At 47.8% G+C, this 56775-nt stretch overlaps 1 non-coding gene and 2 pseudogenes across 1 annotated transcript; 1 reads left to right on the top strand and 2 right to left on the bottom strand.

The window, feature by feature from the left end:
* Positions 1–19056: 19056 nt before the first annotated feature.
* LOC117084068 lies at positions 19057–22010 on the bottom strand (annotated as a pseudogene).
* Positions 21305–21458, bottom strand: LOC117084074. The gene has a single exon (XR_004437307.1). It is a non-coding gene; the product is annotated as a small nucleolar RNA SNORA62/SNORA6 family (small nucleolar RNA).
* Positions 22011–35859: 13849 nt separating the features above from the next.
* LOC117084060 lies at positions 35860–42924 on the top strand (annotated as a pseudogene).
* The last annotated feature ends 13851 nt before the right edge of the window (positions 42925–56775 follow it).

Genomic DNA, 56775 nt, shown 5'->3' with positions numbered 1-56775 from the left:
TAGGTTGTCTTTGAAAATAGCTTTTTTAAAAACAAAACAAAACAAAAAGTGTGTTACTTGTATAACTGTATAATGGGCTTATTTTTATTTTTCTAAAACTTAATGAATAAAAATTTTTAAATGCCTCGGTTTAAAATTACAATATGGTAAACATTGATAGATGTAACCCAAACGAACAAAAACTCTTTGGGGTTCTCAATGATATTTTAGAATGCAAAGGGATCCTGAGCACAAAACGTTTGAGAACTGCTTGTCTAAATATTTATAAATCAAGTTATGAATTAATGAACAAAGTGGTAAATAAAATATGTTCTAGCTCCACCCTGGAGAAATCTGCTGTTAAAGTGACTTTATTCCCATTGAGAATTCTTGGCCGCCTCCAGATTCTATGCTGGAATGCAATGGGGAGGGCCCAGCACCCCAACCTCTGGTCAGCCCCAGCTCCAAGCAGCCCTACAAACAGCTGTTTTATGACCACCTCTCAGGCCTACTAGCTATCTGGTCCACCCTCCAGGAGAGATCCATGCAAGAGGCCTGCGCTAGGCCCTGAAAGGGGCTCGGGACTTTTGGGCAGGGAACTGTGGGGCCTGGGGTAGCCAGAGCATGGACCAGGGGTTGTGGGAGTGGGCTCCAGGTAGGTACCTCCCCTTGGCCCTGAAGACACTGGATCCCGTGAAGAGGGCCCTGCTGGAGGAAGGCCTGAGAAGAAAATACAGGAGGACTGCTCCTCTGGTGAGCCACCACCCTGTGTGAACAGACAAGAGAAAGACTTGCTGGCTGGACAGAGAATTCTAGGACAGCACTGCAGCTGCTGCTCCTAATGCCTTCGTGGCCCTGGGCTGGCCGCTCCTCTTCCTGGTCTCCCCATGCTTCAGTGCAGGATGAGGGCTCAGCCTCAGGGTTCCCAGCACTGTCTTAAGGCTCATGTTCCTTCTAGGAGCATGGGGCTTCTGGGCTGCTTTAGAGACCCTGACATCCTTTTCACTGTGTGGATTTCACTGGCTGGTTTGAGAGAAAGGCATTTTTTCTATTTCTTGGAAAAATGAACAGAAATATTTATGAAAATTTCTTTATTAAATGATGTTGCTATTTATTCAGCATAGGACAAAGGAAATAGGCTCATACTGAATAGGAAAAAGAAGGGATTTCTCTCCTGCTTAATTCCTCTCATATGCCTCAAGTTAAGATATATACACATATATAGGCCGGGCGCAGTGGCTCATGCCTGTAATCCCAGCACTTTGGGAGGCTGAGGCAGGTGGATCATGAGGTCAGGAGTTTGAGACCAGCCTGGCCAACATGGTGAAACCTCATCTCTACTAAAAATAAAAAAAAATTAGCCAGGCATGCTGGCGGGTGCCTGTAATCCAGCTACTCGAGAGGCTGAGGCAGAAAATTGCTTGAACCTGGGAAGCGGAGGTTGCAGTGAGCTGAGATCTCACCACTGCACTCCAGCCTGTGTGACAGAGTGAGACTCCATTTCAAAAAAAAAAAGATATATACATATATACAGACATATATATTATACATATACAAATATACATATGTTATATATACATATATATTAATCAGTAACATTTCAAAGTACCTTTTAAAGGGTACAAACAACAGTACTTTTTTTTCTTTTTATTTTTTTTTTTGAGATGGAGTCTCACTCTGTCGCCCAGGCTGGAGTGCAGTGGTGCGATCTCAGCTCACTGTAAGCTCCACCTCCTGGGTTCACGCCATTCTCCTGCCTCAGCCTCCCTAGTAGCTGGAACTACAGGCGACTGCCACCATGTCCGGCTAATTTTTTTGTATTTTTCTAGTGGAGACAGGGTTTCAACGTGTTAGCCAGGATGGTCTCGATTTCCTGACCTCGTGATCCGCCTGCCTCAGCCTTCCAAAGTGCTGGGATTATAGGCATGAGCCACCGCGCCTGGCCAAACAACAGTACTTTTTGTAAAATAATCCCTAAGTGCAATTTTTTGGGGGAAGGCGACCATCACTGTCACTGATTTTACCAGGTTTTCCTAAGAATCTTACCTGGTCTATGTGGGATCTGAAGGCAATAATCCTGTCAGTGTTGTCTGGAAAAGTCTGTTACAGTTAAGAAATATTTTGCTAAGCCTGTTACGTAGAAATCACCTGAGGTCAGGAGTTCGAGCCCAGCCTGGCCAACATGGTGAAAGCTCATTCCTACTAAAAATACCAAAACTAGCTGGGCATGGTGGTAGGTGCCTGTAATCCCAGCTACTCAGGGGGCTGAGGCAGGAGAATCACTTGAACCTGGGAGGCGGAGGTTGCAGTGAGCTGAGATCGTGCCATCACACTCCAGCCTGGGGAACAAGAGCAAGACTTCAACTCAAAAAAACAAAAATAACAACAAAAGCAAACAAACAAAAACAAGGAAGTGAAATGTACAGTTCCACCTTAAAAGGCTTACTTCCTCCTAAGAGAAATCCATCTACTTTTTTATCCATTTATTGCTCATCCACCTACCCAGCCAGCCCTCCATCTATTTATCAATCATTTCATCTGTCCAACCGTGTGTCCATCTTTCATTCATCTGTCCATCTAGCCACCCACTACCCACTCACTACTCAAACATCCATTCAGCCATCCATCCAACCAACCCAACCATCCTACCGCCCATCCCTTCATCCATTCTTCACCCACACATCCATCCATCCATTTCTTAATCCTTTCATCTGTCTACCCATGTGTCCAGCTTTCATTCATCTGTCCATCTAGCTACCCACAATCCACTCAGTACTCAAACATCCATCCATCCACCCCAACCATCCTACCAGCCATTCGTTCACCCACACATCTATCCATTTTCTTGTCCCATTTGTCCATCCATCTTTATCTATCCTGCAGGTATTTCGATGGTGGCCCTGAGAGGGGCCCAGCCTAGTAGCCTATTAGTAATTCATGCGGAGACAAAGATGGCAGGATGATTAGAAATTCAGGAGGTTGGACAGGCACGGTGGCTCACACCTGTAATCCCAGCACTTTGGAAGGCCGAGGCTGGCAGATCACCTGAGGTCAGGAATTCGAGACCAGCCTGGCCAACATGGCAAAACTCCATCTCTAGTGAAAATACAAAAATTAGCCGGGCGTGGTGGCAGGTGCCTGTAATCTCAGCTACTCGGGAGGCTGAGGCAGGAGAATGGCGTGAACCCGGCAGGTGGAGGTTGCAGTGAGCCAAGATCGTGCCAGTTCACTCCAGCCCTGGTGACAAAGAGAGACTCCGTCTCAAAAAAAATTTTTTTAATAAAAAAATTTAAAAAGTGTGCAGAAGCACTTGTCCAGGCTTGATTTGGTGCTCCATATTCAAACAACTCAAGGATCAAAACATTAACTAGAGTTCAACTATGTGACTTCAAATCTTTCTAGCAAATGTTTATGTTTATTTCTTAATGATAATGGAATTTTTACATGGTGATATCTAGATGGAATTAAAAACAATAAGAAGCAATAAAGGGCAAATGCCTGTATAACTATGAATTATATCTTTGCTGAACCCAACATATTTAAAAATATGATTGGATGAATTAATTGGATGAAATTTTGCTTTGGTGTGAGAGTTAAAACTTGTATCCTCTGAAAGAACCATATGATAATTGATTGTAAACCTACATTACTTGATAATTAAGTAGAAAAGACTTCCTATGTCAATAGAAAATCATCTGCATTTATTTTGGTGTAGTAAAGAACCCTAACAAGACAAAATAAAGTTCTCATAAAGCTACAATGTTCTTGATAGGAGAAAGAAAGAAAGAACCCAATGTAGACATAAAACTACTATACTCATTGGGGAACATGAAAAAAAATAAAGCATCAGAACAGCAACTTTCACAAAGAGAGTTTTACAGCTCCATATTAACATTAATCATTCTTCAAAAACAAGTTGCTCCAATTTCTTGTAGATTTCCAAATGTCCTAATGCATGGTCTCTGGCATTCTAAATTGCTTATTAAACACTTCAGAATATACTTCTGGAAATAGCTATAATGAAATAGGGTAAGTGCAACAGTTATTTCAGTACCTAGAATCTACTTTATCACATGCACACACTCTAGACACATGTGTTTCAGAATATGATCATTGCTTTTACTTTTCAAAAGTCCACTGGTATAATTTTCTCTATAACATTTGTTTCTGACACATAAAAATTGAGATCCAAGAGGCAGATTCCCAGAATAAATAGGCTTAGCCAGTGATGCCCCCCACTGTGACAATGTCAGCATTCTAACACAATGTTAGAATTACAAACACAAATGCACGCGATGTGCAGAGCATCACAGTGCTGGGTGCGCTGACATCCAAGACTCCAGGAATTACACAGTTAGCAAAGAGAATGTTTTTACCTAGGGCGGAGCAAGATGGCCGAATAGGAACAGCTCCAGTCTCCAACTCCCAGCGCAAGGGACACAGAAGACCGGTGATTTCCACATTTTCAACTGAAATACTGGGGTCATCTCACTGGGGAGTGCCAGACAATCGGTGCTGGTCAGCTGCTGCAGCCCGACCAGCGAGAGCTGAAGCAGGGCGAGGCATTGCCTCACCTGGGAAGCGCAAGGGGGAAGGGAATCCCTTTTCCTAGCCAGGGGAACTGAGACACACAACACCTGGAAAATCGGGTAATTCCCACCCCAATACTGCGCTTTAAGCAAACGGGCACACCAGGAGATTATACCCACACCTGGCCGGGAGGGTCCCACGGCCACGGAGCCTCCCTCATTGCTAACACAGCAGTCTGCAATCTAACTGCAAGGCAGCAGTGAGGCTGGGGGAGGGGCGCCCGCCATTGCTGAGGCTTAAGTAGGTAAACAAAGCCGCTGGGAAGCTCGAACTGGGTGGAGCTCACAGCAGCTCAAGGAAACCTGCCTGTCTCTGTAGACTCCACCTCTGGGGACTGGGCACAACTAAACAACAAAAGGGGAAGCAGCAGAGGCCTGTGCAGACGTGAACGACTCTGTCTGACAGCTTCGAAGAGAGCAGTGGATCTCCCAACACGGAGGTTGAGATCTGAGAACGGACAGACGGCTGCTCAAGTGGGTCCCTGACCCCTGAGTAGCCTAACTGGGAGACATCCCCCACTAGGGGCAGTCTGACACCCCACACCTCACAGGGTGGAGTACACCCCTGAGAGGAAGCTTCCAAAGTAAGAATCAGACAGGTACACTTGCTGTTCAGCAATATTCTATCTTCTGCAACCTCTGCTGCTGATACCCAGGCAAACAGGGTCTGGAGTGGACCTCAAGCAATCTCCAACAGACCTACAGCTGAGGGTCCTGACTATTAGAAGGAAAACTATCAAACAGGAAGAACACCTATACCAAAACCCCATCAGTATGTCACCATCATCAAAGACCAGAGGCAGATAAAAGCACAAAGATGGGGAAGAAGCAGGGCAGAAAAGCTGGAAATTCAAAAAATAAGAGCGCATCTCCCCCTGCAAAGGAGCGCAGCTCATCGCCAGCAACGGATCAAAGCTGATCAGAGAATGACTTTGAAGAGATGAGAGAAAAAGGCTTCAGTCCATCAAACTTCTCAGAGCTAAAGGAGGAATTACGTACCCAGCGCAAAGAAACTAAAAATCTTGAAAAAAGAGTGGAAGAATTGATAGCTAGAATAATTAATGCAGAGAAGGTCATAAACGAAATGACAGAGATGAAAACCATGACACGAGAAATACGTGACAAATGCACAAGCTTGGTAACCGACTCGATCAACTGGAAGAAAGAGTATCAGCGATTGAGGATCAAATGAATGACATGAAGTGAGAAGAGAAACCAAAAGAAAAAAGAAGAAAAAGAAATGAACAAAGCCTGCAAGAAGTATGGGATTATGTAAAAAGACCAAATCTACGTCTGATTGGGGTGCCTGAAAGTGAGGGGGAAAATGGAACCAAGTTGGAAAACACTCTTCAGGATATCATCCAGGAGAACTTCCCCAACCTAGTAGGGCAGGCCAACATTCAAATTCAGGAAATACAGAGAACACCACAAAGATACTCCTCGAGAAGAGCAACTCCAAGACACATAATTGCCAGATTCACCAAAGTTGAAATGAAGGAAAAAATCTTAAGGGCAGCCAGAGAGAAAGGTCGGGTTACCCACAAAGGGAAGCCCATCAGACTAACAGCAGACCTCTCGGCACAAACTCTACAAGCCAGAAGAGAGTGGGGGCCAATATTCAACATTCTTAAAGAAAAGAATTTTAAACCAGAATTTCATATCCAGCCAAACTAAGTTTCTTCAGTGAAGGAGAAATAAAATCCTTTACAGATAAGCAAATGCTTAGAGATTTTGTCACCACCAGGCCTGCCTTACAAGAGACCCTGAAGGAAGCCCTAAACATAGAAAGGAACAACCAGTACCAGCCAGTGCAAAAACATGCCAAAATGTAAAGACCATCGAGGCTAGGAAGAAACTGCATCAACTAACGAGCAAAATAACCAGTTAATATCATAATGGCAGGATCAAGTTCACACATAACAATATTAACCTTAAATGTAATGGACTAAATGCTCCAATTAAAAGACACAGACTGGCAAACTGGATAAAGAGTCAAGACCCACCAGTCTGCTGTATTCAGGAGACCTATCTCACACGCAGAGACATACATAGGCTCAAATTAAAGGGATGGAGGAAGATCTACCAAGCAAATGGAGAACAAAAAAAAGCAGGGGTTGCAATCCTAGTCTCTGATAAAATAGACTTTAAACCATCAAAGATCAAAAGAGACAAAGAAGGCCATTACATAATGGTAAAGGGATCAATTTAACAGGAAGAGCTAACTCTCCTAAATATATATGCACCCAATACAGGAGCACCCAGATTCATAAAGCAAGTCCTTAGAGACTTACAAAGAGACTTAGACTCCCATACAATAATAATGGGAGACTTCAACACTCCACTGTCAACATTAGACAGATCAATGAGACAGAAAGTTAACAAGGATATCCAGGAATTGAACTCATCTCTGCACCAAGCAGACCTAATAGACATCTATAGAACTCTTCACCCCAAATCAACAGAATAGACATTCTTCTCAGCACCACATCACACTTATTCCAAAATTGACCACATAATTGGAAGTGAAGCACTCCTTAGCAAATGTAAAAGAACAGAAATTATAACAAATTGTCTCTCAGACCACAGTGCAATCAAACTAGAACTCAGGATTAAGAAACTCAATCCAAACCGCTCAACTACATGGAAACTGAACAACCTGCTCCTGAATGACTACTGGGTGTATAACGAAATGAAGGCAGAAATAAAGATGTTCTTTGAAACTAATGAGAACAAAGATACAACATACCAGAATTTCTGGGACACATTTAAAGCAGTGTGTAGAGGGAAATTTATAGCACTAAATGCCCACAAGAGAAAGCTGGAAAGATCTAAAATTGACACTCTAACATCACAATTAAAAGAACTGGAGAAGCAAGAGCAAACACATTCAAAAACTAGCAGAAGGCAAGAAATAACTAAGATCAGAGCAGAACTGAAGGAGATAGAGACACAAAAAACTCTCCAAAAAATCAATGAATCCAGGAGTTGGTTTTTTGAAAAAATCAACAAAATTGACAGACCGCTAGCAAGACTAATAAAGAAGAAAAGAGAGAAGAATCAAATAGATGCAATAATAAATGATAAAGGGGATATCACCACGGGCCCCACAGAAATACAAACTACCATCAGAGAATACTATAAACACCTCTACGCAAATCAAGTAGAAAATCTAGAAGAAATGGAGAATTTCCTGGACACTTACACTCTTCCAAGACTAAACCAGGAAGAAGTGGAATCCCTGAATAGACCAATAGCAGGCTCTGAAATTGAGGCAATAATTAATAGCCTACCAACCGAAAAAAGTCCAGGACCAGATGGATTCACAGCTGAATTCTACCAGAGGTACAAGGAGGAGCTGGTACCATTCCTTCTGAAACTATTCCAATCAATGAAAAAGAGGGAATCCTCCCTAACTCATTTTATGAGGCCAACATCATCCTGATACCAAAGCCTGGCAGAGACACATACACAAAAGAAAATTTTAGACCAATATCCCTGATGAACATCGATGCAAAAATCCTCAATAAAATACTGGCAAACCGGATTCAGCAGCACATCAAAAAGCTTATCCACCATGATCAAATGGGCTTCATCCCTGGGATGCAAGGCTGGTTCAACATTCACAAATCAATAAACGTAATCCAGCATATAAACAGAACCAAAGACAAGAACCACATGATTATCTCAATAGATGCAGAAAAGGCTTTTGACAAAATTCAACAGCCCTTCATGCTAAAAACGCTCAATAAATTCGGTATTGATGGAACGTACCTCAAAATAATAAGAGTTATTTATGACAAACCCACAGCCAATATCATACTGAATGGGCAAAAACTGGAAAAATTCCCTTTGAAAACTGGCACAAGACAGGGATGCCCTCACTCACCACTCCTATTCAACATAGTGTTGGAAGTTCTGGCTAGGGCAATCAGGCAAGAGAAAGAAATCAAGGGTATCCAGTTAGGAAAAGAAGAAGTCAAATTGTCCCTGTTTGCAGATGACATGATTGTATATTTAGAAAACCCCATTGTTTCAGCCCAAAATCTCCTTAAGCTGATAAGCAACTTCAGCAAAGTCTCAGGATACAAAATCAACGTACAAAAATCACAAGCATTCTTATACACCAGTAACAGACAAACAGAGAGCCAAATCAGGAATGAACTTCCATTCACAATTGCTTCAAAGAGAATAAAATACCTAGGAATCCAACTTACAAGGGATGTAAAGGACCTCTTCAAGGAGAACTACAAACCACTGCTCAGTGAAATAAAAGAGGACACAAACAAATGGAAAAACATACCATGTTCATGGATAGGAAGAATCAATATCATGAAAATGGCCATACTGCCCAAGGTTATTTATAGATTCAATGCCATCCCCATCAAGCTACCAATGACTTTCTTCACAGAATTGGAAAAAATGGCTTTAAAGTTCATATGGAACCAAAAAAGAGCCCGCATTGCCAAGACAATCCTAAGTCATAAGAACAAAGCTGGAGGCATCACGCTACCTGACTTCAAACTATACTACAAGGCTACAGTAACCAAAACAGCATGGTACTGGTACCAAAACAGAGATATAGACCAATGGAACAGAACAGAGTCCTCAGAAATAATACCACACATCTACAGCCATCTGATCTTTGACAAACCTGAGAGAAACAAGAAATGGGGAAAGGATTCCCTATTTAATAAATGGTGCTGGGAAAATTGGCTAGCCATAAGTAGAAAGCTGAAACTGGATCCTTTCCTTACTCCTTATACGAAAATTAATTCAAGATGAATTAGAGACTTAAATGTTAGACCTAATACCATAAAAACCCTAGAAGAAAACCTAGGTAGTACCATTCAGGACATAGGCATGGGCAAGGACTTCATGTCTAAAACACCAAAAGCAATGGCAGCAAAAGCCAAAATGGACAAATGGGATCTAATTAAACTAAAGAGCTTCTGCACAGCAAAAGAAACTACCATCAGAGTGAACAGGCAACCTACAGAATGGGAGAAAATTTTTGCAATCTACTCATCTGACAAAGGGCTAATATCCAGAATCTACAAAGAACTCAAACAAATATACAAGAAAAAAACAAACAACCCCATCAAAAAGTGGGCAAAGGATATGAACAGACATTTCTCAAAAGAAGACATTCATACAGCCAACAGACACATGAAAAAATGCTCATCATCAATCGCCATCAGAGAAATGCAAATCAAAACCACAGTGAGATACCATCTCACACCAGTTAGAATGGCAATCATTAAAAAGTCAGGAAACAACAGGTGTTGGAGAGGATGTGGAGAAATAGGAACACTTTTACACTGTTGGTGGGAATGTAAACTAGTTCAACCATTATGGAAAACAGTATGGCAATTCCTCAAGGATCTAGAACTAGATGTACCATATGACCCAGCCATCCCACTACTGGGTATATACCCAAAGGATCATAAATCATGCTGCTATGAAGACACATGCACATGTATGGTTATTGCGGCACTATTCACAATAGCAAAGACTTGGAATCAACCCAAATGTCCATCTGTGACAGACTGGATTAAGAAAATGTGGCACATATACACCATGGAATACTATGCAGCCATAAAAAAGGATGAGTTTCCGTCCTTTGTAGGGACATGGATGCAGCTGGAAACCATCATTCTCAGGAAACTATCACAAGAAGAAACAACCAAACACCGCATGTTCTCACTCATAGGTGGGAACTGAACAATGAGATCACTTGGACGCGGGAAGGGGAACATCACACACCGGGGCCCATCATGGGGAGGGGGGAGGGGGGAGGGATTGCATGGGAGTTATACCTGATATAAATGATGAATTGATGGGTGCTGACGAGTTGATGGGTGCAGCACACCAACATGGCACAAGTATACATATGTAACAAACCTGCACGTTATGCACATGTACCCTAGAACTTAAAGTATAATTAAAAAAAAAAAAGAGAGAGAATGTTTTTACCTAAGATCCAGGTATTCAAAATAATTTCTCCAATCTGCTCTAGCCTGTTATTTATATGTTTAAAGAATGGTTGTAAGACTCTGAATTGTTGCTGGGCTGGACGGGTCTGGGTTTCCTAAGTAATATGTGTACAGTGGGGACACCTCATATGGGTGTTTCTTCTAGCACAGTTATGGGGGGTAACAACAACAAAACAACATACAGCAAGGACAAAAGAGGTCCTTACCTGGGAAAAAGGTTGAATACAGCAGCAGAACAATAGGGAAACAGTATTGCAGGAAAACTATTAAGATTTTCAACTACATTTACTTGCTTGATGAGTCCTCAAGCTTCGGCCGTGCATAGACTAGTCAGCTGCCGGTGTGTGACTAGAGCAGGGCTTGTTGTCTCCTCAAGCTTCAGTCATGCGCAGACTGGTCAGCCTCCAGAGTGACCAGAGCAGGGCTGTTGTCCTCAGCAGCAGCTTGGTCTCATCTCAGAATCAGTCGGGTTGGATGATCTGTGTCCTGCTGGCTGGTCCACTTCTCCTGAGCTGCCAGTGTTAGCTGACTGTGGTGGATCCAAGACACCACACCTGCAAGTTTAACAGCACTGGGACTGGACAAGGTTACAGTATAGAGCCCATCCTATATGGGTCCTAGAAAAATTAGATTTTACTTTAAACAGAGTCACTAGATTTAAAGGGGTGTCAGGCTTATAGGCATTTCTATTTATTTAATTATGAACACTTTGTATGGCTACCTTTAAAACCTGCAGTTGCTTTTTTAAGGTTAATTTCTTTAGTTTCTGGAGGTCACCTTTAATTTGACCTATGATTTGGGGGTGGCCGACCAAATAAAATCTTATAGGGCAAATACCTAGCTTGTTTGGTGCGGGTGCACCTGACTCGGAGACCATAGGCAAAAACCTGATTTTATCTTAAACGAGCAAACAAGCACTAGCATGTACTGATAGTCTCCAGCACAGGGCAGTTCTGTAAAGTCTATAGGCAAGTTTCACAAGGTATGGCTCTTTTTACTGTTTTAAGTTTCTTAGAGGAGGGGTTCTTCTCCCCCCATCCCCCCACCTTTGTCACTCTATCTAGTGGCTCAGCCTTCAGTGAGAAATTGGAATCCAGATACGGCAGAGCCTTGCTGTTTGTAAGTTGTAATGTGACCATGGGCTCCTGGGAGCCTAATGAGAAGGTGCCTGGACTGCCCTAGTCTTTCCATTCTCCAGCTCCTGTCAGCCTGAGCAGACGAGTGTTTGGTTCCTCCAAGGTGCAGCAGCCCTTGGCCGATGGCCTCTTTGTCTTGTGGCCTTGGCCATTTCCTGTGTTGCCTTCTGAACATGTACCGTTCTAGTGTCCTCGTTTTCTTTTTTTCATCTGGCCCATTAATCTCTCTCTAGCCTTGTCCGGCTCTTGAATCCTTGCCTAACTTGACTTCTATTGTGTCTACATCCACGTCCACGTCGTCTCACAATGCTCCTTTTTTTTTCACACTTACTTTTAGTCTTTCTTTTTCTTTTGTTCTTTTCCAGTTTTGTTTCTTGGTCACAGTTAACATACACCTTGGTGGCCACTTTCATAGACTAGGTGGTATTCGTGCCTGCAGCTTCTGCTTGATGTTACCATGGGCTTGCTTTACAAATGAAGTATTCACTATATACTGATTTTCAGCAGCCTCAGGGTTAAATGGGGTGTAAAGCCAGAATGCTTTATAGAGTCTCTTATAAAACTGACTTAGGCTTTTGTCAGCTCCTTGAAGCATTTTTGAAATCTTTTTTTATATTACTTGCTTTTTTCTACCAACTCTTAGCCGCTGCAGAAGTGCTTCTCAGTACCTCTGCAAACGCTGAAGCTGAGTTGCATTCTCTGGGTGTTTTTTTCCCCTTTTTTCTAGAGTTTAACAGGCTCTTTTCTTTATATAATTCTTTATACACTTGAAGGGTTAAACAGGTATACCGAGAGTCAGTGTAAATGTTTAGTCTTACCTTCACTGAGTTCTAAGGCCCGGATTAAAGCAATGAGCCCAGCTTCCCGACAGTGTCCAGGGTTATCACCGCATATTCTCCACATCTCTCTCCCTGTGGGTTGGCGAAGGTGTTCCCGTCCACCTATAGCTCCTAGTGTACTGATGCGCAAGGCTGGTCCCGGAGGTCACATCTGGTAGAGTAAACCTGAGTGGAACACCTCTACAGAGTCATGCTCGACAGGGCTCTAGCTGCCGGGAGCAAGGCGGTGGGTTCAGGGCGTTTCCAGTTTAGTAGATCAATGGTTGAAAAGGGCTGATAGATGAAAGTCTGCTGCCCCCCCGGATGTGGGCGTGGTCATTGTAATAGACAGGTCCTCGCAGCTTCCTGAGAGGCATTGGCATAGCTCGAGCAAGACCAGATCTGAGACGGCCGCTTGACTATCTTGACTTCCTTCCTTGGCCTATTGACACCTGGGGCGTTTTAGCTCCTGAATCTCATTTCTGAGAGGGCTGTTGGCCTCAGTAAAGTGGGGTAGGCTGGGACACATGGAGAAAGAATGTCTATGATCTCTGGCGGCTCCCGCCAAACTGACGTCTCCTGCTGTTTCTGGGACTCCCTTTTCAACTCTGTGTCTGCTGGCGAAGCTGCTCATACTTTTACTTTCAGCTTTTTTGCAATAAGCTGTTAAACAGGGCTAAATTTATGCTGGTTTTGTCTATATTATATTTAACCATGAGTCAATATAAAGGAATTTGATCTAGGTACACTGGCTGTCCTATGACCCCTGTCACCACCTTAAATACATGGCCAGTTGTTCCCTGTCTATAGTTCCTTCGGTGGGCCATCCAACACCAACAGAGGGCAATTCTAATTTACACAGAGATCTTAACCTCTAGGGGGTTAACTTAACTCTATAATCTCCTGCAAAACCTTTTTTAAGGTTCTATAACACGCATTTTAAGAGTAAGTTTTGATGATTTGATGACTTTCATTTTTTTGAAATTTTTCTTTTTGAAATGTTTTAACACAGTTCCTGGCAGAGTAGGCTTACTTTGTGTCTGACCTATTTTTTTCTCGAGACAAAACAACATTTACACTACAAGAAGGAAAGGGTAAAAGGTCACTCACTCATCCAAGTTACACTACATTAAAATCAAAATTAAAACCAAAGTGTTGTTAAAGGCACACCTGTTCATCAAGCAATTTAAGCCAAGTCAAAATCAGAACCAAAACCAAAGTGCCAATAAAGGCACGCCTGTTTATCAAGCAATTCAAGTCAAGTCAAAATTAAAACCAAAGCATCAAGCAGTTAATTCAAGTCAAGCCAAAAACAAAAACCAAAGTATCAAGCAATTAATTCATAATTCAAGTCAAGTCAAAAACAAAAACCAAAGTATCAAGCAATTAATTCAAGTCAAGTCAAAAACAAAAACCAAAGTGCCAATACAGGCACGCCGTGGGTGATCACGCCACGCTTCCACTCAAATGGAGTGGGCAAATTCCAAAGACTAGTCTTACCAAGTTTCAGATGTCCGGACTTAAAGTGCCAGTTCCTTCCCGGTGTTCAGCCACTGTGTTGATCCTCCACAGGGTCATGCTGTGCACTGCTCTGAGGAGGCGTTCCACCGGGGCAAATGCCTACCTGGGAGCGCTCTCAGGATCTGCATCGCTCAAGCTGGCCAGAGTCCCCCGCAGGGATGCTCTACAGGGCAGGCATAAGCTGCCTAAGGGGCTGCCTCCACCATCCATTAATCACCTTGCTTCCTGGTCAGGGAACCAAGAAATGTAGCAGGATGACCTGCAGACAAAACTCCTCAGACACCGGATTAAAGAAGGAAGATGTTTATAATTCACCCGGGAGCGTCGGCAGACTCACGTCTTAAGAGCCGAGCTCCCCGAGAAAGAAATACTTGGCCTTTTTAAAGGTTTACAACTTTAAGGGGTCCACGTGAAAGGGTCGTGGTAAATCGAGCAAGTGTGGGAAACGTGACTGGGGGCTACATGCATCAGCTAACAGAACAGAAAGTTTTACAGTGCTGTTTTCATACAGTGTCTGGAATTTACAGATAACACAAGTAGTTTAGGCCAGAGATTGATGTTATTATTATTACTTTGTTTAACTCCTAGGGCCAGGTGCTGGTGCCAAGGTTGTCGGCTATTTATCTTTCTTTCGTTTCTTTCTCTCTTTCCTCCTGTCTTGTGAACTAGGCAAGGTGGGGGGCGGAGGGCAGCAGGAGGAGTACTGGTCTCCTTCCTTATTAGTAGAAACAGGGTTTTACCATGCTGGCCAGGTGGGTCTCAAACTCCTCACCTCAGGTGATCTGACCGTCTTGGCCCCCCCCCCCAAAGTGTTGGGATTACAGGCGTAAGCCACTGCACCTGGCCATTTTTTTGTATTTTTAGTAGAGATGAGGTTTCACCATGTTGGTCAGTCTGGTCTACAAACTCCTAACCGCATGATCCACCTGCCTCAGCCTCCCAAAGTGCTGGGATTATAGGCGTGAGCCATCACACCGGCCGAGTTGCTCCCACCTTTTATCTATTGTGAATAACACCGCTATCAACAGGGATGGGCGAGTGTCTCTTTATTTCCTTGCTTTCAATTTTTGGGGGATATATGCCCAGAAGTGGAATTGCTGGAGTGTCCTTAGGTATAATTTCTCGAGGAACTGCCATGGCTCTACGCACCGTCCCATACGCCCCCTACGGCTATTCTTCGTGGAGTGTGAAGATTGGTCGGGAGTGAGGCAGGAAGTGGCTGTTGGTTGGGCGGGAGGTGAGGGGGCGGGCCACGCTGGATCGAGACCGCCGGGCGCGCGCGTCCCGGGGCGGGGCTGGCTTAACAGGCGTTCCCCGCTCGGTTGCCGTGGTGCCTTCGGGGGCGTTCCAACCCAACCCCCAGTGGCCCTCACCCGTCTAGTGGCTGGAGCCGAGACTTGGGACGCATCGCGTGCCCTTAGCTGACAGGGCAAACGGCAGCAGGCAGAAAGGGTAGGAGTCCGACGATCAGCCATCAAGGAGGGCCGGTTGCAGCGAACGCGGGCCCCTGTGGGCGTGAGCAGAACCCAGCGCGGGCGCCTGGCCGGCCAGGCGTGCACCGCTCCGCGCTGTGTGAGCCGGCGCCGCAGTTCCTGCAGAGTCATGGCTCGGCCCAGGAGGCTACGCAGCCTAGTCGCCCAGTATAACACACAGGCCAGAGTAATATAATCCGAGGTTATTTGAACTTTCAATTTATGTTTCCTGAAGTGAGATTAGGTGTCAGGGCAGAGGATGAGCCCTGAGATACAGGGATGACAGGATGAGAGCAGGCATGGTGCCCTGGCAAGATTTCAGATAGGCCACCATTTTAGTAACCCACTCTTAGCACGTCTTCAGTTTTCAGTATGCTGAGAACCTCACAAAATGGAAGTGGCCCCGGGTTTTTCTAGACCTTTCGAGATCTTGATCTCTTGTCCTCTGTTTGGACACCCAAAGGCTTGAAAACTTGGGTGGAAAACACTAGAATCAGCGGATGTATCACTGATCTCAAAGCCCTCTTGCCACCTGGAAGGGGAAGAAAGGCAGGGTTTGGTGTTTGCATGAGTTAGTATCATCCAACCCTCAGCTCCCCAATGTTTTGTTTTTATTGTTATTTTTATTTTTTTGAGACGAAGTCTTGCTCTGTCGCTCAGGCTGGAGTCAGTGGTGCGATCTTAGCTCACTGCAACCTCCACCCCCGGGTTCAAGCGATTCTCCCTCAGCCTCCCTAGTCGCTGGGATTACAGGCGTCCACCACTACGCCCGGCTAATTTTTGTATTTTTAGTAGAGACAGGTTTCACCATGTTGGCCAGGCTGACCTCAGGTGATCAACCTGTTTCGGCCTCCCAAAGTGCTGGGATTACAGGCATGAGCCACGGCACCCTGCCTGTCAGCCCCAAAATTTGTGTAGAATTTTGGTTTCCTGTCTACCTGGGGAAGCAGCTATTCAAAGCAGAATAAAATTCTGGATGGTACATGATCCAAATAATGAGCTTAAAATGTAGTTACAGGAAACACATTTGTGAGCAAAAGAGCTACTCCTGCAAAGGTAAGTGCCAAAAGACTGTGGTACTATGGAGAATTCAGTGGGATTCTGAGGGGGAGGAACTGCTTCCATCCAGAATGGACCAGCAAAGAGGTTAGAATTGGCTGGGTGCGGTGCAGATTACTCTCCCGGTAATCTGAGCACTTTGGGAAGCTGATGCAGGAGGATCATTTGAGCCCAGGAGTTCAAGACTAGCCTGGGCAACATAGTGAGACCTCTGTCTCTACAAAAATAAAAAAATTAGCTTGGCATGGCTGGGCACCGTGGCTCACGCCTGTAATCCCAGCACTTTGGGAGGCCGAGGCGGGGGCAGATCACGAGGTCAGGAGATCGAGACCATCCTGGCTAACCCGGTGAAACCCCGTGTCTACTAAACAAAAATACAAAAAACTAGCCGGGCGAGGTGGCGGGCGCCTGTAGTCCCAGCTATTCGGGAGGCTGAGGCAGGAGAATGGCGTGAACCTGGGAGGCAGAGCTTGCAGTGAGCCGAGATCACGCCACTGCACTCCAGCCTGGGTGACAGAGCAAGACTCCATCTAAAAAAAAAAAAAAATTAGCCTGGCATGGTGCACACCTGTAGACCCAGATACTAGGAAGACTGAGGCAGGAGTATCCTTGACTCCTTCCTGGTTGAGGAGGCTGCAGTGAGCCAAGATCGGACCACTGCACTCCATCCAGCCTGGGCGACCGAGTGAGAACCCGTCTCTAAATAAATAAATAATAAAAACAAATAGATGTTTTACATGGGCACCATTTGTGTGGTCCAAAGCAATTACAATAGTAACATCAACCTGGATTACCATAACAGATATAATAATGATGAAAACATATTATATGAATTCCCAAAATGTGACACAGAGACCAGAGGTGAGCACGTGCTGTTGGAAAAATGGTGCTTATAGACTTGCTTGATGCAGGGTTGCCACATTTGATTTGTAAAAAAACACAGTATCTGTGAAAAGCAATAAAGGGAAGTGCAGTAACAAGAGGTTTACAGCCTGTTTACATTCTGACATGGAGCTACAGTCAAGATTTAGTGTTATGTGAAAAAGCACAGTGAAAGGTGTGTTTCCTTTCACACTGAAAAGGGAGATGTGTTCTCATACATGTAAGCTTGGCCAAACAAGCTTACTAGAAGGATACACAAGAAACTGCTAGGAGAGGTTAATGCTGGAGAGGGGACCTGAAACTCTAGAAGCAGAAATACTTTCTTGGCCAGGCACAGTGGCTTACGCCTATAATGCCAGCACTTTGGGAGGCGGGCGGATCACCCGAGGTCAGGAGCTCAAGACCAGTATGGCCAACATGGTGAAACCCTGTCTCTAATACAAAAATTAGCCGGGCATACTGATGCACACACACCTATAGTCCCAGCTACTTGGGAGGCTGAGGCAGGAGAATCGCTTGAACCTGGAAGGCGGAGGTTGCAGTGAGCCAAGATTGTGCCACTGCACTCCAGCTTGGGTGACAGAGCCAGACTGTCTCAAAAAAAAAAAAAAAAAGATACTTTCTTTAAACATGCATATGATTTTTTCAACAAAGAATCAGGCCAGGTGAGGTAGGTCATGCTTGTAATCCAGCACTTTGGGAGGCCAAGGTGGGTGGGTCACTTGAACCCAGGATTCAAGACCAGCCTGGGCAACATGACGAGACCCCATCTCTACAAAATATACAAAAATTAGCTGGGCATAGTGGCTTGAGCCTGTACTCCCAGCTACTCGGGAGGCTGAGGTGAGAGGATTGTCTAAGGCCAAGAGGTCGAGGCTGCAGTGAGCCAAGATCAGGCCACTGTACCAGAGTGACACCTTGTCTAAAAAAATAAAAATAGGTCAGGTGTGGTGGCTGACGCTTGTAGTCCCAGCACTTTGGGAGGCCAAGGCGGGTGGATCACCTGAGGTCGGGAGTTGGAGACCAGCCTGACCAACATGGAGAAGCCCCATCTCTACTAAAAATACAAAATAGCCAGGCATGCACCAGCATGCCTGTAATCACAGCTACTTGGGAGGCTGAGGCAGAAGAATCGCTTGAACCTGGGAAGCAGAGGTTGCAGTGAGCCGAGATCGCGCCATTGCACTCCAGCATGGGCAACAAGAGTGAAACTCCGTCTCAAAAAATAAATAAATAAATAAATAAATAAATAATAAAAATTGGGACGGGTGCAGTGGCTCCTGCCTGTAATCTCAGCACTTTGGGAGGCCAAGGTGGGTGGATCATGAGGTCAAGAGATCGAGACCATCCTGGCTAACACAGTGAAACCCTATCTCTACTAAAAAAAAAAAAAAAAAATACAAGAAAAAAAAAATTACCCAGGCATGGTGGCGGGGGCCTGGAGTCCCAGCTGCTGGGAAGGATGAGGCAGGAGAATGGCATGAACCTGGGAGGCGGAGCTTGCAGTGAGCTGAGATCGTGCCACCGCACTCCAGCCTGGGAGACAGAGCGAGATTCTGTCTAAAAAAAATGAATAAACTAAATAAATAAAAATTTTAAAAAAAGAAAAAGAAATTTTAGCTTTAGCTTCTGTGCTTTTTTCAAAATAGGCAGTATATTTAAAACAGTAAACAAAATTCTTGATCCATTTGTCCTTTGTATCCAGCTTCTTCTCATAGCTTAACTTGTCTCTCTACCCTTCCCGCAAAGCCATCCTCATCCTTGCTCATGCCTACCTTTTGCTTGAAGGAGAAAGTAGGCACACAGAGAGAGGGCGCACTCACATTTTTATACATTACTTTCTTTCTTTTTTTTTTGACAGATAAACAGTTTGTTTATTCATCCTCTTCTGCTCCTCCTCATCTCCCCGTTCCTCTTCCTCTTCCACCTTCTTCCAGGCAACTGTAGCAGGACCCGTTGCGCCATCAAACTTTCCTTTCGACTTATAGTCAGCAACATCCTTCTTATACTTCTCCTTCAGCTTTGCCGCCTTAGTGATGTAAGGCTGCTTTTCACCATCATTTCAGTTCTTCCACATCTCACCCAGCTTTTTGACCACGTCTCCAATAGAGATGCCGGGGTTTGTGGATTTCATCTTGGGGTGGAATTCCGAAGAAAACAGGAAGAATCCAGACGGTGGCCTTTTGGGGGCATTAGGATCCTTCTTCTTGCCTCCCTTAGCTGGTCCATAACCCTTCATTTCCTGATCACAGCGCACTTTATCTGCCTTTGCCATTTGATCAAACTTCGACTTCTCTCTCCTGGACATCGTCTTTCTACCTCTCAGAGCACTTCTTGGAAAATTCTGCAAAATTGACGGTTTTTTTTTTTTTTTTTTTTTTTTTTTGTTGAGACGGAGTCTCGCTCTGTCACCCAGGCTGGAGTGCAGTGGCCGGATCTCAGCTCACTGCAAGCTCCGCCTCCCGGGTTTACGCCATTCTCCTGCCTCAACCTCCCACGTAGCTGGGACTACAGGCGCCCGCCACCTCGCCCGGCTAGTTTTTTGTATTTTTTTAGTTGAGACGGGGTTTCACTGTGTTAGCCAGGATGGTCTCGATCTCCTGACCTCTAAAACACCCTTTTAGAGTGATCCGCCTGTCTCGGCCTCCCAAAGTGCTAGGATTACAGGCTTGAGCCACCGCGCCCAGCCGACGGTTTCTTTTTACGTTCTTCTCTGCACGTCTGCACAAAGTAGACAAAAGCAGACATCTTGCCCTTTGGTTTCTCAGGGTCACCTTTAGCCATCCTGACTATATTGTTCACTCTCATTACTTTTTTTTTTTTGAGACGGAGTTTCTCTCTTGTTGCCCAGGCTGGAGTGCAATGGCGTGAGCTCGGCTCACGACAACCTTGGCCTCCTGAGTTAAAGCGATTCTCCTGCCTCAGCCTCCTGAGTAGCTGGGATTACAAGCGTGAGCCACCACACCCAGTCCATTACTTTCTTTTTTTTTTTTTTTTTTTTTTTGAGGCGGTGTCTCGCTCTGTCGCCCGGACTGGAGTGCAGTGGCCGGATCTCAGCTCACTGCAAGCTCCGCCTCCCGGGTTCATGCCATTCTCCTGCCTCAGCCTCCCAAGCAGCTGGGACTACAGGCGCCCACCACCTCGCCCAGCTAGTTTTTTTTGTATTTTTAGTAGAGACGGGGTTTCACCGTGTTAGCCAGGATGGTCTCGATCTCCTGACCTCGTGATCCGCCCGTCTCGGCCTCCCAAAGTGCTGGGATTACAGGCTTGAGCCACCGCGCCCGGCCCATTACTTTCTTAATAGTTAGGCTGGTAATGGTCATTTCTCTATAGTTTCTCTATACTCATGCTCATCTGGCATTGTCAGAATGATGGACAAAGAAAAAGATATGTAACTATGTTAATTGAAGTTTATTTTATTACAGTGAAATTAAACCTTTTTTAAAATTTTTTTATTTTTTATTTTTTTATTTTTTATTTTTATTTTTATTTTTTATTTTTATTTTTATTTTTTTATTTTTTTTTATTTTTTTTTTGAGACAGAGTCTTGCTCTGTCGCCCGGGCTGGAGTGCAGTGGCCGGATCTCAGCTCACTGCAAGCTCCGCCTCCCGGGTTTCACGCCATTCTCCTGCCTCAGCCTCCTGAGTAGCTGGGACTACAGGCGCCCGCCACCTCGCCCGGCTAGTTTTTTGTATTTTTAGTAGAGACGGGGTTTCACCGTGTTAGCCAGGATGGTCTCGATCTCCTGACCTCGTGATCCGCCCGTCTCGGCCTCCCAAAGTGCTGGGATTACAGGCTTGAGCCACCGCGCCCAGACTATTTTTTTTATTTTTTATTTTTATTTTTATTTTTATACTTGTAGCAAGAATTACTATCAAACTCCACTCATTGGGCCAAAGACCCTTGTGGTGTTAGCGAAAAACTTGCCCCTCATGTAGCACACTACCTACACTTGCGAGTTCATCGGCCAGTCAGTGGCCTCAACTCCAAGCTCTAACAATGTGCACAGCAATGTTTTTTCTAGAGCATGCATTCGCAAACTCTAGATCATAAAATCATTACCTTGTTGTTGCATGGGATGGCAATGTCCACATAGCGCAGAGGAGAATCTGTGTTACACAGAGCAATGGTAGGTAGGTTAACATAAGATGCCTCCGTAAGAGGCTGGTGGTCAGCCCTGGGGTCAGTAACCACAAGAAGCCGTGGCTCCCGGAAGGCTGCCTGGATCTGGTTAGTGAAGGTCCCAGGAGTGAAGCGGCCAGCAATTGGAGTGGCTCCAGTGGCAGCAGCAAACTTCAGCACGGCCCTCTGGCCAGTATTCCTGGAGGATATAACACTGACATCAGCAGGGTTTTCAATGGCAACAATGGCACGGGCCGCCAGCAGAAGCTTCTCCCAGGTCCTCTTCAGATTTATGATGTAGATGCCATCACTTTTCCTTTTATAGATGTACTGTTCCATCTGGAAGTCAAGATTGGTGCCACCTAAGTGGGTTCCTGCTGCAAGGAACTTAAGGACATCTTCCTCCTTCATTTGCAGGACATCAAGGGCTCCGGACATTGTGAAAAGTTTCCCTTTAAGTTACGACGGGAATCCAGAACAACGCCGTATGGACCCCTCTGCAGGTAGCGCGGAAAGCTTTTTTTTTTTTTAAGACAAGTTCCCGGCCAGGCTAGAGTACAGTGGCACAATCATGGCTCACTGCAGCCTCAAACTTCTGGGCTCAAGGAAGCTTCTTGCCTCAGCCTCCCAAGTCGCTAGGACTACAGGCATGCACCACCATGTGTGGCTAATTTTTATTTTTATTTTATTTTTTTGAGACAGATTCTCACTCTGTCGCCCAGGCTAGAGTACAGTGCACAATCTTGGCTCACTGCAACCTCTATCTCCTGAGTTTAAGCGATTCCCATGCCTCAGCCTCCAGAGTAGCTGGGACTACAGGCATGTGCCATTTCACCCGGCTAACTTCTGTATTTTTAGTAGAGATGGGGTTTCGCCATGTTGGCCAGGCTGGTCTCAAACTTCTGACCTCAGGTGATCCACTTGCCTCAGCCTCCCAAAGTGCTGGGATTATAGGCGCGAACCACAGCAGCTGGCCAACATTTTTCATGTTCATTAACCATACGTATATTTCTTCCTTTGTGAATTCTCTATTCATGTCGTTTGTCCATTTTTCCACTATAGGGTTTGTCTTTTTCATACTGGTTTGTAAGGAATCATTAGGTACTATGTGCACATGTGGTGGCTCTTGCCTGTAATGTCAGCAATTTGGGAGGCCGAGGCAGGCAGATCACTTGAGCCCAGGAGTTTGAGACTAGCCCGGGCAACATGGCAAAACCCTATCTGTACAGAAAATAAAAAATCAGTGGCATGTGCCTGAGTGCCAGCTACTCACGAGGCTGAGGGAGGTAGACAGATTCAGCCCAGGAGGTTGAGGCTGCAGTGAGCCGTGATCATGCCACTGCACTCCACTAGCCTGGGCAATAGAGCAAGACCCTGTCTCTAAAAAATAAAATAAGTAGAGATAAGGGCTCTTTGTTGCCCAGGGGCTGCTTCAAGTGATCCTCCTATATTGGCCTCTTAAAGTGCTGGGATTACAGATGTGAGCCACTGCGCCCAGACCTTTAAGAGCTTTTAAACTGGGGGCTCTTTTTGGTTATAAGGAACAGAGATGGCCGGACAGAGTGGCTCATGCCTATAATCCCAGCACTTTGGGAGACCAAGACGGGCAGATCACTTGAGGTCAGGAGTTCTAGACCAGCCTGGCCAACATGGTGAAACCCTGTCTCTACTAAAAATACAAAAATTAGCCAGGCCATGGTGGTGCGTATCTTTAGTCCCAGCTACTTGGGAGGCTAAGGCAGGAGAATGGCATGAACCCGTGAGGCAGAGCTTGTAGTGAGCCGAGTTCATGCCACTGCACTCCAGCCTGGGCGACAGAGCGAGACTCCGTCTCGAAAAAATAAATAACATAAATAAAGAATAAATAATAATAAAGAAGAGAGATATACTGAAACTACCTCAAGGAAAGTATATAGGGATGTCAAAGAACCCAAGGAAAGGAAGAGAGTACTGCCTTGCCTCATGCTATCCCGAGCTGGGATTGCAGTGTAGCGGCTCTTGCAGTCTTCCAGAGCCAACTGACATCTGCTTCAACCTCCCTTTCTTGATCAGGCACTTTCACTCATTTTTTTTTTCTTTGTTTTCTTTGCAGAGATGGGATCTCCCTGTGTTGCCCAAGCTGGTCTCAAACTCCTGGGCTTAAAGGGATCCTCCCGCCCTGACCTCACAAAATGCTGGGATTATAGGCATGAGCCAGTGTGCCCAGCCCACTCACCTTTTTACATAGCTTAGTCGGCCTGAAGAAACAACCATACACTGGCTAACATTTCAAAATATTAACCCACCACACAGTCTTGTTTAAATGTATATAGGCCAGGCGTGATGGCTCACGCCTGTAATCCCAGCACTTTGGGAGGCTGAGGCGGGTGGATAACTTGAGACCAGGAGTTCGAGACCAGCCTGGCCAACAAGGCGAAACCCCATCTCTACTAAAAATACAAAAATTAGCCAGGCATGGTGGTGGGTCCTGTAATCCCAACTACTCGGGAGGCTGAGGCAAGAGAATCGCTTGAACCTGGGAGGCAGAAGTTGCCATGAGCCAAAGTTGTGCTGCTGCACTCCAGCCTGGGCAACAGAGTGAGACATGGTCTCAAAAAACTAAAGTAAAAAAATAATAAATCAATGTCTATAAACATAAACCCACTATAAATTAATTTACAGCTCTATGTCAATATAAAACCATAAGTTTATAATTTTACCTATAATACAAACCAAAAAGTCAAATTAACATTTATGTTACTTATTATTTTTTTTTTTGAGAGAGTCTCACTCTGTCATCCAGGCTGGAGTGCAGTGGCATGATCACGGCTCACTGCAACCTCTGCCTCCTGGGTTCAAGTGACTATCATGTCTCAGCCTCCCATGTAGCTGGGATTACAGGCTTGTGCCACCACACCCAGCTAATTTTTGTATTTTTTGTAGAGACAGGGTTTCGCCATGTTGTCCTGGCAGCTCTCAAACTCCTGGCCTCAAGTGATCTGCCTGCCACAACCTCTCAAAGTGACTTTCTTAAGTGTTTTTTTTTTTTTTTTTTTTTTTGAGATGGAGTCTTTCTTTGTCACTCAGGCTGGAGTGCAGTGGTGTGATCTCAGTTTGCTGCAACCTCCACCTCCCGGGTTCAAGCGATTCTCCTGCTTCAGCCTCCTGAGTATGTGGGATTACAGGCCCGTGCCACCACACTTGGCTAATTTTTGTATTTTTAGTAGAGACGGCTTCCACCATGTTGGTCAGGCTAGTCTCGAATTCCTGACCTTGTGATCCACCTGCCTCAGCCTCCCAAAGTTTTGGGGTTACAGGCATGAGCCACTGCACCCAGCCTTTTTTCAGATTTTTTTTTTTTTTTTGAGATGAAGTCTCACTCTTGTCCCCCAGGCTGGAGTGCCATGGTGCGATCTCGGCTCAATGCAACCTCCGCCTCCCAGGTTCAAGTGATTCTCCTGTCTCAGCCTCCCAAGTAGCTGGGATTACAGGAGCGTACCACCACGCCTAGCTAATTTTTGTATTTTAAGTACAGACGGGGGTTTCACCATGTTGGCCAGGCTGGTCTCGAACTCCTGACCTCAGGTGATCTGCCCGCCTCAGCCTCCCAAAGTGCTGGGATTACAGGTGTGAGCCACCGTGCCTGGCCAACTTCTTTTTTAAAACTATATTAGCACAGAGAACACCATGTTGTTTCAGGGAAGGGCAAATGTCACTAACAGAATATCTCAGAAGCCAGACTGAAATTTCCATGGGGAAAAACTAGCTTCCTTGGTTTGGGGAATATTAATATTCCTCTTGGTTGCCAGAAGGGACCCACTGACATTCACACCCACTGTGATTCACAGCTAGTGTGTACAAATGCTTCTGATGTGGAAAAATCTGAAAAATTTTCAGATGCTCTTCTCCTTTCCTTTCTGCCATCAGAATAAACCTTATGTCCTTCAATTCAGACCTGTTGGGACCCGGTAGCACACCCTTCCCTTCCTCACAGGCTTCAGACCTTGTCTTTTCAGTGACATTGAGATGAGGATCCTCAAAGGAACCAGAAGCCATTTTTAAAATTGTGAATCTTTACATTCTGAAGGCCTCATTAAATGTCCTCAAAATCAAGGTCTTCTTGTGAAAGGAGTTAACATCCATGTTAACTGGGAATTATCCATCATCTCTCCTAACTTTTCCTGTTCAAATAATCAAATAAGGACTTCCAGGAGTAGGCAAGAACTTTAAAAAGAAGAAGAAAAAAAAGAGGCTGGGTGGGGTGGCTCACACCTGTAATCCCAACACTTTGGGAGGCTGAGGCAGATGGATCAGCTGAAGTCAGGAGTTCGAGACCAGCCTGGCCAACATGGTGAAACCCCATGTCTACTAAAAATACCAAAAAATTAGACAAGCATAGTGGTGGGCACCTGTAATCCCAGCTACTCAGGCGGCTGAGGCAGGGGAATTGCTTGAACCCAGAAGGCAGAGGTTGCAGTGAGCCGAGATCGCACCATTCCACTCCCACCTGGGCAACAAGAGCAAAACTCTGTCTCAAAAAAAAAAAAAAAAGGGAAGACTTCCTTGGGTTTTATAGTATTCTCTTTTTGGTAGGCCATGAAATAAGGGAAGCTGTATGCCATTCCTGGTGGCCATCTATGATCTGTCTGAAGTATGTTTTTGTTGTTTTTTGTTGTTGTTCTTGTTGTTTTTGAGACAGTCTCGCTCTGTCGCCCACACTGGAGTGCTGTGGCATGATCTCTGCTCACTGCAACCTCCACCTCCTGGGTATAAACGATTCTCCTGCCTCAGCTTCCCAATTAGCTGGGATTACAGGCACATGCCACCATGCCCAGCTAATATTTTATTTTTAGTTTTAGTGGGGATGGAGTTTCACCATGTTGGCTGGGCTGGTCTCAAACTTCTCGGCTTCCCAAAGTGCTGAGATTACAGGCATGAGCCACCATGCCTGGCCAAATATCATGATTGCTAATGAAAAGTGACCTTAGGCGGCCGGGTGCCGCCTAATAGATGACAGATAGATAAAGTCAGCTTTTTTTTTTTTTTTTCCAGGATGGAGTCTTGCTCTGTTGCCAGGCTGGAGTGCAGTGGCACGATCTCGGCTCACTGCAACCTCCAAGTCCTGGGTTCAAGCAGTTCTCCTCCCTCAGCCTCCCAAGTAGCTGGGACCACAGGTGTGCGCCACCACCCCAGCTAATTTTTTGTATTTTTAGTAGAGACAGGGTTTCACCATGTTGGCCAGGCTCATCTCGAACTCCTGGCCTCAAGTGATCTGCCTGCCTCAGCCTCCCGAATTGCTGGGATTACAGGCATGAGCCACTGCGTATGGCCGAAAATTGACTTTAATAACATAGATACGATGTGGAGAGATAAAGAATATGAATCACTGGCTTGGTTAAAATATTCCTGGGCTCTGATTCCGTGTCTTATCGGACACCTTCGGGAGGTTGATTTGAGCTCAAGTGTCCTCATGACAAGAAGAGAAAGCTTTAAACAGTGAGCATGAGGGTTTATTTGTGAACACTGACAATCAAATTCTAAAATTTATATGGAAATACAAAGGATCTAGAAAGCCAAAGCAATCTTAAAGAATAGTATTGGAACGTTTACACTACCAGGTATCAACAGTATTGGTGCCACGAGAAACAGACCAAGGAAAAGAACACAGAGCACAGAACCAGAGCCATGTCCTCAGTCATGTGATGAACAACACGGACGTCACTGCAGTTACTGTGGGAAAGGCCAGTCTTCTCTGTGAATGGTGCTGAGTCAATTTGGCATTTCTGTCAAAAAAAAAAAAAACCACAAAACATCATAAACAAAAATTAACTTAAAATGGAGCACAGACCTAAATGTAAAGCTAAAACTATGAAACTTCTAGAATAAAAAGGAGACAATCTTAGTAACTTTATACTTGGCAAACAGTTCATAAATATGACACAAAAAAACGTGAAAAAGAAAAACTTGATAAATTGGACATCGTCAAAACTAAAAACTTTTGCCCTAAAAGGCAAGCCACAGACTGGGAAGAAATATTTGCAAAACATATCAAACAAAGGATTTTATCTAGAATGTAAAAATTGCAAGCTGGGGTTGGGCGTGGTGGCTCATGCCTGTAATCCCAGCAATTTGGGAGGCCGAGACGGGCGGATCACCTAAGGTCGGGAGTTCGAGACCAGCCTGACCAACATGGAGAAACGCTGTCTCTACTAAAAATACAAAAAATTAGCCGGCCTGTAATCCCAGCAACTCAGGAGGCTGAGGCAGGAGAATCCCTCGAACCCAGGGGGCAGAGGTTGTAGTGAGCCAAGATTGTACATTGCACTCCAGCCTGGGCAACAAGAGCAAAATTCCGTCTCAAAAAAAAGGCCGGGTATGGTGGCTCACGCCTGTAATCCCAGCACTTTGGGAGGCCAAGGTGAGCAGATCACGAGGTCAGGAGATGGAGACCATCCTGGCTAACACGATGAAACCCCGTCTCTACTAAAAATACAAAAAATTAGCTAGGCATGGTGGTGGGCGACTGTAGTCCCAGCTACTCGGGAGGCTGAGGCAGGAGAATGGCGTGAACCTGGGAGGCAGGGCTTACAGTGAGCCGAGATAGCACCACTCCACTGCACTCCAGCCTGGGCGACAGAGGGAGACTCCATCTCAAAAACAAAAACAAAAACAGAAACTGCAGGCTGGGTGCAGTGGCTCATGCCTGGATAGCCAGACCTTTGGGAGGCCAAGGCAGACGGATTACCTGAGGGCAGGAGTTCAAGACCAGCCTGACCAATATGGCAAAACCCTGTCTCTACTAAAGATACAAAATTAGCTGGGCGTGGTGGCAGGCGCCTGTAGTCCCAGCTACTCAGGAAGCTGAGGGAAGAGAATTGCTTGAATCCTGGAGCCGGAAGTTGCAGTGAGCTGCCGGAAGTTGCAGTGAGCCACGTATTGCACTCCAACCTGGGCAACAAGAGCTAAGACAAGAGTGTTAAGACAAACAATCCAATTTGTAAAATAGGCAAAAAGACTTGAACCACTGGAAAAAAAAAAAAAAAAGACGGCCGGGCTTGGTGGTTTACACCTGTAATCCCAGCACATTGGGAGGCCGTGGCAGGCAGATCACATGAGGTCAGGAGTTCAAGACCAGCCTGGCCAACATGGTGAAACCTCATCTCTACTAAAAATACAGAAATTAGCTGGGTGTGGTGGCACGTGCCTGTAATCCCAGCTACTTGGGAGGCTGAGGCAGGAGAATCACTTGAACCCGGGAGGCGGAGGTTGCAGTGAGCCAAGATCGTGCCACTGTACTCCAGCCTGGTGACAGAGCGAGACTCTGTCTCAAAAAAAAAAAAAAAAAAAAGACTTGAACAACCACTTCATTAAAATAGATAACAAAAGGCCGGCGCGGTGGCTCAAGCCTGTAATCCCAGCACTTTGGGAGGCCGAGGCAGGCGGATCACTAGGTCAGGAGATCGAGACCATCCTGGCTAACACGGTGAAACCCCCGTCTCTACTAAAAATAAAAAAAAAAATTAGCCGGGCATGGTGGCAGGTGCCTGTAGTCCCAGCTACTCGGAGGCTGAGGCGGGAGAATGGCATGAATCCGGGAGGCGGAGCTTGCAGTGAGCCGAGATCGTGCCACTGCACTCCAGCCTGGGAGAGACAGCGAGACTCCGTCTCAAAAAAATAAATAAATAAATAAATAAAATAGATAACAAATACCCACATGGAAAGATGCTTAATAGCATTAGCTGTTAGAGAAATGCAAATTAAAACCTCAATTTATTAAGGATGAGGCCAGGCGCAATGACTCACATCTGTAATCCCAGCATTTTGGAGGCCAATGCAGACAGATCACCTGAGGTCAGGAGTTTGAGACCAGCCGGGCAAAGATGGTGAAAACCCACGTCTACTAAAAATACAAAAATTGGGCCGGGCACGGTGGCTCACGCCTATAATCCCAACACTTTGAGAGGCCAGGGCAGGTGGATCACCTGAGATCTGGAGTTCGAGACCAGCCTTGCCAACATGGTGAAACCCCATCTCTACTAAAAGTACAAAAATTAGCCAGGCGTGGTGGCAGGTGCCTGTAATCCCAGCTACCTGGGAGGCTGAGGCAGGAGAATCTCTTGAACCCAGCAGGCAGAGGTTTCAGTGAGCTGAGATCATGCCATTGCTTTCCAGCCTAGGCAACAAGAGCGAAACTCCATCTCAAAAAAAAAAAAAAAAAAACTGGGCGTGGTGGCTCATTCCTGTAATCCCAGCACAAGGTGGGCGATCACCTGAGGTCGGGAGTTCAAGACCAGTCTGCCCAACATGGAGAAACCCTGTCTCTACTAAAAATACAAAATTAGCCAGGCGTGGTGGCACATGCCTGTAATCCCACCTACAGGGGAGGCTGAGGTGGAGGTTGTGGTGAGCCAAGATTGCGCCATTGCACTTCAGCCTGGGCAACAAGAGTGAAACTCCATCTCAGAAAAAAAACCCCAAAATTAGCCAGGCATGGTGGCATGTGCCTGTAATCCCACATACTCAGGAGGCTGAGGCAGAAGAATCGCTTGAACCCGGGAAGCAGAGGTTGTGGTGACCGAAGGCTGCGCCACTGCACACCAGCCTGAGTGACAGGATGCCACTCTGCCTCCAAAAATTAAATAAGTAAATAAACAGATTTATTAAGGCTGGGCGCAGTGGTTCAAGCCTATAATCCCAGCACTTAAGGAGGCAGAGGTGGATGGATCACTTGAGGTCAGGAGTTCAAGACCAGCCTGACCAACATGGTGAAACCCCATCTCTAGTCAAAACAAAAAACAAAAAACAAAATTAGCCAGGTGTGGTGGCACACGCCTGTAATCCCACTTACTTGGGAGGCTGAGGCAGGAGAATCGCTTGAACCCAGGAGGTGCAGATTGCAGTGAGTCGAGATCACACCACTGCACTCCAGCCTCGGCAACAAAAGCAAAACTCCATCTCAAAAAATAAATAGACAGACAAATAAATAAAATAAATTAAGGATGAGCTTGTTAAAAATTTAAAACAACAACAAAACAGCAAAAACCCCACAATTTAGACACACTACCACTATGGCTAAAATTAAAAAGGCTTGGCTGGGCAGGGTGGCTCAAGCCTGTAATCCCAGCACTTTGGGAGGCCTAGGCAGGTGGATCATGAGGTCAGGAGATCGAGACTAACCTGGCTAACACGGTGAAACCCCGTCTCTACTAAAAATACAAAAAAAATTAGCCAGTGTGGTGGCAGGCACCTGTAGTCCCACCTACTTAGGAGGCTGAGGCAGGAGAATGGTGTGAACCCAGGAGGTGGAGCTTGCAGTAAGCAGAGATTGCGCCACTGCACTGCAGCCTGGGCGACAGAGCGAGACTCCGTCTCAAAAAAAAGGGCTTACTAGCTGGGTCCCATGGCTCCTGCCTGTAATCCTAGCACTTTGGGAGGCCCAGAGGCCCAGGTGGAAGGATCCCTTGAGCCCAGGAGTTTCAGACCAGCCTAGGCACCACGGTGAGACAGGGGTCTCACAAAACACCATCACCACCTTTAATTAAGCAAATTTTTTAAAAATGAAGGTTTACCAAACTAAGTGTCGGCCAGGATACACAGAAACAGAAACTTTCACTCACTGTTAGTGGCTTAATAAAAAGGTAAACATGCACCTGCCATATGACCCAGCCTGGGGATTTACTTAAGAGAAATGAAAGCATATGTCCACATAAAGATGAACAAAAATGTTCAGAGCAGTTTTATTTGCAGTAGCCCCCAAACTGGAAACAACCCAAATGTGCATCAACAGCTGAATGGAAAAACAAATTGTGTGGTGTTTCCATACAATGAAATACTACTCAAAGTAATGCATTGTTAATAAATGCAACAACATGGATAAATCTTAAAATAATTATGTGATGAGAAGCCAATGCCAAAAAAAATCTATACTGAGGCCAGGCACGGTGACTCATGCCTGTAATTCCAGCAGTTTGGGCAGCCAAGGCTGGTGGATCACTTAAGGCCAGGAGTTTGAGACCAGCCTGGTGAACATGGTGAAACCCCATCTCTACTAAAAATACAAAAATTAGCTGGGTGTGGTGGTGTGCACCTGTAATCCCAGCTACTTGGGAGGCTGAGACAGGAGAATCACTTGAACCCGGGAGGCAGAGGTTGCAGTGAGCTGAGATCGCACCACTGCATTCCAGCCTGGGCAACCAAGTGAGAGACTCCTCTCAAAAAAAAGAAAAAAAGATAATGGATACCACCAGATGGATACATTCATTATCTTGATTTTGAGAATGATTTCACATAACAAATTATTGAAATACTTCACATTATACGTTATAAATATATGTAGTTGGCCGGGCGTAGATCTCGCCTATAATCCCGGCCCTTTGGGAGGCTGAGGCGGGTGGATCATGAGGTCAGGAGATCGAGACCATCCTGGCCAACACCGTGAAACCACGTCTCTACTAAAAAAAAAAAAATACAAAAATTAGCCCAGCGTAGTGGCGGGTGCCTGTAGTCCCAGCTACTTGGGAGGCTGAGGCAGGAGAATGGCGTGAACCTGGGAGGCGGAGCTTGCAGTGAGCTGAGATCGTGCCACTGCACTCTAGCCTGGGCGACAGAGCGAGACTCCATCTCAAAAAATAAAAATAAAAATAAAATGTAGTTGATTATGTCAGTTATACCTCAATAAAACGATTACAGAAGTTTCCTAGGAGGTGGCACTACCAGCGGGCTGTGCCCCAGCTTGTGAGCTCCTGTGATTCTGGGTCTGTCCCTTGTAGTCAGGTGGGTGGGCTTAGCAGTTAGGACTGACTTCATTTCCTTCCACTGTCCGCACACATGGCACTTGTCCTTCAAACATGCCCAGCCACTTCCTTCCTTTACCCCCAGGTCTTCAAGGGACTGGAGTCTCCTTATTGTTCAGGTTTTAGCATGAATGTCAAGGGCCTTCACTGAGCACCACGTCTAAATTAGTTCCTACTCCTCACCCTGTCCCAAAATCACTTTCTGTATTTCCCTGGTTTGTTTTCTTCACTGTACGTATCAGAATTAGACATTCTTTTTATTTATTCTTTTATTTTTTTTGAGACGGAGTCTCGCTCTGTCGCCCAGGCTGGAGTGCAGTGGTGCAATCTCGGCCAACTGCAACCACTGCCTCCTGGGTTCAAGCGATTCTCCTGCCTCAGCCTCCCAAGCAGCAGGGGTTATAGGTATGCACCACCACGCCCGGCTAATTTTGTATTTTGAGAAGAGATGGGGTTTCTCCATGTTGGTCAGGCTGGTCTCGAACTCCCGACCTCAGGTGATCCACCTGCCTCAGCCTCCCAAGATGCTGGGATTACAGGCATGAGCCACTGCACCTGGCCAATTTTTTGTATTTTTATTAGAGATGGGGTTTCACCAAGTTAGCCAGGATGATCTCGATCACCTGACTTCATGATCCACCCACCTCAGCCTCCCAAAGTGCTGGGATTACAGGTGTGAGCCACCACACCTGGCCTGAATATTCTTATTCATTTAGTCATTCCTTTTTTTTGGTTAGAGATGGAGTTTCGCTCTTGTTGCCCAGGTTGGAGTACAGTGGCACAATCTTCGCTCACTGTAACCTCTGCCTCCTGGGTTCAAGCAATTATCCTGCCTCAGCGTCCTGAGTAGCTGGGATTACAGGCACCCGCCACCACGCCCGGCTAATTTTTTTCTATTTTTTAGTAGACATGGAGTTTCACCATGTTGGTCAGGCTGTTCTTGAGCTTCTGACTTCAGGTGATCCACCCACCTTCCCCTCCCAAAGTGCTGGGATTTACAGGTGTGAAACACCATGCCTGGCCCTCTTTTTTTTTTTTTAACACAAGGTCTCTATCGCCCATGCTGGAGTGCAGTGGCACAATCACTGTTCACTGCAGCTTTCACTTCCTGGGCTCAGGTGATCCTCCCACCTCAGCCTCTTGAGTAGCTGGGACTACAGTCACATGCCACCACACCCAGCTACTTTGTTTTTGTAGCGATGGGGTCTTGCCATGTTGGCTAGTCTACCCTTTCATTTTTATCATCTATTCTATTATCTTCCTCCCTCCTCAGTTGGCACCCCACTGAGAACCCAGATCCCTGGTTGCACCCAAAAGTGCTGTAGGTGCTGGTTGATAACTCTCAGCTGCCCCGGCCAATAACTGACTGACATGTAAAAGGAGGGTACAAAAGGCTGGCTCCCTTGCCTTAAGGAGGCCTAACTGTGGTGCTATATGTGCTCTGAGTTCCCCATGACAGCAAGCAGAAGCTAGGCTCCATGTGAGACCACACTCTGGCTGAGCCTTAGCCTGTTTTCTCTGCCGTCCTGCTTCCCTCACCCCCTTCTCCTGAGAGCACTTCCCCAATAATTCACTTGAACAAGAATGCTCATCTTAGGTTCTGCTTCTAGGGAACCTGACTCATGACACCCTCTGTTAGCTTCCTGAGAGACTATCTTGTTAGTTCCCCTAGAACAAATTCCTGTCTTAGACTCTGCTTATGACCACTCCCCTCATTCCCCTGCCAAGAATGACAGCTTAATGAGGGAATATCTTCTTCACTTCCCTGGAACTGTTCCTAGAACACAGTAGGTGCTCAATGATGCACTGAATGCATGCAAGGGAGAGCCCAGAGTCTATTTGACAGCTCAGTGGTCAGCACCCCTTCTTGTCCGGGGGTGGCCTGGCCTGGAGGCATTGTGAGTCACAGCAGGTGGACAGGAGCTGAGTGGGTCACAGATGGGACTAGCCCTGGGACAGCAGCTCCGCAACTCCACCACATCTTCCAGGTGAGGCACAACATACAGTGAGGATTAACGGGGAAGGATCCTCTGAGAAGATACAATCTCAAGGGTGGGCCTGGATGTGGGCTTCCAGAGACCATCTCCCTGAACCAGATCTTGGGGATGGTATGTACCGTCCAGCCTCTGTCCACCTATATGTGAGGGATAAGTGTCTTATGAATTAACGAAGACATAACAGAGGGGGAACCCTGCTCCAGTTCTTTCTCTTCTCATTGTCCATGGGCAGAAGAGGAATTAGAAACAACACATAACTCCCCTTTTCACATAACAGAATCAGTACTTACTGGGCCAGGGGGTGGGTGGGTGCAGGGAGAAGTGAGCAAAATGGGACTTGTCTGTTATCTGGACTTTGGACTCCCTGAGGGCATAGTTTGTTTGGAACAAATGTCATGTTTAGTGTGCACAATCCCTGTTACTTTGAGCCCTATGCATAGGTCTAGCCTATGGCACATACCCCAGGATGTCACTGGACTGTGGTCTGTATACACATGTCTTCCAAGCTGGATTAGGAGCATCTTGAGGGCAGGTAGAGGCTGTTCCGGGTCCCCTTCCCAAGACCAGAGCCTGGCACAGAGCGGATGCTAGTTCAAGTCCATCAAATGACTGAATGATGAGGGCAATAATGCCGTTGGCTATGGTAGACATCCTCCCAGATTGTTTTCAGAACCCAGATCTAACCCTGGCTTTGTAATCCTTCCACAATTCCCTCTTACCCACAAAAGGAAGTCTAAGCTTCTGAGCCTGCCTGTACAGCACCTTCACATAGTGCACTGGTCCACCTTCCCAGGTTCCTCTCCTGCTCTTCCCAGCACCAATCCTATCCAAGCTCGTGTTTACATCTGAAATATGAAAGTCCTGCCCTGCTGGATACAGTGGCTCATGCCTGTAATCTCAGCACTTTAGGAGACCGAGGCAGGCAGATCACCTGAGGTCAGGAGTTCGAGACCAGCCTGGCCAACATGGTGAAACCCTGTCTTCACTAAAAATAGAAAAATTAGCTGGGGGTGATGGCAGGCGCCTGTAATCTCAGCTACTCAAGAGGCTGAGACAGGAGAATTGCTGAAACCCGGGAGGCGGAGGTTGCAGTGAGCCAAGATTGTGCCATTGCACTCCAGCTCGGGCAACAACAGCGAGACTCTGTCTCAAAAAAAAAAAAAAAAAGAAAAAGCCGTGCTCGGCTCTTCCTTCTGCCTAGAAGCTCTCCATTTTCCATCCTCAACCCACCTGGCACAGTCCTACTCCTCCTTTAAATACCTACTTACTTGTCTTGCTATCATTCCCTACCCCTCACCCTTCCAGCTGCAGCTCAGAGAACAGGGCCCTCCTCCCGTCCTCCATCTGCATATCTATCCCAGGGCCCGAACCCTCAGTGGTCTTTGGGGAAGGTGGTTTAGGTGAGACTGCTGCCTGTGCAGCGTGGAGGGAGGGGCTCCTCGGTGGCCAGCAGCCGGTTAGCCACAGCCGCAGCACTAGGTGCAGGGCTAAGACATGTCCACCGGCCTCGCGGTTTGAGAGGCGGCCTGTACCAAGCACGCTGCTCACCCGGACTCTTGTCTCCTAGCAACGCCCCCTGGCTCGCCTTCATCATTCTGGACATCCGGGGTCCCGCAACAAGCGCGCAGCACGAGTCGCCAGCGCTCCCAAGGCTCCCGCGCTCCCAAGGCTCCCCTCCGAGCTCCTGCGTGCCCTACAAGGTCCACGCCCTGGCAACCTTCGAGTGCCTGGCTACAAGCCATGCATGCCAGCCGCCTGTGGCAGCAGCTGCAGCAGTTCTGGGCCGATCACATCTCGCGGCCTTCTCGCCAAGGCGGCCGCCGCTGCGCCGCAAGTCTTCCCTGTCCACCTTCTACCTGCTGGACCACAACACGCGCCAGGCAGAGCTGGGCCTCGCCTACGGCCCGCCGCGCGTGCGCCTCGGCAACCAGGCCTTCGTGTTCCGCGGCAGCCGGTGGACCACTGAGGGCCCGCTGGCGCCGACGCGGTCGCCGCTGCTCTCGCCGACCGCCTCGAGCGGGAACGCGCAGGTGCAGCAGACCAAGAGCCAAGTGTTGCTGGAGGAGAACAACTACCTGAAGCTGAAGCAGGAACTGCTCATGGACATGATGACTGAGGCCATGGAGCGCATGCACTTGCTGGAGAAGCAGCTCAACCCCGAGGTGACCCCGACGGCTGCGGCAGCGCGCCTGGCAGAGGAAGATGCGCAAGCGCGCAGGCGCCAGCGGGGGGCGTGCTCATGATCCCGTCGTGGGTTCTGGACTCGCAGTGACGAAATAAAGGCCGCGCTACACATGCGCACCTCGTGCCTCTCGCCTGCCACTCTCCCCGCGCTAGACTGGCTCCCGCGGTTCCCTGGGCCGTTCTCTGCGCGTGGGTGGGAGAGGTCTGCGTGGCCTCGGGGACTGCCCCTCGGTGCTGGGTGTCGGCGAGGGAAGCAAGTCTAACCTGCCTATTTTGGGAGGGTGCGATGGGGCTGTGGAGGAGGGTCTGCGCGTGGCTCTCCGGGAGTGCGGAGTGGAAGCAAGTCTTGCCGCCGACATAACCCAGCTAGGGCGGAGTGGCGAGTAATGGCCTTGCAGGCCATCCAGGTAATGGAGGGCGAAGTCCCGGAGACGAACGAACCGCGGTGCTCAGGGAATGAAGGCTGCGGTGCGGAGCGAGCCGAGGACGGTGTGCGGGGTCGGGGACTTTGCACTTATTCCGTTCTCAGGGCCTCTAGCCTCAGGAGGTCTAGAAACTAGGAGACCCAGGGTAAGTGTTACTTTACATTCCCAAGAGAAGCTTTCTGGAAACCATGGGCTGTACGGCCCCCACTTGCTGTGCGGCATTTTGGGGAGTCGCGTCTCTGTTACAGGCTCCCCCCTTTTTTTTTAAACACGGGGTCTCACTCTATCACCCAGGCTGGAGCGCAGTGGCACGATCATGGCTCACTGCAACCTCGAGCTTCCAGACTCAAGCAATCCTCCCAGCTTAGCCTCCTAAACGTGGGATTACAGGCGTGAGCCACTGCGCCGGGCTCAAGCCTCCTTTTTCTTTTTCTTTTCTTTCTTTTGCCTTTTCTTTGAGACGGACTTTGGCTCTTGTTGCCTAGGCTGGAGTGCAATGGCGCGATCTCGGCTCACCTTAACCTCCGCCTCCTGAGTTCAAGCGATTCTCTTACCTCAGCCTCCCAAGTAGCTGGATTACAGGCATGCGCCACCACGCCCGGCTAATTTTTTGTTTGTTTTTGAGAGAGTCTGGCTCTGCCACCCAGGTTGGAGTGCAGTGCTGCGATCTCGGCTCACTGCAAGCTCGCCTCTCGGGTACAAACGATTCTTCTGCCTCAGCCTCCTGAGTAGCTGGGACTACAGGTGCGTGCCACCACGCCCGGCTAATTTTTATATTTTTAGTAGAGATGGGGTTTCACCATATTGGCCAGGCTGGTCTCGAACTCCTAATCTCGTGATCTGCCCGCCTCTGCCTCCCAAAGTGCTGGGATTACAGGCTTGAGCCACCGCGCCCGTCCTCAGGCCTCCTTTTCTACCTCCATAGAATGCAGTCTGCCTGGCCCACAATCTTTTAAAAATTGCATTAGTTGCCAAAGTTTCAGAATTTGGAGATACCACATTAAAAATCAAGATTTCCTGGGGCCAGGCGTGGTGGCTCACGCTTGTAATCCCAGCACTTTGAGAGGTCGAGGCGGGCCGATCACTTGAGGTCAGGAGTTCAAGGCCAGCCTGACCAACAAGGTGAAACCACGTGTGTACTAAAAATATCAAAAATCGGCCGGGTGCGGTGTCGGGTGCCTATAAGCCTAGCACTTTGGGAGGCTGAAGTGGGCGGATTGCCTGAGCTCAGGAGTTCGAGACCAACCTGGACAACATGGTGAAACCCCATCTCTACCAAAATACAAAAAAATTAGCCGGGTGTGATGGTGCATGCCTGTAGTTTCAGCTACCCTGGAGGCTAAGGCGGGAGAATCACTTGAACCTGGGAGGTGGAGGTTGCAGTGAGCCGAGATCACACCACTGCACTCCAATCTGGGAGACGGAGTGAGACTCTTGTCTCAAAACAAAACAAAAATTAGCTGGGCTTGGTGGCATGCGCCTACAGTCCCAGTTACTCCTGAGGCTGAGACAGGAGAATCACATGAACCTGGGAGGCAGAGGATGCAGTGAGCCAGCATCATGCCACTGCACTTGAGAGCCAGACTCTGTCTCAAAAAAATAAAATAAAATTTAAAAATCCAGCCAGGCACGGTGGCTCACACCTGTAATCCCAGCACTTTGGGAGGCCAAGGTGGGTGGGTCACCTGAGGTCAGGAGTTCGACACCAACCTGGCCAACATGGTGAAAACCTATTTCTACTAAAAATACAAAAATTAGCCAGGCGTGATGGCAGACATCTGTAATCCCAGCTACTTGGGAGGCTGAAGCAGGAAAATCACTTGAACCGGAGAGGTGGAGGTTGCAGTGAGCCACTGCACTCCAGCCTGGATGACAAAGTGAGACTCTGTCTCAAAAAAAAAAAAAACAAACCAGGCAGATTAGGTTACCAAGGGATGGGAGGACAGAGTGTGTGTGTGTGTGTGTGTGTGTGTGTGTGTGTGTGTGAACACAAGGGGGCTGCCTTTTGGGGTGGTGAGAAATTGGCACTATAGTGGTGATAGTTTCGCAACATTGTAATAAAAGTCACTGAATGGTACACTTCAAAACGGTGAATTTTATGTGAATTTTATCACAACAAAAGAAGTAAAAGGAGGAAGATGCTTTACATAAAAACATTAAGCAAAACTTACATGTAGCATGCCAAAATAGCAAAACTCATAAAGGGATCCAAGAATGCCTAAAGTTTAGGGAATATTGCTTTGGCCAGAGTACTTGAAAACAAATAAAGTCCTAGGGTGGAAAAGGGTATCTGCCCCAACCAAACCTGCAGCAGGCAGGGAGCCTTACAGCCCAGTGCAGGCCCTGTTTAGAAAGGGGCATCCACAGGTCAGGTGTGGTGGCTCATACCTGTAATCCCAGCACTTTGGGAGGCCGAGGCGGGTGGATCACCTGAGGTCAGGAGTTTGAGACCAGCCAGGCCAACATGGCGAAACCCTGTCTCTACTAAAAAGAATACAAAAAGTTAGCTGGGTGTGGTAGCAGGCACCTGTAATCCCAGCTACTTGGGAGGCCGAGGCAGAAGAATTGCTTGAACCTAGGAGGTGGAGGTTGTAGTGAGCCGAGATCGCACCGTTGCACTCCAGCCTGGGTGATAGAGCGAGACTCTGTCATAAAAAAAAAAAAAGGGGGGGGGCGTTATCCAAGTGGATCAAGGGCCTGAAATAAAAGGGGCAGGATGATATTTTGAAATATCTAACTTTGTTCTTTCGGCTGTAGAATTTCACAGCCTGGTCCTGAGCCCTGCCAAGGGGCAGCCCACCTTCTTGCCCCCAGAGATGAAAGCCACAGAGCAGAAAGTAGGAACAAAGGACCCTGGCTTTTACCTCCTACAGCTCAGAACCCTCTGGGGAATAGAACTTTGCCAAAATATTTTTGGGTTTGAGGAGGCAGGTCAAAAAGGCTCTGTAGGTTTGTTAAGCAAGAGGAGAGATGAGGGCTGGGTGTGGTGGCTCATGCCTGTAATCCCAGTACTTTGGGAGGCCGAGATGGGCGGATCACCTGATGTCAGGAGTTCGAGACCAGCCTGGCCAACATGGTGAAACCCTGTCTCTACTAAAAATACAAAAATTAGCCAGGCGTGGTGGCACGAGCCTGTAATCCCAGTTACTCAGGAGGCTGAGGTGGGAGAATTTCTTGAACCTGGGAGGCAGAGGTTGCAGTGAGCCGAGATCACACCACTGCATTGCAGATTGGGCAACAGAGCGAGACTCCGTCTCAAAAGTAAAAAAAAAAAAGAGGAGAGATGAAGAGAAGCATAAGTGAGAATCTCACTGGGTCTTCTATCTTGGAAAAAAATCTTTTCTTGCTGGGCATGGTGGTTCATGCCTGTAATCCCAGCACTTTGGGAGGCTAAGGTGAGAGGATCGCTTGAGCCCAGGAGTGTGAGACCAGCCTGAGCAACATGGGGAAACCCCTTCTTTCCAAAAAGTAAAAAATTAGCTGGGTGTGGTGGCACATGCCTGGATTTCCAGCTACTCTGGAGGCTGAGGTGGAAGGATCACAAGCCTGGGGAGGTCAAGGCTTCAGTGAGCCGTGATAGTGCCACTGCACTCCAGCCTTGGTGACATCATAATATCCTGTCTCAAAAAGAAAGAAAAAAGCCAGGCGTGGTGGCTCACGCCTGTAATCCCAACACTTTGGGAGGCCGAGGCAGGTGGATCACTTGAGGTCAGGAGTTTGAGACCAGCCTGGCCAATGTGGTGAAACCCCATCTCTACTAAAAATACAAAAGTTAGCTAGGTGTGATGGCAGGCGCCTGTAATCCCAGCTACTCAGGAGGCTGAGGCAGGAGAATCACTTGAACCTGGGAGGCAGAGGTTGCAGTGAGGCAAGATCGTGCCATTGCACTCCAGCCTGGGCAACAACAGCGAAACTCCATCTCAAAAAAATAAAAATAAAAAGGGTGGGCACAGTGGCTCATGCTTGTAATCCCAACACTTTGGGAAGCCAAGGAGGGCAGATCATCTGAGGCCAGGAGTTTAAGACCAGCCAGCCGGGCGCGGTGGCTCAAGCCTGTAATCCCAGCACTTTGGGAGGCCGAGACGGGTGGATCATGAGGTCAGGAGATCGAGACCATCCTGGCTAACACGGTGAAACCCCGTCTCTACTAAAAAATACAAAAAACTAGCCAGGCGAGGTGGCGGGCGCCTGTAGTCCCAGCTACTCTGGAGGCTGAGGCAGGAGAAGGGTGTAAAGCCGGGAGGCGGAGCTTGCAGTGAGCCGAGATCCGGCCACCACACTCCAGCCACCGCACTCCAGCCCGGGCGACAGAGCAAGACTCCGTCTCAAAAAAAAAAAAAAAAAAAGACCAGCCTGACCAACATGGTGAAACCTCATCTCTACTAGAAATACAAAAATTAGCCAGGCATTGTGGCGTGCACCTGTAGTTCCAGCGACTCAGGAGGCTGAGGCAGGAGAATTGCTTCAACCCTGGAGGTGGAGGTTGCAGTGAGCCATGATCATGCCATTGTACTCCAGCCTGGGCAACAGAGTGAGACAAAATAGTCTTGGTCCCACATTCCCCTTCTAGCTACTGTGTCATTTCTTTGCTTTCCCTTATAACTAAATTCCAAAAAGTTGCTTATATTCACATCCCCAATTCCTCCCTTCCCTGTTTGCTCTTAACCCCCTTCAACTTCTTTTTCTTTTTTAGAGATAGGGTCTGGCTGTGTCCCCCAGGCTGGAGTGCAGTGTTGTGATCATGGCTCACTTGAGTCTCAAACTCCTGGGCTCAAGTGATTCTCCCACCTCAGCCTCCCAAGTAACTGGGACTACAGGCGTGCACCACCACGCCTGCCTAATTTTTTGTATTTTTAGTAGAGATGGGGTGTCACCATATTGCCCAGGCTGATCTTGAACTCCTGACCTCAGGTGATCTGCTGCCTTTCGCCTCCCAAAGTGCTGGGATTACAGGTGTGAATCACCGTGCCCGGCTTAATTTTTTGTTGTTTTTGTAGACCTGGGGGTCTTGGGCTGAGCGTGGTGGCTTACACCTATAATCCTAACACTTTGGGAGGCCAAGGCAGGAAGACTGCTTGATGCCAGGAATTTGAGAACAGCCTGGGCAACAAACTGAAATCTTGTCTCTACAAAAAGAAAAAAAGGCCAGGCACAGTGGCTCACACCTGTAATCCCAGCACTTTGGGAGGCTGAGGTGGGAGGATCACAAGGTCAGGAGTTCAAGACCAACCTGACCAACATGGTGAAACCCCATCTTCACTAAAAATACAAAAACTAGCCAGGCGTGGTGGCACACACCTGTAATCCCAGCTACCCAGGAGGCTGAAGCAGGAGAACTGCTTGAACCCTGGAGGCGGAGGTTGCAGTGAGCCGAGACTGCACCACTGCACTCCAGCCTGGGTGACAGAGTGAGACTCCATCTCAAAAAAAAAAAAAAAAAGGCCAGGCGTGGTGGCTCATGCCTGTAATCCCAGCACTTTGGGAGGCCAAGGTGGGAGATCACTTGAGGTCAGGAGTTTCAGAGCAGCCTGGCCAATATGGTGAAACTCTGTCTCTACTGAAAATACAAAAATTAGCCCGGCGTTGCCGGGCATGGTGACTCAGGCCTGTAATCCCAGCACTTTGGGAGACCAAGGCAGACAGATCACGAGGTCAGGAGTTCAAGACCAGCCTGACCAATATGGTGAAACCCCATCTCTACTAAAAATACAAAAATTAAAAATACAAAAAAATACAAAAGTGAGCATGGTGGCACACGCCTGTAGTCCCAGCTGCTCAGGAGGCTGCGGTAGGAGAATCACTTGAACCTGGGAGGTGGAGCTTGCAGTAAGTCAAGATTGCACCACTGCACTCCAGCCTGGGCGACGGAGCAAGACTGTCTCAAAAAAAAAAAAAACAAAAAAAAAATTAGCCAGGTGTGGTGGCACGCACCTGTAGTCCCAGCTACTCAGGAGGCTGAAGTGGGAGAATTGCTTGAACCTGGGAGGCAGAGGTTGCAGTGAGCTGAGATTGCACGAGATGGCGCCACTGCACTCCAGTCTAGGTGACAGAGCCAGACTCTGTCTCAAAAAAAAAAAAAAAGCCAGGTGTGGTGGCCTGCGCCTGTACTCCCAGCTACTCGGGAGGCTGAGGCAGGAGAATTGTTTGAACCTGGGAGGTGGAGGTTGCAGTGAGCTAAGATTGCACCACTGCACTCCAGCCTGGACGACAGAGTGAGACTCCATCTCAAAAAAATAAAAAGAAGGCTAGGTGCGATGGCTCACACCTGTAATCCCAGCACTTTGGGAGGCCGAGGCGGGTAGGTTACGAGGTCAGGAGATTGAGACCATCCTGGTGAACACAGTGAAACCCTGTCTACTAAAAATACAAAAAATTAGCCGGGTGTGGTAGCACGCGCCTGTAGAAGCTACTCAGGAGTTTAAGGCAGGAGAGTTGCTTGATCCCGGGAGGCAGAGTTTGCAGTGAGCCGAGATCGCACCACTGCACTCCAGCCTAGGCAACAGAGCAAGACTCCATCTATAAAAAAGAAGAAGGGAGGCTGAGGCAGGAGAATGGCGTGAACCCAGGAGGCGGAGCTTGCAGTGAGCCGAGATCGCGCCACTGCACTCCAGCCTGGTGGACAGAGTGAGACTCTGTCTCAAAAAAAAAAAAAAAGAAGAAGAAGAGATGAGGGGGTCTCACTACGTTATGTTGCCCCAGCTGGTCTCAAACTCCTGGGCTCAAGTGATCCTCTCACCTTGGCCTTCTAAAGTACTGGGATTACAGGCATGAGCCACTGCACCTGGTCTACCTTGAACTTCAGATTTCTCACATCCCTCTCTCCCCAGCCTGCCCTTGTCAAGGATGCTGTTCCCTCCATGTGGTTAAGGCTTCTGCCTGGTTTTCTATCCTCATCGCAGTGCATCAGCAGCATCTCAGGAGTTGACCCCTCCTTGAAACCCTGGCTTCACTTGCTTTCTAGGGCACCATGCTCTTCTGATTTCCCTCACAGGTGTGCCTTCCCATTGGCTGGCCAGTTTCATTCACTCTCATTTCTTTGAGGTATCTGCACAATGTATCCTCCCTTCCACTTCATGTTTTCTTTTTCTTTTTTTTTTTTTTGAGATGGAGTCTAACTCTGTCGCCCAGGCTGGAGTGCAGTGGTGCAATCTCGGCTCACTGCAAGCCCCACCTACAGGTTCACGCCATTCTCCTGCCTCAGCCTCCTGAGTAGCTGGGACTACAGGCACCTGCCACCATGCCCGGCTAATTTTTTTTTGTATTTTTAGTAGAGACGGGTTTCGCCGTGTTAGCCAGGATGGTCTCCATCTCCTGATCTCATGATCCGCCCACCTCAGCCTCCCAAAGTGTTGGGATTACAGGCGTGAGCCACTGCGTCCAGCCCTTTTTTTTTTTTTTTTTTTTGAGACGCAGTCTCACTCTGTCGCCCAGGCTGGAATGCAGTGGCATGATCTCAGCCCACTGCAACCTCTGCCTTCTGGGTTGCAGCAATTCTCCTGCCACAGCCTCCCGAGTAGCTGTGATTACAGGTGCCTGCCACCATGCCCAGCTGATTTTTGTATTTTAGGTAGAGATGGAGTTTCACCATGTAGGCCAGGCTGATCTTGAACCCCTTATCTCAGGTGATCCACCCACCTTGACCTCCCAGAGTACTGGGATTACAGGCGTGAGCCACGGCTCCTGGCCCCCATTTCTGGTTTTCTAGCACCTATTAATACTTGACCTACTACATATATTATTTATTCTTAGTCTCCCCCAACTAAAACCTAAGCTCTATGGGGTTTGTTTTCTGTTCCTTCCTGTATCTCAGTGTGAAGTGCTCCCCACTTATTTGGCCCTCTCCAAATAGTTCTATTTTTATTTATTTATTTATTTTGAGATGGAGTCTTGCTTTGTCGTCCAGCCTGGAGTGTAGTGCTGCGATTTCAGCTCACTGCAACCTTTGCCTCCCAGGTTCAAGCTATTCTTTTGCCTCAGTCTCCTGAGTAGCTGGGACTACAGGCACACACTACCACGCTGGGCTAATTTTTGTATTTTTAGTAGAGACGGGGTTTCACCATATTGGTCAGGATGGTCTCGAACTTCTGACCTTGTAATCCGTCCGTCTCGGCCTCCCAAAGTGCTGGGATTATAGGCGTGAGCCACTGCGCCCAGCCTATTTTTTTTTGTTGAGTCGTAGTCTCACTCTGTCGCCCAAGCTGGAGTGCGGTGGCGCGATCTCAGCTCACTGCAACCTCTGCCTCTCGAGTTCAAGCAATTCTCCTACCTCAGCCTCCCAAGTAGCTGGGATTACAGGTCTGCATGACCACGGCTGGCTAACTTTTGTGTTTTTAGCAGAGATGGGGTTTTGCCATTTTGACCAGGCTGGTCTCAAACTCCTGACCTCAACTGATCTGCCCACCTTGGCCCCCAAAGTGCTGGGATTACAGGCACGAGGCACGATGCTCGGACCTCCCCAAATCCTTCTAGAATGAACAAAGCTCCACAAGAGATAGGCACCTGAATCCAGAGGAGCAGACACTACTTAGCCGTTGTCACAGATTTCTGCTCCCTTAGGAGCAGGAGAGGTGTCCAGGATGCTGTTGGGGCTTCTGGTCATATCTGGTCAGCCCTGCTCTGACTGAAGCTGCAGCTGGGGCTCATGGTTCTGTACCCTGGGTCACTCTTCCCAACCTCTCTCACCATGTTGTCCAGGCTGGTCTCAAACTCCTGACCTCAACTGATTCGCCCACCTTGGCCCCCAAAGTGCTGGGATTATAGGCATGGAATTACATGGATTACAGTTTCCTGGAATGTACCAAGTTAACTACGCCTAAGTTCCAGGTTCAAGCTCTGTTTTTGTGAGGATTCAAGCTAAGGCAGTGAGTACTGGAGGTAGCACTAGAAGACAGACCTAGGGATAGGAATCTAAAAGTGGGTCACTTACCATTCAGAAGGCAACAAAGAGACACACACACACACACACACACACACAGAGTTGGTGATAACCTCCCTGTGTCCCGAAGCATAAGGCTCTTACCTGTGCTTGATAGATAGGAGTTGAAGAGAAAGCTTGGTTTATGCAGTAGCTTTGGCACTTGAAAGACGTGGAAGCAGCTGCTGTTGCAAGGATTATGGAGGTGGCTAGCTTTTCTAAATCACCTTAGAAGCTTTGAAGCAAGAGAATGAAAGATGCAGTTCAGCCTGCTATCTACTCAGAGGATGCTGTGAAAGCCAGGAACTCTCCCAAGACAACGTGTAAAGAAAACGTGGCTTCCGTGGCCAGTAGGCAGAGCATGCTGAAAATGAGAACCAAGATTTCATCACAAGGGCGGCAGAGCTGCAAAAGACACTTGTACATCCTCAGCAGTTTTCCTGTACTAAAGTGGGGGCTTTTATTGTTTTTATTTTTGTAGAGACGGGGGATCTTGCTGTGTTCCTCAGGCTGGTTTCGAACTCCTGGCCTCAATTGATCCTCCTGCCATGGCCTCTCAAACTTCTGGGATTACGGGCGTGAGCCACAGTACTCGACCCTTTGGGGGCTTTTAAAGGGAAGAAATGGACCCTGAAGCCTGACATGGGATGTTTGAGTGGATGTACCAAAGAACCTTGAGTCCCCAGAGTCCCCTGAAGTATCCTGGCCAGCAGAAGCTGCCTTCTTCCCATTGATAGAGGAGGACAGCTTCAGCCACCCTGGAGACAGTGCCGAGATTTCCCCGTTATAGGTGAGTGCCCTGTAAGATAACACTAATCCTCCTCAAGATCCACCTCCTGTCTGCCTCCAGACCAATAAGCAGGATCACATCTCAGCATATCCCAAGCAGTGAAATATTTCCTACCCTAGGAGGAAATCACTCAGTTGCCCAAAAAGGTGCAGGACGGCCGGGCGCGGTGGCTCAAGCCTGTAATCCCAGCACTTTGGGAGGCCGAGACGGGCGGATCACGAGGTCAGAAGATCGAGACCATCCTGGCTAACATGGTGAAACCCCGTCTCTACTAAAAATACAAAAAAAAAAACTAGCCGGGCGACGTGGCGGGCGCCTGTAGTCCCAGCTACTCGGGAGGCTGAGGCAGGAGAATGGCGTGAACCCGGGAGGCGGAGCTTGCAGTGAGCTGAGATCCGGCCACTGCACTCCAGCCTGGGCGGCAGAGCGAGACTCCGTCTCAAAAAAAAAAAAAAGGTGCAGGACCTGAGAGAACACTTGTGGGAGCGGTTGTGAGGGTACCAGATCTAGAGGCGGTACCAGATCCAGGCCAGGGACGGGGGGAGCAATAGAAGACCGATAGGGCATTGATTGACAAGGGTGCATCCCCTAAGACTCAGGATTTAAAGTCCTGTCAAAGGACACCTGGAGCTTGTCTTCATGCCAGATGGCTCCCAGAAGCTTGGACACCATAGTGGCCTACTGTTAATGAGGTAGAGATGAAGGCTAGGCCGGGCGCAGTGGCTCTCACCTGTAATCCCAGCACTTTGGGAGGCCGAGGCGGGCAGATCACGAGGTCAGGAGATCGAGACCATCCTGGCTAACACGGTGAAACACCATCTCTACTAAAGAATACAAAAAATTAGCCGGGCGTGGTGACAGGCGCCTGTAGTCCCAGCTACCTGGGAGGCTGAGGCAGGAGAATGACCTGAACCCGGGAGGCGGAGGTTGCAGTAAGCCGAGATCGCGCCACTGCACTCCAGCCTGGGCAACAGAGCCAGACTCTGTCTCAAAAAAAAAAAAAAAGAGATGAAGGCTCAGGGAAGTGGGAATATTAGAATGGATTTATTACATGAGACCAGAAGGTGTTGCATGGAGCTGCCCTTCACTAAGGCAATGCAGAATGTGGACGTGAGGGGGCACTGGTGTCAGAAAGCTGGTGCTGGCTGTGCTTTGTGGCTAGGAGATGCTGCCATGGAACTTGGCTTCTTAGTGTCTTGGGGATGACACAATTCTGGAATGGCATTTAACCGTTCTGGATGGCAACATTTAACCCTCAGAAGCCAAGAGGGCATTCTTATCATACTGTGCAGCAAGACTGGAATGGCAACTGTGGGAGGGGGAGTGCTGCTCAGGGGTCTATGGCAATGACAATAACAGGTCATTGATGGGTAGCTAACCAAAGAAAGGGAGGCAGACGGTGACTGACAGAAAAGTTTGGAAACAAGGACGAGGGTCATGCTGGAGAGATCTGACAGTCTTCCTCTGACAGTGCCACACCCCTTTGGGAAAGACAGGAAAACCTTTATATTAACTGAAATTCAGTTTCTACCACTACAGTAGAGTGGCAGGTTTGACCTACAGATTGAATTATACAAAGATATTTTAGGCCAGGTGCAGTGGGTCACGCCTGTAATCCCAACCCTTTGGGAGGTTAAGGCAGGAAGATTGCTTGAAGCAAGAAGTTCAAGACCAGCTTGGGCAGTATAATGAGACCCCCATCTCTAAAAAAAGAAAATCAGAGAAAAAGACATTTGTTTTGTTTTGTTTTGTTTTGTTTTGTTTTTGAGAGAGTCTCGCTCTGTCGCCCAGGCTGGAGTGCAATGGTATGATCTCAGCTCACTGCAACCTCTGCCTCCCAGATTCAAGCGATTCTCCTGCCTCAGCCTCCCAAATAGCTGGGATTACAGGTGCCCGCCACCATGCCTGGCTAATTTTTTGTACTTTTAGTAGCATTTCACTGTGTTGGCCAGGATGATCTCGATCTCCTGATCTCATGATCCACCTGCCTCAGCCTCCCCAAGTGCTGGGATTACAGGCATCAGCCACCGCGTCCAGCTGAAAGAAAAACATTTTAAAACCATTTGAGAATGTGGAGTGAGAGCTGTGCCAGCCACATGGACTAAGGAGGAGGCCAGGCAGTAGGAGATGCTAAGGAATGGCCTGCGGGGAAGTAAATGTGATGTGTGCGTCGGAAGCAGGCTCAGCGAGCCCAGTGATGAGACCAGGACCTCAACCTGCAGCTAAGCACTCTGAAGCCCCTAATACAGGTGGCAGGTGGCATCTGGGACTATAACAAATGGCAGTAAAAACTGTCAGTGGCGGCTGGGGTGGCAGCTCAAGCCTGTAATCCCAGCACTTTGGGAGACGGAGGCGGACGGATCACTTGAGGTCAGGAGTTCAAGACCAGCCTGGGCAACTTGGTGAAGCCCCATCTCTACTAAAAATACAAAAAACTAGCCGAGCGTGGTGGCACACACCTGTAGTCCCAGCAACTCTTTTAGGCTGAGGCAGGAGAATCGCTTGAACCCGGGAGGCGGAGGTTGCAGTAAGACGAGATCACACCACTGCACCCCAGCCTGGGCAACAGAATGAGACTCGGTCTCCAAAAAAAAAAAATTGTCAGTGGCAATTGTACAGGGATGGTTGTCCAGAATGGAATATTAGCCAGAAAAGCACAAGAAGTACAACTCTTAAGAGGAAAAACTGACCTTGCAAAGCCCAGGACAGAAGTCCTTGAGGCTGGGTGCAGTGGCTCACGCGTGTAATCCCAGCACTTTGGGAGGCTGAGGCGGGCAGATCACCTGAGGTCAGGAGTTCAAGACCAGCCTGGCCAACATGATGAAACCCCGTCTCTACTAAAAATACAAAAGTTAGCCAGGTGTTGTGGCATCCAGCTGTAGTCCCAGCTACTTGGGAGGCTGAGGTAGGAGAATCGCTTGAACCTGGGAGGTGGAGGTTGCAGTAAGCCAAGACTGTGCCACTGCACTCCAGCCTGGGTGACAGTGTGAGACTCTACCTCAAAAAAAAAAAAAAAAAACAACAACAACAAAGAAAAACAGCCTGAGCAACATGGCCAGACTCCATCTTTAAAAAAAAATTTTTTTTTAATTAGCCAGATATAGTGGCATGCACCTGTGGTCCCAGCTACTCTGGAGGCTGAGGCTTGAACCTGGGAGGTTGAGGCTGCAGTGAGCTATGATCACACCACTGCACTCCAGCCTGGGCAAAAGAGCAGGACCCTGTCTCAAAAAAGTAAAAAGTAACTATAAAAGGTGCTTGAGAGAGCATGGGCAGGGTAAAAAGGATGAAAAACATATGCGACTGTGCCACAGCCACAGGTCCCATGGAGGACCCACGCATTGGCCTTGTGTTGGCCAGGATGGGGCTGTGCCCTCCTCCACAGGGGTCCCAGGGTGTCTGATTACAGCTAGCAGGGTGTTCTCCAGAAAACCACCTGCCTGCCCCGTGTCTGGCCAGGATCACAGTGTTCACAACCACAGTCCCCACTTCTCTTTTTTTTTTTGAGATGGAGTCTCCCTCTGTGGCCTAGGCTGGAGTACAGTGGCACAATCTCGGCTCACTGCAAGCTCCGCCTCCCGGGTTCACGCCATTCTCCTGCCTCAGCCTCCCAAGTAGCTGGGACTATAGGCACCCGCCACCATGCCCGGCTAATTTTTTGTATTTTTTTAGTAGAGACAGTGTTTCACTGTGTTAGCCAGGATGGTCTCGATCTCCTGACCTTGTGATCCGCCCGCCTTGGCCTCCCAAAGTGCTGGGATTACAGGCGTGAGCCACCGCGCCCGGCCCACAGTCCCCACTTGTCTATTTTTCCTGCCTGCGTCTTGCTCAGCTCTGAATGGCTTCCCACTGTGCACTTTAATCTTGCTCCTGCCAGACATGGTGGCACATAGCTGTGGTCCCAGCTACTTGGGAGCCTCAGATGGGAGGATGGTTTGAGCCCAGGAGTTTGAGGCTGCAGTGAGTCATGATTGTGCCCCTGCACTCCAGCCTGGGCAACTAAGGGAGACCCTATCTCTAATTAAAAAAAAAAAAAAAAAAAGACCTAGCAGTGTCCACACATCTACCCAGTTCATCTTGTGACTTGTGACTGCAGGGGTATTTCCCAGCAGGGGAGTGCCATGCTTTTCCTCTCTGCCTGGTGGATGGGGACAGTCAGGCTGGTCCCACTTTGGGGCCCTTCCATCACCCAGGCTCTGGTTCAAGGCATAGTGTAGCCCTGTCTCCTGGAGTTCCAGCTGGAGCAGCCACTGCTTCGCTGGGCAGGAGGATAAGGGACATGAGAAGGTGGCCCCACATCAGGGCTGACAATGGAGGTTGCTCTGGCAGGTCTCTGCTCTGGCCTGGGGGCCTCATGTCTGCTCCTCAGCCCAGGTGGTGGCTAGATGGGCAGCATCACCACAGGTCTGGGGCCTGGATCTCAGCCTGTCAGAAGTATGAAAGTCACACAAGGAACTCCTTGACCCTGCCACGGCTGTTGCCACAGTAATGCCTCCCTGGTCCCGTTTGCAGCTATACAGAGAGATGGGGACATCAGTACCCTGCAGACAGAGGGGAAATGGCCTATGCAAACCCAGTACAAAGCATATTTTAAAACCTATGGTAATAATTAACCCTAGCCCAGCGCAGTGGGGCCCACCTGTAGTCCTTGTAGTCCTAGTCACTCCGAAGGCTGAGTTGGGAGGACCACTTGAGCCCAGCAGTTCAAGGCTGCAGTAAGCTATGATTGCTATGGGCTACAAGCAAGACCCCATCTTAAAAACCCCAAAAAACCTTGCTCCTGCCTCAACCATCAATTCCGACACTTGCGTGTTGGTCTCAACTCTCCTATGACACTCCTGAGACATTCCCACCCTTAATGATGCCCCTGGCCTGGTCTGGAAGCACCCCTTCTCTGCATGGCCTTGCTTGCTGCCTATGCTCACACATGTCAAAAAGAGACTCCAGGCCAGGCACGGTGGCTCACGCCTGTAACCTGAACACTTTGGGAGGTTGAGGTGGGCGGATCACTTGAGGTCAGGAGTTTGAGACCAGCCTGGCCAACATGGTGAAAGCCCGTCTTTATTAAAAATACAAAAATTAGGCTGGGCGTGGTGGCTCATGCCTGTAATCCCAGCTACTCGGGAGGCTGAGGCAGGAGAATGGCGTGAACCCGGGAGGCGGAGGTTGGAGTGAGCCGAGATCGCACCACTGCACTCCAGCCTGGGTGACAGCGAGACTCCGTCTCAAAAAAAAAAAAAAAAAAAATTAGCTGGGCATGTTGGTGTGCACCTGTAATCCCAGCTTCTTGGAAGGCTGAGGCAGAGAATCACTTAAACCCAGGAGGCAGAGGTTGCAGTGAGCCAAGATCGTACCACCTGCACTCCAGCCTGTGTGACAGAGTGAGACTGTGTCTTAAAAAAAAAAAAAAGAAAGAAAAAGAAAAGAAGGTCTAGATAACTTAGAAGCCTGGCCGAGTTCTCTCCCATATGCACATGGGAAATAATGGCCACAGAAGCCTGGTGGCCACCAGAGTGGACTGTGCAGGGACCAAAGGCCCATGACAGCCTGCTGGGTCTCCAGGAACGGTGGAAAGAAGGAAGCCTATGCTGAGACGGGATTGGCGGCGAGTGGGGCCGGGGAGCATGAGTGGCCCAGGCTGGGCCTCCACAGGCTGCCCCTGGAGCCACAGAGCAAGGGCTTTGGCCCCTGCCACACTGGGAACCATGGTCAGTGGTGTGTCTGCTGCTTTCTGTTCCCTCCTAAGATACCGCACATATAAAAACCTAACAATACTGTAATATCAAACGCTTAGTTCGTTTTCTCCCAGTCCTGTGTATGTGCTGAGAAGGGAAAGGCAGGTGGCAGGGGCAGTGGGAGCTGGGACTCGCAAACCTCAAGCAGACCTGGCGGGGAGACAGAGAGATCAACCAGTCACAATGCGAGGTCTTCATTTGCCTCTTGATTCAAACAAACCTAACAAAACAGAACAACATATACCACCAACAACGGCAACACATAAGACAACTGGAGAAGAGTGAAAATGGACCAAATATTTTCTTTTTTTTTTTTTTGAGACAGACTCTCGTTCTGTCACCCAGGCTTGGGTGCAGTGGCGCAATCTCGGTTCACTGCAACTTCTGCCTCCTGGGCTCAAGCTATTCTCCTGCCTCAGCCTCCCAAGTAGCCAGGACTACAGGCACCGCCACCACGCCCGGCTAATTTTTGTATTTTTTAGTAGAGATAGGGTTTCACCATATTGGCCAGGCTGGTCTCCAACTCCTGATCTCATGATCAGCTCGCCTCAGCCTCCAAAAGTGCTGGGATTACAGGCATGAGCCACCGTACCTGGCCAGACCAAATATTTTCTATTGCAGTATTCTTAGATTCTATTGCAGTATTGTTAGATGCATGCGTGACATGTACAGATCAGGATTATGGGATTTTAAAAATTCTTATCTTTTGGAGATATTACTAGAGTATTTACAGATAAAGGGATATGACGTCTACCATTTGTTTCCAAGTAGTCTAGGATGTCAGTAGAGAAAGTGGGTGGGCCTATATATGAAAAAAGTTTGGTAATCAATTATTCTAGAAACTGGATGATGAGTGCCTGTAATTCCAGCACTTTGGGAGGCTGAGGTGGGCGGATCACAAGGTCAGGAGATGGAGACCATCCTGGCCAACATGGTGAATGAAGCCCCATCTCTACTAAAAATACAAAAAATTAGCTGGGCATGGTGGCAGGTGCCTGTAGTCCCAGGTACTCGGGAGGTTGAGGCAGGAGAATCACTTGAATCCGGGAGGTGGAGGTTGCAGTGAGCCAAGATAGCACCACTACACTCTGGCAACAGAGGGAGACTCCATCTCAAAAAAAACCAAAAAGGAACTGGGTGATGAGTACATGAGGGTTTATAATACTGTTCTCACTAATTTTGTTTATGGTTGGGTATTTTCCATAATAACATTTTTTTCAGGCCGGGGGCAGTGGCTCATGCCTGTAATCCCAAAACCTTGGGAGGCCGAGGCAGGCAGATCACCTGAAGTCGGGAGTTTGAGACCAGCCTGACCAACATAGAGAAACGCTGTCTCTACTAAAACTACAAAATTAGCCAGGCATGGTGGCGCATACCTGTAATCCCAGCTACTTGGGAGGCTGAGGTAGGAGAATCACTTAAACCCGGAGGTGGAGGTTGTGGTGAGCCGAGATCGTGCCATTGTACTCCAGCCTGGGCAACAAGAGCGAAACTCCATCTCAAAAAAAAAAAAAATTTTTTTTCATTGGCTGGGTGTGGTGGCTCATGCCTATAATCCAAGCACTTTGGGAGGCTGAGGCAGGCAGATCACCTGAGGTCAGGAGTTCAAGACTAGCCTGACCAACATGGTGAAACCCCATCTCTACTAAAAATACAAAAATTAACTGGGCACGGTGGTCCGTGCCTGTAGTCCCAGCTGCTCAGGAGGCTGAGGCAGGAGAATCACTTGAACCTGGGAGGCAGAGGTTGCAGTGAGCTGAGATTGTGCCATTGCACTCCAGTCTGGGTGACAGAGCAAGACTCTGTCTCAGAAAAAAAAAAAAAAAAAAGAAAGAAAATCACCCTCAGTTCCCTCAGAAAGATAGAAGCAATTTAATTCGAAGTCAGCAACCAGAAAGCCAAATGCAGAAAACTCTACAAATTATTAGCAAACCAAATTCAACAATGTATTGAAGTTGCAATTTGTCATGAGCAAGCTGAGTTTATCCTAGGAATACAAAGGTGACTAATGTTAGGGAAAAAATCTATAAATATAAATATAACATAAACAGATTAAAAGAGAAAAAGCAGGCTGGGTACAGAGGCTCACACCTGTAATTCCAGCATTTTGAGAGGCTGAGGTGGGCAGATCACTTGGGTCCAGGAGTTTGAGACCAGCCTGGGCAACATGGCAAAACCCCATCTCTACAAAAAAATACAAAAAATTAGCCTGGCATGGTGGCATGTGCCTGTAGCCCCATCTACCTGGGAGGCTGATGTGGAAGAATCAGTTGGGCACAGGAGGTTGAGGCTGCAGTGAGCTGTGATTTAACCACTGCACTTCAGCCTGGGAAACAAATCAAGACCCTGTCTCAAAACAAACAAACAAAAAAAAACAAAGGAAAGAAAATAAAAATGAGAAAAGTCATACGATCTCAACAGATACAGAAAAATCATTTGAGGCCAGGTGTGGTGGCTCATGCCTGTAATCCCAGCACTGTGGGCGGCCAAGGCGGCTGAATCACTTGAGGTCAGGAGTTTGAGACCAGCCAGGGCAACATAAGACCCTGATTCTACTAACAAAAAATCAGCCAGGCAGGGTGGCATATGACTGTACTCCCAGCTACTCGGGAGCTTGAGGTGGGAGGATCACTTGAGTCCAGAAGGTCAAGGCTGCAATGAGCTGTGATCCTGCCAGTACACTCCAACCTGGGTGACAGAGCGAGATCCTGTCTCAAAAAACAAACAACAACAACAAAAGGCTGGGCACAATGGTTCACGCCTGTAATCCCAGCACTTTGGGAGGCCAAGCCCGGTGGATCATGTGAGGCCAGGAGTTCGAGACCAGCCTGGGCAAGTTGGTGAAAACCCATCTCTAGTAAAAATACAAAAATAAGTCAGGTGTGATGGCACGCGTTACTTGGGAGGCTGGGGCACGAGTTGCTTGAACCCAGGAGGCGGAGGTTGCAGTGAGCCGAGATCGTGCCACTGCACTCCAGCTTGAGCAACAGAGGAAGCCTCTGTCTCAAATAAATAAATACTACAATTTGTTTATCCATTCACTTGTTGCTGGAAATTATTTATGTTGTTCCCAGGTTTGGCTATTATAAATAAAGCTGTCTCATGTCTATAATCGCAGCACTTTGAGAGCCTGAGGCAGCAGAATCATTTGAGCCCAGGAGTTTGAGACCAGCCTGGGCAACAAATTGAGACCCTCTCTAAAAAAATAAAAATTAGCCAGACGCATGGGCGCGGTGGTTCACACCTGTAATCCTAGCACTTTGGGAGGCTGATGTGGGCAGATTACTGAGGTTGGGAGTTCAAGACCAGCCTGGCCAACATTGTGAAACCCCGATTCCACTAAAAATGTAAAAAACCAGCCATGTGCAGTGGCGTGCACCTGTAATCCCAGCTACTCAGGAGGCTGAGGCAGAAGAATCACTTGAACCCAGGAAAGCGGAGGCTGCAGTGAGCCGAGATTGCACCACTGCACTCCAGCCTGGGCTACAGAGTGAGACGACTTCTCAAAAAGAAAAAAAAAATGGCTGGGCGCGGTGGCTCACGCCTGTAAGCCCAGCACTTTGGGAGACCAAGGAGGGCAGATCACAAGGTCAGGAGACCAAGACCATCCTGGCTAACACGGTGAAACTCTGTCTTTACTAAAAACACAAAAAATTAGCTGAGCGGGCATGGTGTCGTGTGCCTGTAGTTCCAGCTACTTGGGAGGTTGAGGCAGGTAAATGCCCGGAACCCAGGAGTCAGAGGTTGCAGTGAGCCGAGATTGCATCACTGAACTCCAGCCTGGGCAATAGAGCAAGATTCCGTCTCTAAATAAATAAATAAAATAGCCAGACACAGTGGTATATGCCTATAGTCCTAGCTACTGGGGAAGCTGAGGCAGGAGGATGGCTTGAGCCCAGGAGTTCCAGGCTGCAGTGAGCCATGATTGCACCATTGCACTCCAGTCTAGGTGACAGAGTGAGACACTGTCTCAAAAAAAAAAAAAAAAAAAAAAAGAACTGCTTTGAGTTCTTTTGGGTATATACACAGAAGCGGGATTACCAGATCGTATAATTCTATGTTAAATATTTTGAGGAACCTCCATACCATTTTCCACAGCAGCTGTATCTTTTTCCATTCCCACCAACAGTGCACAAGGGTTCCAACTTCTCCACATCCTTACAACACTTATTTTCCTTTTTTTTTAATTTCTTTTTTTGAGACGGAGTTTCACTCTTGTCACCCAGGCTGGAGTGGAATGGCACGATCTTAGCTCACTGCAACCTCCATCTCCCGGGTTTAAGTGATTCTCCTGCCTCAGCCTCCTGAGTAGCAGAGATTACAGGTGCCTGCCACCACGTCCAGCTAATTTCTGTATTTTCTTAGTAGAGATGGTGGGGGTTTCAC

The sequence above is a fragment of the Trachypithecus francoisi genome, unplaced genomic scaffold (assembly GCF_009764315.1).
Source record: "Trachypithecus francoisi isolate TF-2019V2 unplaced genomic scaffold, Tfra_2.0 Contig00420_ERROPOS43331+, whole genome shotgun sequence".
NCBI classification, from domain to species: domain Eukaryota; kingdom Metazoa; phylum Chordata; class Mammalia; order Primates; family Cercopithecidae; genus Trachypithecus; species Trachypithecus francoisi.
The sequence above is the reverse complement of the archived record's forward strand: the minus strand, read 5'-3'. Positions and strand labels throughout refer to the sequence as shown.